Source organism: Podarcis pityusensis (assembly GCF_964106645.2).
Source record: "Podarcis pityusensis genome assembly, chromosome: 6".
Classification (NCBI taxonomy): Eukaryota; Metazoa; Chordata; class Lepidosauria; order Squamata; family Lacertidae; genus Podarcis; species Podarcis pityusensis.
This window is the reverse complement of record NC_138030.1, coordinates 75483874-75555962: the sequence shown is the minus strand read 5'-3', so window position 1 is coordinate 75555962 and position 72089 is coordinate 75483874. Positions and strand designations below refer to the sequence as shown.

Sequence of the window (72089 nt, the reverse complement as noted above, 5' to 3'; positions counted from 1 at the left end):
TGTTTGACTTTTATTTTTTAATTTGTATACCACTTACTGTATTACCACAGTACTAAGTGGTATATGATGGAAATCTATAAAGGATACAGCAAGGATACAAGCATAAAAAGAGTTAAATTTAACTATTAAAGAATAAAACTCACCTAAAGTGCCTGCTAAAATAATTAAAAGAGCAGTCTTCACCATACCAAGCACTGGAAGTTCAGCAGGAGGGTACCTGTCTTATCTTAGCCAGGAGGGGCTTCCACAGAATTGGACCCACAATGCTCACTGCACATCTCCCGGTGGATGCAAGTTGTGTGTCTAAGCCATGGTGGACCAAATGGCTCCCCCAAAATACCTCAGGCAGAAATAAAAGCTATCGGGTGGTCCTTACACGATTATAGACTTAAGAACCAGACCCATTAACCCATCAACCAGAACTTTGAACTTGAGCCAGTAACATACAGGCAGCCAGTGCAAACTTTTAAACACTGGAGTTGTGTGTTGGTGATCATCTGTCCCTGACCAACAGCTTAGGAATAGCGCAGTGGAAACATTCACATGTTTAGATCCCCATCAGCAGCCTGAAATGATACGGTCTGGCAACAAATATTATTTATTATTAAATTCTTAATAAATAACTATCAAGATGACATGATATGTTATGTAGAGGTGAGAGTTTAAATTATCATCCTCACCACTACCATAGAACTGCCAAACCCTCAATTCTGGTTCACTGCTAATAATATTAGTGACTGTATTACTAATTATTAACTGCTCGTGCTGATGGTGATGGTGTTGTGTGTTAGGGTGTGTGTGTGTGTGTGAGAGAGAGAGAGCTCATCAGCACCCTCTCCAATGTTGGTTATACTCATGTAAAATGTATGCAATGTTGGTATACACATTGAAAATGAGAAGGGTTATTGGTTTTGTTTTGTTTTTGTTTTACTATGTATTTTGTATTCTCATTCTGCATTTTTCCGTTGCGAACCACCCTGGATGAAAGACAGTATACAAATTTAAACAACTACCACAACAGGTAGATCACAACGGTGGGATTCAGTCTGGTGGACTGCAGTGCAATGAAATGTTCAAGAGCTGAGGCCTGGCTAACTTTGCCTCAAAGTGTAGACCATGCCTGCGAGATTTTTCCTGATTTGTGCATGGTGCACAGATTTGTGCCACAGCATCTTCTGCTCTGACAACTTACCCCGCTGTGCCACAGGTTCAGGACGGACAGCTTGATAAACGGAAGGAAATAACCACAAATCTAATTGACTGAATCTCCTTTGGCCTTCCCTCCTCTTGTTTCAGGCCCAGAAGGAGGAAGCCCTTAAAGCTGATGAGATAATAAATTCAATTATGCTGCAAACTGGCTTTGGCTGCCAGGGTTCTGTGCTGCCTTTACCTGCTTTTGCCATCCATTCTACTGGAATTGTTTAAATTTGCTCCTATGGTTGGTTTGCCTATTAGCGTTGCTAATGAATTTACTAGTGCAAAAGACCACTTGCAGGGCTGTTTGAAACACAATTAATGCAATTATTTAGCACCAAACCAGGGCACCGGCTGCTCCCCATTTGACAAGAATAATTCTTTATTCTCTCATTAGCCATGGGCCTTGGTCCCCGTAAACTAGTTATCGAACCACTTGTTTAAAGGAGCTTTGCTCTCAATGTACCTTCCCTTATTTAACTTGGACAAGTTTCTTTCATTTCTCTTCTCCGTGCAATGCTGCTAGCATGCAAAAAGTAACCATTGTTCATGTTGTTGTTGTTGTTGTTGCTGAGAAAGCGACAAGACGGGGAGCTGTCCTTAGTGAGACGCTTGGCTTCTTGACAAGCTCCTTTGCCTGTCCTGCTCATAATGGATACAAAACTGTATGGGGTTAGTAGACATCATATAAACACCATAGGAAATCAGAGCCAATGAATCATAGAGACAGACCCCTACTGAGTGGTGTATGTCTGAGCAGCCTGTAACTGCACAGAGAGGGAGGGAGCGAGGGAAAAACCCACTTAAGCAAGTCGCTTTCACATGACAAGATCGCGAAAATTTGAAATGAGTCCGTTTAGGTACAGCCACGACTGAAAATAACCAAGGACTCTTGGCCTGGGGGGGCATGACGATCACTGCAGCAATACTAAAGCTGTTAAGTACACTTACAATGCAATCCTATGCATGCCTGTAAGCCCCACTGAGTTCAATGCTCCCAGGTAAGGGTGTACATAGGATTGCAGCATCCATGTCTCAAGGTGCTTTGGGATGCAGGCTGAATATTGCAAATGAGTCGTTTAGATATTGCAAATGTAACTGGCAACAGGTTCTTTTTTTAAAAAAGAAACTCCTTGGATTTTCAAGAAAGGTTAAATCCATATTAAAGGGGAAAGGGAGGATATGCAGTGGCATTTTCAGGCCCACAGTGTCATGCCGACCCTGGAAAACTTGCATGCATGAGCAGGATCAGTCCCACAATAAACGCCCATCTGCAGCACCTTACAAAGCAGAGAGAGAGAGAGAGAGAGAGAGAGAGAGCGAGCGTACTGCAGGGGCGAGGAAGCTGCCCAGAGTGCTGGGGCAACCCAATAAGTGTGGGGTATAAATAGTAAATAGGAAGTGGGTGGCGCTGTGGGTTAAACCGCAGAGCCTAGGACTTGCTGATCAGAAGGTCGGCGGTTCGAATCCCCACGACGGGATGAGCTCCCGTTGCTCGGTTCCAGCTCCTGCCAACCTAGCAGTTCGAAAGCACATCAAAGTGCAAGTAGATAAAGAGGTACCACTCCGGTGGGAAGGTAAATGGCATTTCCGTGCGCTGCTCTGGTTCGCCAGAAGCGGCTTAGTCATGCTGGCCACATGACCCGGAAGCTGTACGCCGGCTCCCTCAGCCAATAAAGCGAGATGAGCACCGCAACCCCAGAGTCGGCCACGACTGGACCTACTGGTGAGGGGTCCCTTTACCTTTTTATAAATAGTAAAATTATCATTATGGAATGGGACATCCCTGTTTAAATCGGAGAAACGTTGGTGGGTATGTTGGAGTTCTTGAGCACATTCCAGCCAGGCCAAATGTCAAGGAGCTGTCAATAAGGCGGGTCAGCCACAGGGTCAGCACACACATGGGAGACATGGAATGCAATTAGCTTTTTATTAGCAGAAAAAACCAACAATAAAGCAATGTCCCTGGTTCGTTTTAACTCAACAAAGCTGTTGCTGCAACTAATCTCTAGGCATGCCCTTGCCCTCTAGCCTCTCGCTCTGGATCCCTCCCAAGCAAATGAAGGCTGCATTGAGGGGGGAGAGCGCCTCCTCTGAGCCCATCTGGCACCTTGCTCAGCAATGTACAGGACCTTCCTCAAGCAGGAAGTCAGAGCAGGAGGAGAGTCAGCAGAATTGGGACTGTCTGTGTGCACACTGTGACTCTCAGCTTCTAATCCTATCCTGGGACGACCTGTCTCCCAAGCCCTCTTGATTGCTCAAGCCTCCTGCTTCTATCAGCTCCCAGGTGGTTCCTTCTTCTGACTGCTCCTCAGTGTCCCACCACCAGGCTCCAGGTGTCCTCTCAGGGGCATAGTGGTGTCTTTTGTTTTGGTAAACCATTTTGCAGGTTTTTTAAAATAAATTTTATGAAATAAACAAACGATAAATATAAATAAAATAACACAAGCCAAAACACAATCCATCCTATAGATTTAAGTACAGCGGTGCCTCGCAAGACGAAAAGAATCCGTTCCGCGAGTCTCTTCGTCTTGCGGTTTTTTCGTCTTGCGAAGCAAGCCCATTAGAGGTTTAGCAGATTACCGCTATTAGCGGCTTAGCGGGCTTAGCGGATCAGCTGATAAGCGCCTTAGTGGCTTAACGGATCAGCTGTTAAGCGGCTTAGCGGATCAGCTGATAAGCGGCTTAGCGATCAGCTGTTAAGCGGCTTAGCGGCTTAGCGGATCAGCTGATAAGCGGCTTAGCGACTTGGGAAAAAGGGGGGGGGAGGAAAAAAACCCCGCAGGAACTCGCAAGACATTTTCGTCTTGCGAAGCAAGCCCATAGGAAATTCGTTTTGCGAAGCACCTCCAAAACGGAAAACCCTTTCGTCTAGCGGGTTTTCCGTCTTGCAAGGCATTCGTCTTGCGGGGCACCACTGTATCTGTCCATAGTTATCTACTTGTTATCAGAGGCCCAGAATCCACAGTCCTTTGTAAGAAAATATGAAATAACGTAAAACCATTTTTGCAGGCAAAAAATAAAATAAAATAAAATAAAAATCAATTGAGGGGGGTGACAAGAAATTTTCTGCACCGGGTACCACCTGACCTTCCTACGCTTCTGTGTCCTCTTCAGAGACCTCTCTGGGAAGGTCTTGAGAGGAAGGCTCCCATCAGTCTTTTTCATCCAGCCTATCCCTGACACCAAAACACTCAAGGCGGGTGTGAAGGAAGGCTGGTTGGATGTGTTACCTGGGGAGAGAATATGTGACTGGGGAATGGGTGTGGCTCCAGGCCTGATTTTCTGTGGCACATTGTGCAGGCATAGATTTGACTTCGCATGTACACTTTGAGACATAATGATGGATGTATCGCCTGTCAGAATGAGGGGAATGGACAATTGCCTAGGGTAATACAATGAATATAAAATAAGTATGGCGTTGTGCACCCAGACGTGGGAATAAAATTAAAAACCCTATTAATCTTTCTGCATTAGCCATATTATTGATATATTTCATTGCAGGAAGATACTTATTGCCTAGAGATGCCAAATTCTCATTTTCTCTCTCTCCATACTCTTCCATTTTAAAAATCAAAGCTTATTTCCATGATGTCAACATGTTCAAGCTTCTCAAAGGTAAATCCAGGAAATGAACGCCATATTTTAAAAAGGAACATTTGTTTGAGCAGATGGAACTGTAGTACAAAAAAACAAAACAAAACAAAAAACACCAAAAACACACACACAACCAACCCCACATCAGGGAAACCTTGTTAACATTTTTATTAGCTGTTCTCTTTTAAGGCATGAATAATGATGCTCTTATATATCATTATATAGCATGGCAAAAATCCCTGAGTCCTTATAAAAATAACCTGAGTGTCTTTCATGCAAAAGACAAATGCATGAAAGGAAAAGCAAGTTAGTTAACAGGTCTTGAAAGTACAGGTGGAGATGGGAAGTAGGCATGAAGAAGCTGCCCCTAACCTTTTCAAAATGAATATGAGATTCTTTCATGGTGTTTGTTTGAGTCTTACGCACTTGTGGATCAGGCTGCCCATTCAGACTATTCTCCTTCCATCTGGGGAAGGTAAACAGAGCAAAGTCAGCATGCGCGCACATGCGCGCGCGCACACACATACACACAATATCAATCACATGTTGGTTTGCACAATTCCCTGAATGCCTGAAGAGACTCTACTTGGCATAGTTCAATACATGTTTTTCCTTCAGATTGTTTTCCAGGAAACATTGGTGTTATCTGGAAACTTTTCTAGTATTTCTCAGTGGCTACGTGTAAATCTTTAATTTGCACTACGATTCTTATGGGCCCTAGCCAGTCAGGGGAAATACTGTGAAACATCTTTAGGCTACCAGATTGGGAAAGGCTACCCTAAACTTCGAGAGCAGGATAACTGAAGGACCGTCTTTTCTCAGATAAGCATGTTCCATGTCCCATTGCCTACTAAGGTGTGTTCGCTGGGATGTAGGGAATGTTCTGCATGGCAGCACTCAGATTCTGGAACTTGTCAGACTCCCTCTTTGATGGAGTTTAGATGGATTGTGGATTTTTTTGTTTGTTTGAATTTAATTTTACACCTGCTTTGGTTGATTTCTGATTGACTTTCACTCGCTTTGGGGTTTTTGTGTGTTTGTATTTATTAATTTATTATTATTTAAGGCATTTATCATATTTTTCCATGTATAAGATGCCCCCCCCCCGAGGGAGAATTACCCTAATCAAGTAGTTCACATCAATAGTACAATGTGCTACAAGTCAGAGAGGAAGAAATATCACAAGACTAAAATCCAGGATGCATGTCTGTCTGTCTGGGTTTGAAACCAGATCTCCCCTGTCTGAGCCTGATCCGCTATTCATTATGCCACAATGGCTTTCAGGAAGTACATACAGTAGTATCTCGGGTTACAGACGCTTCAGGTTACAGATATTTGAGGTTACAGACTCCACTAACCCAGAAATAGTACCTCAGGTTAAGAACTTTGCTTCAGGATGAGAACAGAAATCGTGCTCTGTGGTGTGGCAGCAGCAGGAGGCCCCCTTAGCTAAAGTGGTGCTTCAGGTTAAGAAGAGTTTCAGGTTAAGAACGGACCTCCGGAACGAATTAAGTTCTTAACCCGAGGTACCACTGTAGTTACTTTTTAGCTGCTAAGAAGGTCCTAAATATGTTTACAGTGTCAGAAAGAATTTGCTTTTGTGTGTTCTAAATCATTTGCTGTGGTCCCACTATTTTGTACTCCGTCGCAATCCTAGCAATGTTATCAACACAGGTCAGAAACAATCACCCATCTGGCAGGAATAGGGAAACTGCTCTTCTGAATGATGTTGTTCTCCAGCTCCCATCATCCCTAGCCAGCATGTTGAAAGTTCAGGAATAATGGGAGTAGTAGGCTAAGGAGGACAACAGGATACCCATCCAGGAGTCACAGCTCAGGGCCATGCAGCAAATTTGTGGGTGCCCATCCCCTTCATGGGGACTTTTGTGGGTGCTAGGGCACCCAGGGTCCCAGGGAGTTGGCACCTATGTACCCACCCCTGTTTTAAAATGAGAGGAATTGCATCTTCAGCATGCATATCGAGTAAATAGGCCTATTTAATTGTTCAGAATACAAATCGCTGAATAAAACCATAGGCAGAGTTGCTCCTGGAGAGTAATCACTGGTGATCTGAAATGAGCTTTGGATGCAGTCCCCAGATTATCCCGGCAACTCTGAAGTCCTAACCCCCTAATCATTGTTTTGAAATTTATGGTATTTAGGCTGCAAAATGAATAACATATTTCCAGCACTGCACCTACATATTTTTAGATCACATCATTGTGCTCTCAAAATACTAGCTAGCAACTTAATGAGAGATACAGCAGTAAAGAATGAGCAGAGGGGAAGACAACTGCGGTGCTTTAATTAATTTCCCACATTTTTCCTAGTTCTAGCAGTCATTGCATTTCTATGGGAAGTGATTTGGCACAGAAATATTATTGTAAGCTGCAAGATGATTTATTCATCTCATTGCCTGCCAAGTGTTCCTGTTACATAGTCAATAACCAAACCTTAAATCTTACTTGGGTTTTACATATTGGATTCAAATTAATCTTATGGAAAGCTAAGGTAATTTGGGATAAAAAATCCTGATAGTTCTTCTTTCCTCTGGCTAGAATCTTCCCTTGTGTTTGGCTTTAAAAAAAACGTGTTCAGCTAACTTTTGAGCAAGACATTACAAATAAGGTTTACTATGTTACTACAATGAAATGATCATTGGTCAATTATTTAGAACATATTTATGGTGCTATTACACATTCCACTGAGACCATTTATTTGGGAAGAATATAAAAAGCGGCATGTGATATATATGAAAATGGTGGCCTTACTGTACAGATGAGCGTGAGGCGGGTGAGCAGGGGAATCAGTGCATACATATGCATATATTATATACAATTGTTGGAATTAAAAAATGCCTATAACTTCCCCCCTTTTGGACAAAGTGGGTGAAATTTACAAGCATAGGCATCTTCCCAGGATGGATTAAGCCTGCCAAATTTCAGAAAACTAGGTCCAGGTCATATTGGGGGAGATGTAAATGGGATTCAGACATGGGTGTCTGATTTTTTGTTGCTGCTGCTGCTGCTGCTGTGGTGAGGGGTTTGTAGCTACAGGCTGTTGGCTTATTTTCAGTCTTTATATGACTGAACCCCACATACCATGAGAAGCAATGGGCTGTGCCTGTTGGTGGTTTACTGTATTGTATGGGATGATACATTTAAGAACTGACTTCTAAGAAACTGCTTTATTTGTTCATTAGCAGAGTAAGGCACTAGAAAGACATACAATTCCAATAACTGAAGAACAATACCATTGGACTCTAAACCAAATTCTAAAGGTCAATTTCACACCTTTTACACAGAATCTCCTTTGGCTGTGGTGACGCAAATTCTGAAACCAGTCAGGCTTTTTGTTGTTGTTAATGCTTGATATGTCCATAACATGAAGAAAATGTAATACAAAGTGGATAGTTCTTATAAAAGAAATTGGAGTGTTTGAAAGGTTTGGCCTGTGCTTTGCCTGTTTGGAATGTGTTCTTGAACCGTGATTCACCTGTATGTGCACCTGTATGTGTGTCTCTGTGTGTAGGAACCTTTGATTTAAACATGCCTATAATGTCACTGATGTGTACGTGGTTTTCTACGAGGTGAGACACAGTGATAATAGCACAAGACTTTGGACTCAGCTACATTAGTCAAGAAACAGTGTTTTGAATGCGTTATAAACATGCAACACCAGATGGCGCCAGAGAGCAAAAAATATATAAGCGATTTTCTATAGCGTTTTTTTCCCCTTTTGTAATGACGATTTAATTTCTGACTTATTTATAGTGTTTTTCCTCCCTGTGTGTAGATCCATCCTTTATTGAACAAACAGAACAGAACAACAGGAGCAAACCAACTGCTTACAGTGGTACATCAGGTTAAGTACTTAATTCGTTCTGGAGGTCCATTCTTAACCTGAAACTGTTCTTAACCTGAAGCACCACTTTAGCTAATGGGGCCTCCTGCTACCACCGCACCACCGGAGCCCGATTTCTGTTCTTATCCTGAAGCAAAGTTCTTAACCTGAAGCACTATTTCTGGGTTAGCGGAGTCTGTAAGCTGAAGTGTATGTAACCTGAAGCGTATGTAACCTGAGGTACCACTGTATATGTATTTCTGAAAGCCTGGGCCACTACCGCTCCCAACATGATTGGCTGTCTAAACCCCCAAGCTGTGAATCATAACTCAGAGCTTAAGAGCCAATGCCAATTGCCCAAACACTTATAATGCTACGTGATTGGATATCATGTATCGAATCAGAGCACAAGGGCTCAGAATCCTTAGTCCAGACTCAAGCTCGGACCACTGAATACATAATAGTAGCCTACTGTGTAAAGATAAGAGTTGCATGCATTACTCCACTTACTTTGGGCCCTGGGCCCCACTGAGCACTTGTATGCGGCCTCTGGAAAGTTGCCTGGAAACGTATATGGCCCTCGGGTTGGAACAGTTTCCCCACTTGGTGTAGAGCTTTGTAGATATGAGAGAGAGAGGTGGGGGAGAATAAATAACATGGTGCCAATATTATAGCAAACTCAAGAAAAAAGGAGGAAAGTTATAGGAATACATCTTGCGGGAGCGGGAAGCTGTCATCAGCAGTGGAGTGCCGCAGTCCGACGATGACAGGGACAACGGTAACATTGTAAAAGAATGTGATATACTTTGGTCCAATACACATCAAACAAGCCAAGAGGGATCTGTCTCAGCAGGCTGGGAGATGATCATTAATTTTTAATAGTGTTAATGTTTATTAGTGAAAGATGATTGACTTTAAGTGCCTGATGAATAATAAATAAATGATGTAGATTGCTGGCGTCTGAATGGCATTAATATGGAAGGCCGGCGGGAATATACCCTTTATTCTTTAAGAGGGGCACTGTAACGGTCCCCGGAGGTGTGCAGGGCTTGATTTAAGCTTTCCGATTCAGAACACGCCAAAAAACTTTGAATGGCTTCCTCCCACCCCAACCCTCCGTGTTTTTGGTTACTTTTCTTTTGGTCGTGAGGATTATTGCAAAGCCCCAGGACGACGCAGGCAAGTTCATCCCAGCTGTTGTCGCTAATCCGAGACTGCTGGAGAAGGTGTGTGATTCACTTGGAGGCCCTGTTGGGTTTTGTAACAAACACCTGTGTCCATCAAAGAGAACACACAGGATCTCTGCAAGAGCTCTCCTTGACTTTGTAATTTCATTGACTGACAGTTTAATATCTATTTATTTTCACATCTGACTCCAGTAGAGACAGGCTGGCATCCTAAATGTCAAGATATTATGCTGACAACTGTGTTTTTTTCATTATTTAAGAGGAGAAAAAGGTTCTTCGTAAGTCAAGTGTTATTTTCAAGCACAGCAGATACAATAAAGACCAAATTATAGTGCATATATAATTGCCAGTATAACCACTGGTAGGTTATCAGTACACATTTTATTATTATTATATAGGAATAGGTAGAGGTATGCGATTTGATTTCCTTGCAAGCTTACTCTCCCCCTCATATTCTGACTTTGAAATGTGAAAATTGCATAATTTCAATTGATGGAGCAGCTGTCATTTCTGGGGAGTTATGTGAGCCGTGTTCCCTTTGCTAAAATTAAATATTTTAATAGAGGGCCTTCTGTTTTGATCCAGTCTTGTTTCGTCTGTAAATGGAAACAAGGGGTTTTGCTCCATCTAAATTCTGTAACACTGAAATGGCTTAAGAAGAAGAGACGAAATGAGTAAAAACGTAAATATAAGCCTTAATCAAGACCACAGTGATTGTCAGGACGTCAAGAAAGAACATAACAACACCACACATGGGACATGGGACAAACAATGGCGATTGTGCAATAATGTTCTCCAGATGTTAGACTCTTAAACCAGGGCTAGATTGCATTGCATTTGCTAACTTAAAAGCCATTCACCACATTCCGTGTTGAAAAGAGAATTGCTACATTTAATCTCACTTTTTCAATGGCTTATGATTACTATTGTAATAGTCCCAATTCATCAGAACTTTTTAGCTCAGACTTTTGGGACAGCAGGGAGGGGAAGTGTGTCTCATTGTAAGAAAAAGTGATAATGGTTTACTCAGGCTGCATGCTGCATCTGGTACAGAACAGATCTGTAGCCTAAAATCACTGCATGGTAGAGGTCTGCTTCCTCCACCATTGTGTAGTTAAAGAAAATCACTTGGAATCAAGCGAGAAAATGGCTTTCTTAAGCCCACCACGATTTCATTTTGCTGCGAAGAAAATGTTCATTCTCACAAGGAATAATACTGCACTATGTTTAAGATTTCATATTAGTTGGTGTGTGTGTGTGTTTGCAGGAGTGAAGGAAGGCGTTGTGACACCCAGGGCGGGTGTCGCTATGTAGGGTGCATGTGCGGCGTTACTGCGTATGATGCATGCGCCATACGTAGCGACACCGCACATGCGCTGTATAGCGGTTTGCCTCCAGCGCCACTCCAGCACTGTACCGATGGTGCTGGGATCCTCTGCTCGTGGCTGCAGCTGCGAACGGAGGATCCTCTGCTGCTGTAGCGGCGACAGAGGGATCCCAACACTGTCCGTATGGTGCTGGACCAGCACTGGCGGCAAACCGTTATACAGTGTATGTGTGGCGTCACTACGTACAGTGCATGCGTGCGACGCCGCACATGCGCTGTACTTAGCGGTTTGCGGCCGGTGCCGGGATCCTCTGCTTGCGGCTGCGCCGCGAACGGAGGGTCCTCCACATGTGGCTGTGGCGGTGCGATGGCTGCTCGCACTGCCGTGAGCCCCCGCTGGGTGACTTCTTGTCACCTCCACAGACATGGAACCCGGGGCACACTACCCCCATGCCACAACACCACTGTGTATTTGTCTGCCTTCCACATCTGTGTGCCTTCTAGGTGATCTGTTTTGCAATTCACAATTGCCACCCTAAACATCTGGAGGGCACTGGGTTGGGATACATAGTTACACACCACCTTGGTTAAGCTCTCTTTCATTCCTGGGGTTTTTTGGCATTTTAGGGTACTTACATATGACATTTGGTCCATGCGTAGTACAAGGCATCATAAAAACGTAAAGGTAAAGGGACCCCTGACCATTAGGTCCAGTCGTGGCTGACTCTGGGGTTGCGGTGCTCATCTTGCTTTATTGGCCGAGGGAGCCGGCGTACAGCTTCCAGGTCATGTGGCCAGCATGACTAAGCCGCTTCTGGCGAACCAGAGCAGCACATTGAAATGCCGTTTACCTTCCCACCGGAGTGGTACCTATTTATCTACTTGCACTTTGACGTGCTTTCGAACTGCTAGGTTGGCAGGAGCAGGGAACGAACAATGGGAGCTCACCCGTTGCGGGGATTCGAACCGCCGACCTTCTGATTGGCAAGTCCTAGGCTCTGTGGTTTTACCCACAGCCCCACCCACGTCTCCCCACAAGGCATGATAATTATTAGAAAAATCAGGAGGGGAAAGAAAATATTTTCACACCTCCCCTTCAAAGTATATCCCAAAATGTTTTAAGTTTCTCAATTCTCTGGGACTCCCTGTCTGTTGATATTAGGGAGGGTTGCCATATTCCAAAGAGCAAAAAAGAGGGCAGGTGTGTGTGTGTGACGGGAGGGGGAAAAATAGCAGTGTGTACAGTAAAAGAGCAAAGGTGTATTGAAATATTTAATAATGGCAACTCACTGTCTTAAGTCCTAGAGCGGCCCTGGTAAAAATGATACCAAAGATTAAAATTAAAACCTGGACATTTTGCAAAATATTGAAAATCTGCCCGGATGTTGATTTTACCTTTGAAAAAGAGGACATGTCCAGAAAAATCCGGACATATGGCAACCCTACCTTCATTGTACTGATATTGATGTCTGAATGAATGAATGAATAATTGAATAAACAAATGTTGAGATCAGCCTACCAAGGCGTGTTATTTTATTATGGACATTTGTTTTCAAAATCTGTTGATTTTACCTGTATATTGATAATTTTATTATGTTTACTGTTTCAAAGCCAGTTTTTTATTGCTATTTTCTATAACACTAAGTGATAAATGGCAAGCTATTACACTGACATCTGTGGTTTTTTTCATTATTTAAGAGGAGAAAAGGTTCTTCGTAAGCAGATTTCTTTTTCTTTTGTTCCTGTGTGCTATTGAAGGGCATGTGCTTGCTTATACAAATAAAAAGATGTTAAAAAAATCAAAAATCAAAAGAAAGGATGCTTACAAAAGTCTCCACATCTAAATTTCTTCTCAGGTTTGGGGTTCTAATGCCTATTTTGGCATCAAAGTGCATCTAATTAATTACCGGTATCTCTTAATTTGTGGCATGGCACAATTATATTCAATATTCGTTTGCTGCCTAAATGTCCAAGAGGTCGCTGTATCAAGCATTATTTGTAGCCAGGATCAAGGCACACAAATGGTGGCCCAGATCAAATTTTAGTCATGTCCTTATTTAAATATATGCTACAATTGGGATGCAGGTGGCTCTGTGGTCTAAACCACTGAGCTGTCATGTGACAAAGGTATTTGAGAGCAGAAGCAGTAAAGCAAAGCAGGAAGGGAGTCTAGAAATGCTGTGAAATGCTGAAAAGCTGCACAATCACTCAGCATGCTGATTCACTGTGAGGCATCTTGAGGATGACTCATTCTCTGTATAAATGTATTGTATCTGCTTGCAGGCAGACTGTTATGTACTGAAGTTCTCACCCTGGGCCAGCAGGGGGATACTGTAGATAGTTCAGGTCCACATATGCAAATAAGGGATTGAAAGTGACGTTCAGTGATTGGATAGTTACAGAAAATGGTTACTGTTGCGTTCTAGTGGAGCTCTATATAAGCAGGCTGGCTGAACGCTTCAGTTCAGTTCTGTTCTGGCCTGTGAATAAACAAGAGCTGTTTGAAGAATCGCTGTGTCGTCTGATATGTTCACCCACAACTTAACACAGACAGTTTGGAGCCTGTGAGCTGTGGAGCCATGAGTTAGGGTGGAGTTAGTATGTGTTTGGAGCCTGACTCAGAAGTGAAGCCTGTAACTCTGTGTATGCTCTGAAGCTAGTTTAATCTTCTGTTCACTATGCTGTTTATTTGCAAACAAGTTTTAAGTCAGGAAAGCTTTTATTCTTTTACTGAAGAAGACTCTGCGATATTAATTTATCGCTGTGCTTCATGAGTCTCTTGGGCTTGCCAATCAGAAGGTTGGTGGTTCGAATCCGCGCAACGGGGTGAGCGCCTATTACTGTGTCTCAGCTCCTGCCAACCTAGCAATTCGAAAGCACACCAGTGCGAGTAGATAAATAGGTACCACTGTGGTGAGAAGGTAAACAGTGTTTCCGTGCACTCTGGTTTCCGTCACGGTGTCCCGTTGTGCCAGAAGCTGGCCACATGACCCAGAAAGCTGTCTGTGGACAAACGCCAGCTCCCTTGGCTTGAAAACGAGATGAGCGCCGCAACCCCATAGTCGCCTTCGACTGGACTTAACCATCCAGCGGTCCTTTACCTTTACCTTTTTACCTATATGCTAAAATAATATTCAGGTGACTCTCAGCAGCACTTAATGGTACTCAGCTTCAGGACTGTTGTTGTTGTTGTTCCACCCTTCATCTGTAGAAGAGAATGAGTTAATAAGAATTCTGAGGTGGTAGAACTTTAAGTTGTAGGTGTGGGATCCATCACTGAATGCTCCTCAAACTAGAAACAAAAAAAAGGGGGGAACACCCTATTGCAGGTTGTTGTTGTTTAAAAAAGAACCCTAAAATCCTCTAGCTAGGGATTGGGAGGGGGCAGTCAGTTTTGTTCACATTTTATGAAACAATATGTGTACCAAAACACAGCTGCTCTTCAAAATCAGTACTTAGCCATATTTCAAGATGTAGATTTTCAACCAAGCGTTGTTTGCAAAAACATATATATCAGGAAAAGTGTGTATACAGTGAATACATTGGTGAAAATAATGTACAAAAGGGCATTAACTTAGGGGAGATCGCTTTCAAATGTGCGTCCATTAGTCAAAACTGAGTACAAAACATAGGAGGAATTCATGCAAAAATGTTGATGAATTTTTGTGAGGATTTTTAATTTTTTTAATCTCAAATTGCTGCAGAAAGGCAGAGAGCTGAATTTAAGATATGGAAAAATGAGAAACGGAGGTAACTGAAACCGACAGGGTCTTCCACTCACGTGTAGCACAGGGTAGCCATTTTGGTGCCCCTCAGATGTGGTTGGACTGCAGCTCTCAAGTAATGACCATGCTGTCTTGGGATGACCACTGCATCCAGAGAGCACCCTGTTGACTACCCCTGCTTTAGCACATAAAGCACATAAGTTGTAGCCCCGCCCACCCCGCCGCTGTGCTAATTTCCTACTAGCAGAGAGTTTTCAGCAGAATATTCTAAAAAAATGTGATCTCCTGGTTGTCGTCTAAAGCGCTACAGTCCTTCATTCTACCACCTCAGGCCTCTGCCACCTCATTTGTGACATGAGTGCAGCTGGCCTGAAAGGGGGGGAAAAAGTGAATTGCCTCCACTGTGTTAGAGGTGAGGTGATAGGAGAGTTCTGTCTCTGGTGTTTGACTTGCGATGGCTCATTCCCTCAAGCAATTCACCAGCCTGCACTGCCATCTCCATTCCTGTCCTCTTGCTGTGCTCCTTCACCCTGCTGACAATTCAGCCTATCAGACCGTCAACATGGAGCTGACATCTCTGATCATTAGAGCGGTAGACTGTGTTTTGGGGTGGTTGTGTTTTTTTACGGAAAGAAGGTATTCAACGACTGACTTACAAATGAACTGAATAGCCCATATGTATTTATTCTGCTGGAAGAACCCTTGTTTTAATTATTCCCTCTTGCCCAGCTGTGAAATTCTCTATAAACATTAGCTGACAGTTGATCCACACATGGACACATAGCAATATATTAATATGCATGCATTTACCACAGATCTTCCGTCACCATCATATACTTTGGAGTATTTTTGGTGCTGCTCCCCCCCTCTTTTTTTTGTTATTTCAAAGATTAGAAATACAGAACGGCAAGCAGTTTCTCTTCTCTTATAGGAAGCTAGCTTGGAATGTAAAATGTCAGGCTGAATGCCCCTTTGCTCACACACTGCAGGTTTAAATTGTGAACAAGACAGATAGTTCAAACTCACCCTGAGCACAGTGAGAAAGTAATTACTCAGTCATTGAAAAAGGTCCTATTATCATTACCAGATAACCTGAATGTCCACCGAATATCTGGCTATTATTTTAAATGGTTTCCCAAAAGCATTTCCAGAATCTCAAATTTAAATCACATGGAAATAGTTCAATTTATCATTCCCCCCATTTTATTTTATTTTATTTTTTGAAAAAAGGGGAGTTCTGTGATTATTCTAAATGTCAATTTAGCATATATTTTAGCCTACCGGATATGGAAAAGTATTGAATGGAACCTTCCTTTCATGGAATAAATGCCTTTTTTTTTGTAAACTAAAAGGGACAGTGATATGTAAAGGTCAGTTAACATGGTGAGTTGAGTTTTGTTATTAATATATCCAAGTATATTACCTTTACACAACATTACCCTACCAATTCCCATTAAAAAATTTGCAACAGCAAAACGCATCTCTGCCTGCTGCCGCCACCATCCTGCTTTCCCACCTTCTCCTTAATTCTACAGTTTTTCATTCTTCTGTTACTTTTTTCTGCATGTAACAATTTCCCCGGCAAATAACGCTAGATGATCTTCACTCTGCTTCTGCCACAGTGCATTCAAAAGAGTCATACATTACGGTTGCTGTCAGTGCTGTGAACTAGAAAGCCCCTCTCATTTCTACATTACATTCTGCCTCCACAAAGCCGTGGCACACAAACCGCCTCGCAAGCAATTGTTTAACCGCTTTCGCTCGCTGGGAAATGACAATTGATTTCATTCTAAGGTTGGGGGGAAATAACAGTGATAACAATAGCGACCATAATAACAACCCCCTGCAAAGTGGAAAGTGCCTTGTAGAATGTTAACACTTGATTGAAAGACAATATGGCATTTGGCCATCTGTTCATCCATGATCTACTGCAAGCTATATTCTGCACGATGGAATTATTTCAGTTGGGTTAGGTGGAGACCGGCAGCAGAAGCTATGGGTTAGAGGGCAGTCCTATGGCCAGGTCCACCAGGGCAGCAGCTGAGGATGTCGTGAAACATCAGTTGGCTCATTCCTGGCTCAGCCACACTCAGACCCTGACCCCAGCACAGCCGAAGATACACAGACATAGCTTCTCATTGTGACTGAGCCAAGGATAGCGTTGTCAGGAGTTCAGCCTACACTCGAGTAGGACCCTGGCAGAGACACATGCCCGACTGGCATGTACACTCCCTCCTTGTCTTTCGTTCGGGAGCTTCAAAAGCTTTCTTCACCCCGAACATCACAGCGACTGATGCCAACCGACACCGGCACACTTAGGGATACGCAGAATTTGCGCACCTTGCGTGACAGAACCTCAGCAACTCAGCATTTTGGCTAATCTACTTTATGTACATATAAACACACACGGAGCATTGCAACATGGCTCCCTCTCTCTCTCTAGCATCAGATAGCAAAGAGGGGGAAAAAAGGACAATAATCCCACTTCACGGAACACAGTAACACAAACATCCTGTCTTCATCACTTCCCACTCTGGAGTCAAAACATATCACGTCATGTGAAAGACAGCAATCCTATGACTGCAATCATAGATCAGGAATTCTAACAGGCGTAAGTCTGCCCACCAGTGGTGTTCCAGGCATGGGGGGTGGGCAGGACCAAAGAAGGGGAATTAGGCTGGATCCCAACCTTTTTCAGCTTGGTCATGTGACCAGGCAACCCAGCGTAGAATAGTATTTTGAAGGCTTGCTTCCCCTCTGCCAGTGCAACTTTACGCTGGCTTCATTTATACTGGCTTGCTTTACACCAGCTTCTTGTGTCCAGGATCACTCCCTTAGCTGGGGTGCCAACTTGAATAAAATATGGGGGAGGGGGGCAGTCGTGCCTCACATAATTGATCACAGGACATGGTACACAGGCACCATTTGAATGGGAATGTCCATTAACTGGGGGGGCTTGGGCCCCTCAAATATTTTATTGGGGGTTAAAAAATATTTTATTTGGGGGCAAAGACCCCTTGGCCCCCAGGAGTTGGCACCTATGTCCCTTAGTCATGAAAGACCTATTTAAATTGACTTTTTCTTTTTTTGAGGGGGGTTCCTAGATTCCTAAGAGTTACTGAGGAGCTAATTTATGTATGAAGGGCTCAGGTACTTAAGTAAAGAAAGAGCGATTTGAATGTGGTATAAACATGCAACACCAGATGGTGCCAGAGAGCAGGAAATTTTAAAACACAGTTTTCCATAGAAATTTCTTTCTTTTGTTATAACAATCTAATTTCTTACATATTTATACCATTCCTCCCCATGTCTAGATCCACCCAAAGTGTATACAATGCATTTTATCTACAGGGCCATTTATTTCAGGATGCGATTGCATATCAAAACAGCTGTTCTTTTGGCCACATGAACCATTGAACCAACAAAAGCTGAGAGCTGAGCAGAAAATTTCTCTTTTTAAATCATTTGTTGGGTTAATGGAGGTGAAATGACCCCCTTAAAAAAAAAAAATCTTTGGAGTCTGGGTGGGGAAGGAAATTTATTCAATTTTTTTCAGATTGAGTTGCCTCTTAACCTTACAACATAGCCTTTGAGTTTTGCCTTTTTCCATGCTTTTTCCTGCATTTCAGGAAGTCTGGCTGTTCAGAAGAAGTACAAGGCTTCCTACATTTTCTGACAAAACCCAGTACAGTTAAGCAAAAGCCACCTTTCAGAGAAATCCTCCCAGCCTCCCCTCAAAAGCAGCAGGAAATATGTCCCTGTTTTTCACAGGGTGATACTATTTTCAGGGAAGTTAGCTCCCCCTTTTAGGAGGGGCTGCTTTGTGGGTGGGAATCCGGGTCCTCGCAGAGACCCTGGAGTGGGCAGAGGAACGCTGTCCATGTCATCAGGAACCCTGTCCGTGTCACTCTCCCAGCCAGCCAATCGGGTTTGCTTGGGGGCGGGGCTATGCCTGTTTAAATAGTGGCACAGACAGGGAAGCAGCCTCCTTGTTTGCCTCCCAGCTCACCTACCCTCTTTTCTCGCGTGGATTGACTATGGCCTTGCTATGACTTATGTCGGTCGCCTGGTTGTCGGAGTTGGGTAGGAATTTTTCCACTTGGCAAAATTGGCACTAGCCATTGGGTTTTCACCTACCTAGTAGCAATCGTCACAACTTTGTAAGGTTAGGCACTGGGTAAGCCTTATTATGGAAGGGGAGGTTGTTCCTCTGCCTGCCCCTCCACGTTAAGGGTATCCCGTTAAAGCAGCCTTTCTCAACCTCTGGGTCCCCAGATGTTGTTGAACTACAACTCCCATCACCCCTAGCTAGCAAGGCCAGAGCTCAGGGATGATGGGAGTTGTAGTCCAACAACATCTGGGGACCAACAGGTTGAGAACCACTGCATTAAAGGGATCTGGGGTGTGGTTCCTGTCCGAAGCCTGGGCCTGGGCTAGGGCCATACCACAACCTCAATGGTGACCCTGGGAGAGCTCTTAATTGATGTATATCATAGGGCTCCCCCTTCCGATGGTTAACCCTTAAGGGACTTCCTGCAGTCGGGCAGGAGTCAGGATATAATCTTGCTTCACCCAATCGCCTAAGCCAAACCGCTCACATCTGTAACCAATAAAGTTGTGGCCTTATTTATCCCATTAACCCAATATATTTGTGTTGGTGTATTTATTTCGGGGGGAGCTAAGGGGTCCGGGTCCTTGCCATGCAAATGGCCCAACATTACTTCAGTAATTCAGGCTTTTCAGAGTTGTTTTGTTTTACAACACAGGGAAGCGAGATCCCTTGCTTTTTGACCTGGAAGAGGATTCCACCTTCACTACAGAACAATCTGTCAAGCAATCCAATATTTGAGCTTTGCATTCCACCTGGTTACATCAAGGCTCTAAACAAGCGAACCACCTACTTGCATATGCTAACAAATGTTTGACTGGGGAAGAATGGCAAACTAAAAGCAGCTATTAAGGATTTATTTAGAAAGCTTGCCTGAAACTTCTAAAGGCAAGACAAGGTGTAATTCAGAAGATTTGTTTCTTTTGTTAGTGCTTTTCTTTTGAACATTTTTAATCCGCAGTGCTGGCAGAGCCTGGTGAATAAATGCTCCCTCTCCCTTTATAACCTAGTTTCGAGCCAAACTTTACTGTCAGTAAAACTAATCAAACACTATAAACTTTATGAAATACTTGTTTGCACAGGTCCTATGGTTCAATTTTGCAGGTTTCTTTCATTTCCCCGTACTTTTTTACATGAATATTTTTTACACACATGGCAACCTCCGTTGGAGGGCTGGGAACATAAAAGCTCCCTTGCTTTTCATTAACACTGCAGGGTGAACCAGGAAAAAAGAAGCATCATATGGTATGAGTAGGAGAAGGATCCTGGTAACGTGCCAAGGTGACCATCTGTGCATGCCCAACAGAAATTTTACAGATGCTTTGATATGATGCGATGCAGGATACTGGTCAAGCCACCAAGAGCGCTTCCTTCTGGACTTCGCAGATGTTTGTAAATCCTACAGCTGCTACAGACGTACTACATGGGATGTTTGAAATCTTGCCTCATCGGAAGCTCGAGTAACATGCTCCCAAAAGCAAATACAGAGTTCCAGATAATGTGTGTGCATTAGACGCAATTAATAATATCCCTATACTGAATAGCACAGACGTTTCCTGTTCTGCAGCACAGATCTCTATCTAAGTACATACAGCAATGTAAGCTGGAATGGCTGTTGTTAAATTAATGTAGGTATGCACCATTCTTCACTACCTGTGTTTAGCTATAGGCACATGCGTATTTGATCATAATAACCTCAACCCCACTTTGTTGTGGTTACCTCTACCTCTTGCCTGCCTCTAAATATCAGTTGCTTATTAGTTTCTCGGAAACATCATACTGTTTACTGTTAAGACGCCATATGTTGGACTGAATGGACTCTTTTTTGATATTATTACTATATTGAAAAACCTTCAAATAAGAAAACAAAAAAGGAAAAAGAAACAAAAATACATAGAGAAAAAAAGTGAATAAATATGAAAAATATCCTAATCCAATGCTTTTTTTCCTGGGGGTATGTGTGGGGATACGCACCCCCCTAAACATTTTGTGAATCTAAGTTTGGCCTCATTGAGGTGCAGTATTCACAATATGAGTAGGAAAATGAGAGTACCCCTAAACATTTTTTTTAGAAAAAAGCACTGCCCTAATCCATACATTCTTTTCTAAGTTTGATATTATTATCCTAATACATATGTAAATGTTAATAGCCTACCACATTTTGTATAAACTCATTCCAAATATTTTGTATAAACTCATTCTAAATATTGTCATATTATCCAAACAAGATCTACTGAATGGACTCTTGGACTGATCCACAGGCTTTTTTACATTCTTATGCTAAGGTTTATATTCATCCTAGGAAGTTTCCCAACAACCCTTCTCTCTTCAAAGCTCTCGGCTACATTGGGAGCAAATGAGAGTGAAAAGGAACCTGCCTATATTTTTCATGGAGTGAGGATGAAAGGACAGGTGATGTTCTGAGGTTTTGTCTAAATTCAGCCCCAAAGCAGTTAATAACTGTGGTTGTGTTGTGCAATGTGCATTCTCTCCAACCTGCCAGATTCCTGTGTGTGTACTAAACATTACAGCAGTAAATCCTGCTGGCCGGAACATCTGCTTCTGGTACCCTCAGCAGTACTAATAACAGATTCTCTGACAGCAGCTGACAGGTGGATGCTGTAGGTAGAGCTGAGAGGTGTGGAGGAGAAGCTTTTGTTGTTAAGAAGATGCTGCCCAAGTTTGGTGGTTTTTTTAATAATAATAGTAATAACAACAATAACAACAACAATAATAATAATAATGCAGAGATGCAGTGTCCAGGATTAATACTGACAAGCCACAGATGAAACCTGCCTGTTCACCGAAAGCAAATACTATACAGTGGGGGTGGGGGAAACAATTTGCCTTTCTCCTAAACTATGTGGGGTTTTTTTCATCGCCATTTCTGGTATACGGCTATAATCATATAGCCACACTCTGAAATTTCTCTCTGGGTTCTGTTTTGTGCGAATGATTTTCTAAAGAAAAGAAAGCTGAGGACATCTTACATCAAAACAAATAATGACAGAAGAAATACTTGGAGGAACGGAATGTAAATGACTTTCCAAACATTTTACCACATGGCAGATTTGATCACATGGGCCCTGAAATCCTGTGGCCCCTGTAAGGGCACCCTAGAGACTACAGGATGTCTTTGCAGGGTCTACTGCTTATTGGAACCTTCAAACAAAGGAGTTCCATGTCAGTTGGGATAACTCATTGGGTAGAGCATGAGACTCTTAATTTTGAGGGTCATGGGTTCGAGCCCCATGTTGGGCAACCGTTTCCTACATTGCAGGGGGCTAGACGACATGACCCTCGTGGTCCCTTCCAACTCTACAATGCTATGATTCTATGTCATTTTTTAGCACTTGGCAACTGAAAATGTCAACACAAGGAGGGAAAACTAAAAGGTAACTGAGGTATAATGAAAAATTACAAGAAACAGGTAACTGTGCGGTATAGTGTATATAACAGATAAAGTACAATGAGAATACTTGGAAGTCTTTTTAAATGTTTGCAGCACTTTTTACTTCTAATTGTGTGAATAATCATTGCATTAACAAAATACTAAATGTTGAGGAATTCCATAATTACGTATGTTTTTTCGCTCTCCCCCCCCCCCGATTTTTATACACTTGTCCTTATCTTGCATTTTTCTTATCTTTCTTTCTTAAGTTGTAAGCTTGTAATGGCAAATACTGTGTGGATGTATTCATTTTAACTCAATAAAGACTGACTAAACACACACACACACAAAAGGAGAGAAAACTGATTCTCTGAAATCATCTGGGAAGTCGGGCTGGATGTCTGTATGCACTTCAGAAGCTTCACAGAGGCTTGCACCTCTGTACAAATTCTCTGCAGTATATTCAGTATGCTACAACCACCACCAATGGTTTTTCAGGCGGGCTCCATTTTACCCAAAATGAACAGCTGAAAAAGCAACTTTTGACATGTTCAGCATAACTGTAGCTGAATCAGAAACCAGGAGTTGTGAACCAATGGCAGGTGAGCATCCTTTCTGCTGTGTTCCTTCCACTTTCTGAGTTTAGAAAATGGTCATAAAAAATCTGGCTGTAGGCCTCCCCAGGGGTGCCAATTATAAGTGGCTCTGGGCGCCTGAGTACCCACAAAAAATTGTTGTGGGTGCTCAGCACCCATACCGCAGGGCCCCCAACACAACTTCCGAGGCCTTGCGAGGTCTCAAAACCTGACCTGGTACTGTCATGATGTCATGTCACATGTGACATCATGACATCACGTGCACTGGGTACCCATAACCTGGGACCCAAGTTGACTCCCCTGGGCCTCACCTGTTCCTCTAGTTCATCTACCTGCTTGCCTGACTGCCCACCACTTTCGCCCTGGGATCAGGCCTGTGTTTCATCCTGGCCAGTCTCTGTTGCATATTTTTCTCATTTTCTGTTCTCTGTGTTTCAAGGGACCACATCTCTCCAGAACTTCTGGCGGAGACCTGCATGTTGTATTGCTCATTTTATTCACTGATTTCTGGCACTTCTACGTTCCCTTTCTATATAGTAGTATAACTAAATCTACTTAGAAATAATAATACGGCAATCAGCAACAATAAGTAACAGCTTACAACAAAGTTAAAAGCAAAAGCACAATCTTTTCAGAAAATCAGTAATATGGAAAGGGCTGCTTAAACCATTTTTCATTGCTCATCTAAAAATACAGTGTCTTTGGAGGCGTTTGGAGATTATGCATGCCCCAACCAAAAGGTCTTGCTTTTGTTGCCCATCTGGAGATCAAAAAACTGGTGACATGGGTGCATAGCAAGATCTCAGGAGAAGTGAGGCAAAGCACTCAGGCAGGCTCATCATACCATCCAACATTTATCCAATGGAAATAGGGATGTCCTATTCAATCATCAGCATCAGTGCTATTTTTCTGGAAAAAGAGGTGCCAGAACCTACAATGAATGCCTCCTGTGTTCTCTTATATTGGCAATGGCGCCCACCTGAGAGGGGCCAGAACTTAGTTACGGTGAGTTCCAGCTGAAAAAAAGCCCTGATACTAATTTTATTATTTATACCCCAGCCACTCTGGGCAATTTCCAAAATACAAAAAAACGTAATAAAGCATTAAACGTTAAACAAATCTTCCCGAAACAGGGCTGCCTTCAGATGTCTTCTAAAGGCTGCATAGGTACTTATCTCCTTGCCTTGAGGGTTGCATAACTCCATACCCTCCAACATTTCTCTGATGGAAATAGAGATGTCCTATGGAAAGGGACACAGGTGGCGCTGTGGGTTAAACCACAGAGCCTAGGACTTGCCAATTGAAAGGTTGGCGGTTCGAATCCCCGCGACGGGGTGAGCTCCCGTTGCTCGGTCCCTGCTCCTGCCAACCTAGCAGTTTGAAAGCATGTCAAAGTGCAAGTTGATAAATAGGTACCGCTCCTAGGTAAACGGCATTTCTGTGCACTGCTCTGGTTCGCCAGAAGAGGCTTAGTCATGCTGGCCACATGACCTGGAAACTGTACGCCGGCTCCCTTGGCCAATAAAAGGAGATGAGCGCCGCAACCCCAGAGTCGGCCACGACTGGACCTAATGGTCAGGGGTCCCTTTACCCTTTATCTTTAAGGAAAAGTGAGACATTACAGGATCAAATCAGAAACTTGGATGGCTTCTGTAAATTACGGTTGCCATATTTTGAAGAGCAAAAAAGAGGACACATTTGCCGACTTCTCCTTTTAACTATGGAACGCTATGATGAGTCTACCCATGAAAAAGAGGATGTGTCCTGGAAAAAGAGGACATATGGCAATCCTACGATAAATATGGGACTGTCTTCAGAAAATATGGACACTTGAAGAGTCTGTCATATGGTGGAAAGCAGTCCTTGTGATACTAGAACAACCATCTTGAATTAAACACCAGGAATCAATGAAGTTGATAAAGGATCAGGGTAATATACCAGTTCCAGGCAAGAGCCTGGCATCTTCATTCTGAAGCAACTGAAATTTGCAGGTTGCCTATATGGTTATAGGGAGTGATGAAGCTAAAAACATTTATTTGTTGGGTTTTTCTTTCAGCCCATGTTAAGAAAATGTCAAGCAGGAGTTGTCCAATGGCCATGAATTAAGTCTGATATCTCTGATCAAAAAAGCATGCATCCACTCAAAATCCGCAGCAGGAAAGATTGCTAAGTAACCCGCATACATTTAACAACCGTGCACTAGGTCTTCAAAAGCATATATTCATTTAAAGATGGTATTCAGTATAGGACTGTTGCTGGTTTATTTCCTGATACATCTTGCCACTGTCTGTGGCAATGCTCCACTGACTACTGAAATATAATAGCTGCCTTTTCTTCACCGTACACAATTTGACAGCATTTATTCTTTCCTTCAGTGAACATAATTACTTCACATATGGAACCTGTGATAGCCTACAGGCGTCTGAGGGAAACCAGAATCATACAATCTGTCCCCTTTGTGAGCTTAATTTACATTCACAAGTGTCATTTTAATAGTGCCGGCAACATGTAGGATAAAAATTACAGGTCAGCGGCAGCATGTCACAAGGAACTGTGCTTAAGTCAATAACATGGGTATTATTACATTCCGGATAATTTTACAAGGTGGATTGCCTGGGAAGAACTTGACCCCTATTTCTGATTGTCTTTTTAAAAGTTCTCATAGGTATTCGTTTTAGAAACAAATGCCACAGATCTACAAATATGTTTATTATAATTAAATAGGTTCTTCTGTGGCCAATAGTTGCACCGTGTGTAGTTGTGTCCTCCGATGTGACATCATTGCCTTTTTCAGAGCCAGATGGATGTGAGTGTGTTTTAAAGTTTTCATTGTTCACTCATCAGTTGCTCTGATTCATGTGGTCTCCACACTGACTACAAGGACAGCCTTCTGCACTGTGAGTAACAGAGCGGTGCTGCCAATTGACCCAGGAAAACCTGGCACAGCCATTTTTTTTTTTTTTTTGTTAAACTGTGGCCTGCTGTGTGTATAAAGGCCAGGCATTTGGGCTGATGGATTTCTTTTATAAAGCAAAAGTCAGCCGCAGTATTTTCACTTTCGCACATGCCTGAGCTATGTGGCCCGTGCAACTAAGAACGAAAACAGATGTGGTATTTAAAGCCAAATCACACCTGCAGTGAGAGCCTGGTGTTCTCCTGACCTCACAATCTGCATCACAGACAAGCATCCTAGGAAATCAAACCAAAGGCTAAACGTCTGTCTTTGCACTCCCCAGACTTTGAGCAAGCTGTTTCCCTTTTTAAAAAAAAAAAGGGGGGGGGGAGAGACACGGATAAGTTCATCTATTATCATTTTTTAAATGAGCACTTTAAAAAAAAAATACTAACCCCATGGAATTTGGGATGGCAATGTCTTGTTCACATCATAGGCAGTAGCAAATCGCCACCATCCGTATATTACTTTTGCTGCAAACTTGCCAAACTATGTTTCCATCTTGGAGAGGAGACCAGCTGCAATGCTCTACAAATGTTACCCACTCTGTTTGGTTAAGAAAATGACTAAAAGGCAGAATATCTGGTTCATAACTCAAGGAAAGAACAGTCACAAAAAGGAGAGGAAGGTATAGAGTGGAGGAGACAGAGATGAAGAGCTGGCTGTGGTTGGAGCAATCTTTTCTAGGAGAAATCCCATCCCCTTAGGGATGCCATATGCCCAGGATTACAAAGGCAGAAGTGACCTTATTTTTGCTCAGCTTTTGTGGTGTCCTGGTTTGCTTTTGTTTTCTAAAGGGAGAGCTTCCCCAGTGTGGTGTAGTGGTTAAGAGCGGTGGACTCGTAATCTGGTGAACTGGGTTCGATTCCCCGCTCCTCTACATGCAGCTGCTGGGTGACCTTGGGCCAGTCACACTTCTTTGAAGTCTCTCAGCCCCACTCACCTCACAGAGTGTTTGTTGTGGGGGAGGAAGGGAAAGGAGAATGTTAGCTGCTTTGAGACTCCTTCAAGTAGTGATAAAGCGGGTTTTCAAATCCAAACTCTTCTTCAAACTCTTCTAATAATAATAAACACGGCAACCTTAAGTTTTCAGCCACAGAGCATGTAAGAAGTGGGCTGACCCTGTGCCTCCCAGACATTGGTGTAGTATGAAAAAGGCTGAAGATAGCTCAGTCAGTAGAGCGTGAGACTCTTCATCTCAGGGTCATTGATTTGAGTCCTACATTGGGCAAAAAGATTCCTGCATTGCAGGGGGTTGAACTAGTTGACCCTCGAGGTCCCTTCCAATCCTACAGTGCTATGATTCTATGAATTAGAAGAGTGTAATTGTAGGGATAGGGGGACACGGGTTGCGCTGTGGGTTAAACCACAGAGCCTAGGACTTGCCGATCAGAAGGTTGGCGGTTCGAATCCCCGCGACGGGGTGAGCTCCCACTGCTCGGTCCCTGCTCCTGCCAACCTAGCAGTTCGAAAGCATGTCAAAGTGCAAGTAGATCAATAGGTACCGCTCTGGTGGGAAGGTAAACAGTGTTTACGTGCACTGCTCTGGTTCGCCAGAAGCGTCTTAGTCATGCTGGCCACATGACCTGAAAGCTGTACCAATAAAGCGAGATGAGCACCGCAACCCCGGAGTCAGCCATGACTGGACCTAATGGTCAGGGGTCCCTTTACCTTTACCTTTAATTGTAGGGATATAAGGAAGCAGTGACTACCTTCACATCCTGGGTTCATCCCAACCAGTACTGCTTCTGTTCTGCTGCAGTCCAGCTTCTGCTAAACCCCTTCATTACCCGTCTAGTTATCTGCTGTGGACGAAGCTTATGTAATTAATCACACAATTAATTTCAGTGGAGTAAATAAGGCAGTAAATAATGTCATTATTTATGTAACATTTGCAACTGAAGAACTATTTAAAAAAAAGATCACTGTGTGATTTTTGTTCTGGACCTCCAATAGACAAGCAAATTGTGTGGATTTCCACCCACATTTCTAATCCAACATCCCTTCCTATGGTAGGTGTGGGCAAAAAAGAGACAGAGTAAGTTATCTGCAAATAATGAGAGCAACTCCTATTAGAGAGGATAGTTCATGTACACCAAATTTCCTTCCTCATTGACACTGGCTCAATCCCTTGCCTGCAGGCTGCAGAGTAAAGCTTTAGGACTCAAGGGGTTAAGGATGACAGCAAGGCAGAGCGCCTCAGTAACAGTATCATTGATGAACAGGTATATCACATTTAGAACAGCACAATTCATTGTAGCAGCTTTGTTTTTTTAAAAAAAGCACTCAAAATTTAATGGATCTAGATAAGTATGTGCTTATCAAATTTTTAGCTAGGAATTTTCTTTCTGCACTTTCTGTAATTGTGAGAAGTATAAACTCGACTGTTCTATTGTGTTCATTTGTATTTTACTTCTTTCTGTAACTTTGTGTCTTGTAGGGTGCATGATCTTATTCTCTGGATTATTACTCCGTATGCAACTAAGTGGTCAGAGGGCATTTAAAATATATTTAAAAAATGAAACATAGCCCCCTGAACTTGTACGATGGTTGGTTTGCTAAAAATACAATGAAGTCTATTAGCACTACTACCTGTGAGGTGGGTGGCAGGATCAGCTTTGTGATGTTCCTCCACATTAACACACACACACACACACACACACACACACACGACAAGTATAAAAGCAGCAAGTCACAGACTCTAACTAGCTTAGAACCTTTCTCCATGGTTAGCTAGTTTTCCAGCTTCTCACAGGTCTTAGCTAGATTTCCACATGTCAGCTGAGGGCTTCTCAGGATCAGCCCATATGTGGAGGAGGAAACCTGTTTTGCACACTTGGTGCTGGTATTTCACCATATTGGTGAAGGTATTTCACCATCTTTCTGTTCGCCATTCTCCCATCCAAAATCTACCCTGCCCAAGTTGTTGTAGGCTATGGAGGTAAAATACAGGCACTTTGTTAGATACTGCTGCACACGGACTACTGCCAAAACAAATTGGCATTTCCCCAGAACTAAATCTGGAAAGGAAGGAAGGAAAGAAAGAAAGAAAGAAAGAAAGAAAGAGAAAAGCTAATAATGGATTTCTCATGTCAGGTATGGTTTGATCTGGGTAGAATGTGGTCTTTCCACTGAAGTGCTTTGGTTGAGGTGCTTGACCAAGAGACAAGCTCAGTGTATGGGTCTGAGCAGTTTTGCATTTGCGCTGCCATTTTCCATCAGAAAACATACTCTTTAGTGCTGAATCGGAACAAATGGCAGTCAATGCTAAACCTCAGGTATCCCTGTGGGAAAGCAGTGTGGAGGGCCCCTTTGAGGGGTTAAAGTGAGGTGAAGGGAGATGATTTCAGTGAGACAAACTGGAAGCAAGAATGGCAGGGCAGAGGACCAGGGAGCAAACCGGGAACAAAAAGAGAAGCAGAGTTTTTGATGCTTTGACAGGGGGTTTATGGACAGCAGGAATGGACAGTGGCAAGGGGTGGTTGTGGAGCAAGGCACTAGGAAAGCTATGGGTTTCTGGAGTCCTACAGCTTCCTTCGCAGCAATGACTCAAGGAACAGGAGCTCCAGGAATGCCTGCAGCTGATTTTCCAACAGTCCCACACTTAAAAAAGAAAAAGAGTATTTAAAAAACAAAGTCTAAAGCATATTGCTCAAGATAAGAAATGTCTACCTTTCCGTGTGATATTTAACAAGCTGGATCTCTTCCATCTATCAAAGATCAGCTTAAGATTTTGCTTGAAAATCTTTTAAGTATGTCTGTGAGCAAACTGGAGGATAACAACTATAGGGGAAAGATAACTTGATCGTAAAATGGGAGATTGGAATGCTGGCAAAGGAAAGGATGGGAGAGAAAACAGATTATTTGAGCTAAGTGAAAGGAACGAGAGAAGGGAGATTGATTGCTTGATGAAATTCTCAGGTAACAAATATGTTATTTAAGATACATAAAACAAGATATACCTGGGAAAGAAGAGGAGATGCAAGAAAGCAGCAAATGGATTAAATAATAATCAGTTTAAGAATCCAGTAAGATCATGCAGGAGGAGCCAGTACAGACAGCAACTATAGTTTCATCATGATGAAATGTGGACCAAACTAAATGTGGTTCCATTATTTGATGTCCTATTACTACTCTTGAGAGTCCCATGGACTGCAAGAAGATCAAACGTATCCATTCTTAAGGAAATCAGCCCTGAGTGCTCACTGGAAGGACAGATTGTGAAGCTGAGGCTCCAATACTTTGGCCACCTCATGAGAAGAGAAGACTCCCTGGAAAAGACCCTGATGTTGGGAAAGATGGAGGGCACAAGGAGAAGGGGACGACAGAGGACGAGATGGTTGGACAGTGTTCTCGAAGCTACAAACATGAGTCTGACCAAACTGCGGGAGGCAGTGGAAGACAGGAATGCCTGGCGTGCTCTGGTCCATGGGGTCCCGAAGAGTCGGACACGACTAAACGACTAAACAACAACAAATTACTACTACAAAGTTGCTACAGATAACAACTATAGCAGGACTGGGGAAGCAGTGGCCCTCCAGATGTTGTCCAGTTCCAACCCCTATCAGCTCCAGATATCATGGCCAAAAGTAGGTAAAGATAAAGGACCCCTGGACAGTTAAGTCCAGTCAAAGGTGACTACGGGCTGTGGCGCTCATCTTGCTTTCAGGCTGATGGAGGCGGCATTTGTCTACAGACTGCATTCTGGGTCATGTGGCCAGCATGACTAAACCGCTACTGGCACAGGGAGAGCTGTGAGAAGTACCAGAGACATGGAAACACTGTTTACCTTCCCACCACAGTGGTACCTATTTCTCTACTTGCACAGAAATGCTTTTGAACTGCTAGGTTGGCAGAAGCTGGGAATAGAGCAACAGGAGCTCACTCCATTGTGTGGATTTGAACCGCCGACCTTATGATCAGCAAGCCCAAGAGGCTCAGTGGTTTAGACCACAGGGCTACCCTCATCCCTTTTTGGCCAATAGTAGCTGAACAACAGTGTAAGGCAAAATTCAGTGTCATCTAAAGTACCTAGGCAAACAGAAGCTAGCACCCAACATATTGTAATGTTAAGATAAGATGTGACTCTTTGGAAGGTCAGGGCTCCACTGAAGAAACCTTTACTAAAGAGGGTACTTGAAAAAAGAGCTTCTACAGAAGATCTTAAGACACAAGCAGGCTGGTATGGGGAATGTGGCCCCTATATTGGCACTTCTTACTGGAACCAACAGGCATAGCTGCTAGAATTTTGAGGTGGAATAGGAGGAGACACCCCCTCATTCCTAGACTGGCAAGAAAGGGACTCAAAAATGCACGGCAAGGAAAAACAACAACAGCAAACATGAAAACAAAACACTTGGCCACCCAAAGGCAGACCCAAAAGGAGATACCGTGATAGCAAAGACCCCTAGGAGACTTTGAGACTTTAACTACAACTTCCCACATGTGAGACAGTGGAAGAAACGGTAGCTGGGACATGACTAATGCTACACTACAAATCCACAAACGTGGGCAGGTAGCAATGTCCTCTAGGATCCCTAGTGAACAGAAATTCACAAGGTAATAAACTTCTGCTGTGGATCCCAGAGGGCATTGCTGACAAATGGGATGTAAGAAAGCAGTAGCAAGAGAAGGCGGATGAGCCCAAGAACTTCTGCAGAACTTTGTGGCTGAAAGCAGCATCTGAAGAGGTGGTGGAATTGATCGTGCAGTGTTTAGCAAACGTATTTGCAGAAGATATTGTTGTCGTGGGCATCCATCTGTTTTGAGACACAATGGAATGCACTTTCAGGGGTGAAGCCAATCCACCATGTTAGCAGCACCGAAGTAGCTTCCCTGGGGCACAAACCTGGACAGTGCTTATGGAGGTCCTGGGCTGCCCAGATGACAAGACCTCGCTCAGCCCCACTGAAGTGGTCCAAGGGAAAGCAGAACAATATGATGGGCACCAGTTTGACTGCAGGAGTTGCCCAACTGTCTTAGGGACTCCACTCTGGATTTGTATAGTGTTTTCTCCATAGCCTTTTCTTCTCCTGAAGATATCCTGCAAGGCAGTGAAGGTTTAGGATGAGAGTTTTCCTTCTCCTAGATGGTCTACCTTCCAAGGTTGACAAACCCCATCTGCCCCTGCAAAGGATGTGGCCAATAGGTATTTAAATATGTTTTGTGGATAGTATATTAGTATTCAGATGCCAAAGGAAATCTGCAGAACATATTCAACAAAATGAATTTGGTTTTTCCAGGGCACTGAGCAGACACTAGAAAATCTAGAGGGGGTGTTTGTGTGGACAGAATAGTGTGGCTTCACAAGATTTCAAATGCCTGGTGAAATGTACATTTTATAAAAAGAAACATTTACTGGCAGGGGAAATAGGTTTACAAGTGAAAAAGAAATTTATCTTTAAAAACAAACCTAAGAGGTATCGCTCTTTAAGAATATGAAGTATGGGTGACAGGGAGGAAAAGGAATAAAGGAAACCAAAGGTGTGTGAAATGGGGAGTTGGAAAATAATTTATAAACGGAGTTGGATATGAATAAACGCTGGGCAGAACTGTTGATACGAAGTGATGCAAAGTGTGAGGAAGATGAAATCAGTTGTGATGGAACACATTCCTGAAATGAAGGGCTACTTCAAGAAATGATTGAAGAGAAGTTAGAAGCGGGAGGAGGGAAGCAAGAGGAAGGTCTGGCTATGACTGCATACAGCAGATTTAAGAAAAATGGGTGGGGGGGGTATGTTGACCTAAAAGGATTAGCATAATAATAGAGGGGGTGGGAAATGGACTGAAGCACACAAAGAGGTGCAGAAACCGAGGCTTCTAATCTGCCATATGAATCAGACCTTGATTACAAGTGTATTTGCAAGTCTTTAGACCTAAGGAGGCCGATGACAGTTAAGGCCAACACTTGTCAGGTAAATCTGAAAGCCAACAGAAAATAAACCAAAATTCATTCCGCCTCTTCATGGGAAATACAATTTAACATGGGGAGATTATAAATGTAAAATACTTGTGATACAAGCATTTTTGTCCTGACATTTTGTTGCAAATTTCAAAGCCAACCAAATGTCTACATAATGAACAAATATGCCATTGTACCTGGCCTAATTTTAGCTGTAGGCATGGTCTGATTGGTGTGTGAGAGAGTGAGAATGAGATTGATTTGATTTATTTATATTTCTGTGCTGCTTTTCTTACACACACACACACACACACACACACACACACACACACACGTCAAGAGCCAGTAGAGAAGAAGAAAACAGAGTACATGAAACACAGTGTAATGCATTAAGTACAGTATTAAATGTTGAATTAAAAACAATCCCAGAGCAGCTTACCAACAATAAAAAATAATAAAATGAAGGGACATAATAGAGGTAAAAGGAAAGGTAAAGGACCCCTGGACTCCAGTCAAAGGAGACTCTGGGGTTGCGGCACTCATCTCACTTTCAGGCCGAGGGAGCCAACGTTTGTCCACAGACAGTTTTGTGGGTCATGTGGCCAGCATGACTAAACCGCTACTGGCACACGGAGGCATTGACGAGTCGAGTGCCAGAGCCTACGGAAATGCCGTTTACCTTCCCGCCGGAGTGGTACCTATTTATCTACTTGCACTGGCATGCTTTCAAGCTGCTAGGTTGGCAGGAGTTGGGACAGAGCAATGGGAGCTCACCCCGTCACAGGGATTCGAACCGCCGACCTTCTGATCAGCAAGCCCAAGAGGCTCAGTGGTTTAGACCACAGCGCCACCCGCGTCCCTACATAATAGAACATCACAAGTACAGCATAACTCGCATAGAATAATTAACAAATCATCAGTGAAACAATTACAATCTGTGAAACACAATTGAAGCCAAAGTAATATTAAATGATTAACAAATCAATACAGCCAGTGTTATTTTTCTAGAAAAAGAGGTGCCGGAATTCACCATGAAACCTCCCTTTTTCTCTTATAATGACAGTGGCACCCATCTGAGAGGTGCCGGAAATGAGTTCCAGCGAGTTCTGGCTGAATAAAAGCCCAAAATACAGCCTTAACAACATATAATACAATAATAACAGCATTCACAAAAGAGAAACCAAAAAGTAAACTAAGCACCATTAAGTTCAAACACACACACACACACACACACACACACACTTCACACTTCCATGACTCATAATCTTTGTTCATTTCATTAAAATAAACATGCACATAATGGCTGTGCCAGCAACTTCTTTTTGAAGGTTCCTTGGGCTGGGTACGTTGGGCTGATATCAACCACCCAGTGATGAAAAAAGAGTGAGAGTGAGAGAGGTATTCCATCACTGGCCTTCCCTTGTTAGAGAGCCAGTGTGATGTAGTGGTTAAGAGCGGTAGACTCGTAATCTGGGGAACCGGTTTGCGTCTCTGCTCCTCCACATGCAGCTGCTGGGTGACCTTGGGCTAGTCACACTTCTCTGTAGTCTCTCAGCCTCACTCACCTCACAGACTGTTTGTTGTGGGGGAGGAAGGGAAAGGAGATTGTTAGTTGCTTTGAGACTCCTTCGGGTAGTGATAAAGTGGGATATCAAATCCAAGCTCTTCTTCCTCTTCTTATACTGGTTCCTTCTAAAAAATAAAAATAATTATGATAGACCATCAATAGACAGGTTGAATCTCTTGACAGTTTGTAGGCTGTCCAGCTGTTTGGAACCTTCTGAGTTTTTCTACTAAGGGCTGATCTCTCTCTCTCTCTCTCTCTCTCTCTCTCTCTCTCTCTCTCACACACACACACACACACACACACAAATGCAGGAGAGAAATTTTGGATTTACTTTCTCAAATAATATCCCAGGTTCAATCCCCAGCTTCTCCAAATAGGGCCAGAAAAGATCGCTGCCTTAAATCCTGGACAACAGCTTTTTCTGTTCCTAATGACCAGGGGGTGGGGAGTAGGTTGTTTTGCAGGGGTAATTTTGAGGAACTGGAGGATTATAGCATACATAAAAATTGAGGGATAAAATCGCCACCGGCTTATAGGAACAGCTGTGCAATTTTGTAAAGGCTACAGTCTTTTGGGGTTGTAACACCCGCACGACCCTTACATCAGCCATTGTGCTAGAATGAGCTGCCTCTGAAAGATATTCCAACAAGATATTGTGAAGTTTGGCAGGGATAGGTGGTTTGTTGAATGGACCCGCAGGAAGATCTCCATAAACTCTGAAGGGGCCTACGGACTCCCACTTTGAAAACCGCTGTTAAGCAAAAATCAGAGTCCTACCAGCGTTCAGCATTTCATATACTTCCATCGTAGCAGGGAGATCCTGTTTTGTTCCTCCCCTTGTAAATTATTACATGCTCCAGAGACTTCAGTGTCAGGAAGCAAGAGATAAGTGGTACGCTGTGATTATGTGTGTTTTTCCCATCTGCAATAATACGATTCAGTGCCTGGTTTTACTGGAAATGATTGCCAGTGGGGAAGACAGGATGGTGCATATTACAATTATAAGCCAAAGCTGCTAAAAACAAAAATAAAAATGCATGGCAAAAATACATGCATTCTCATGTGCAGATCTAAATATGCTCCGAGTCACACATGGCTACCCAGGAAATTTCCCCATCCCATTTATTTAGATTGGGACAGGCCAATCTGCACACGAGGGTTTCTGTTCTGCTTTGAAACTGATAATGTGTTAGGGGAGCTGCACGTGTGGATGCAGGTTCCCTGGATAAGAACGGTTGGAGAGAGAACAAAAGAATCATAGAGTTGGAATGGACCTCGAGGGTCATCTAGTCCAACCCCCTGCAACGCAGGAATCTCAACTAAAGCATCCATAGCAGATGGCCACCCAACCTCTGCATCAAAAAAAGACACTTTGCAGTTTGAGGCCCATTGACAGGCACCAATGGTTGCCCAGTCAGGCACTGGCCAGGAATCAGAATTCAAGAGAGTCCTTTCAGTTTTTTTAAAAAAAATAAGTTTTTTTTTTTTTTAAGATGTTACCAGCCACTGCTGCAAACCACAGTGGTTGCACAAATATTTTCCTGGTCACCTCACCCAGAATGCTCAGCTCTGAAGAAAGAAGCCCATTTTGTCTATTTCTCAGCTAGCTCCTAGAGGGCTCCCTCAATAAAATATTTGATGAGGCCAACCCCCCCCCCCCCAGTTCACAGGCATTGCCATTCAAAGTGCGTGTGTGTACTGCATCATGTGGGGACGCGGGTGGCACTTTGGTGTAAACCACTGAGCCTCGGGCTTGCCGATCGGAAGGTTGGCAGTTCAAATCCCCGCGACGGGGTGAGCTCCCGTTGCTCGGTCCCTGCTCCTGCCAACCTAGCAGTTTGAAAGCACATCAAAGTGCAAGTAGATAAATAGGTACCACTCCAGCTGGAATGTAGACAGCGTTTCTGTGTGTTGTCCTGGTTTGGCCAGGAGCGGCTTAGTTGTGCTGGCCATATGACCCGGAAAAACTGTCTGCAGACAAACGCCGGCTTCCTTGGCCAGTAAAGTGAGATGAGCGCCGCAACACCAGAGTCATTCATGACTGGACTTAACTTTCACGAGTCCCTTTACCTTTTTTACTGTGTCATGTGATTGTTTATGCAAGGTGAGGCTCACCTCTCTCCCCCCAAATTTTTTATTCAAATTGGCACCCCTGTTCTCAGATCTCAGAGGTGGCAGAGAAGCTGCTCCAAATTGCTTGGAGGAACTGCACACTGTTGGGATGAGGCCCAAGAGGCAGCTCCACAGTCCCTTTCTCCCTGCTTTGCCCCTTCAGCTTGGGACAGTCAGTCCCTTTGCCTGACTATCGTCAGAAGGTGGCTCTAGGGAGGTTTGTTAATCGTTTTGTGGGGAGCATGTGCTCTAGGTAAATATATCTGAGTTCCCTGTGCAGAGGCATTAGCAGTTCATAAACTGTGGCTGAAATGAGAGCATTGGAGGGCAGGAGAATCTGTGCATGTTTTGTAATTAGCTATCACTACCACAGTACAAAATAATAAGAAGCCATCCATTGTCTCTGATGTTCTAAAGTGGTTTTTCTTCTTCTCCTCAGCTGATTAGTTTTCAGTGAGATTTGAGGCTACTCAGTACCTCGGTGCATCCCATTCATAATTCTTTGGAAATGCTTTTTTAATCTTTTAAAAGAAAACATTGACTAACTAGAGGGAAAATGTGCTATTAAGAAGAGAGAGGAGGCTGCGTTTTTCTTCAGTTGGTTGAAAATCCATATTCCTTATAACACTGAGGGGAAACTGGAAAAAAGAAAAGAAAAGAAAGAAGTAGTTGCTTGTGTTAGGGCCATATGGGAGTCATTTAGGGGATTGTGTCCATTTACTGTTCAATAAAACATGAACGCTTACCATAGCAACCGCAGTGGCATGTGGTATAATGCTGCCTCTGAGATGCAGGATGCCGCATTTAATAGAAGAAAAATGCTCAGTTTTGAGAGCGTAACGAACCCAAGAATACTTTTCGTGATAATTTTCTTTTTTAACACCAGAAAACAATTTTGTTCAACAAAGCACTTCCTCCTACCAAGTAAATACAAAAAAAAGAGCATAGATAATAATTAATTCTCTGTGTTACTTTCCATTTTGGGAGGTCTTGTTTAGTGGTGTTAAAAGAGGTGGTCTGTTCAGTGGAATCAGCACAACCACACAGTTTTGTTGCAGCCATAGTGACAGATTGTGATTTTATCATCCTTCTGTTGGTGCTGTAGAACCATAGGGAGAGGCAGATTTGGGCCCAAGAAGGTGAAATGCTTCATTTTTTAATTTTTTGCATCCATTTCTGTGCTGCCTACCCCATGCAGAACCCTTTTCTGTGACTATCTACCTCAGAGTCAGAAACAGAATCTATTTTTCTGGGTACCTTTACCTCAGTTAGCATCCATTTCTGTGTTGTCTACCTCAGACAGAACCCCTTCCTGCTTTGCTTCCTTGTATACTCCAGAGCTTAGGGTGAGGAAACAAACTGGGTGATGGGTTGAAGACAAGTGGAGGAAAACAGCAGTTGCATACCCTCCAACATTTCTCTGATGAAAATAGGGATGTCCCATTCTGTTCTACTATTTATACCCCGCACATCATACTAGGTTGCCCCAGCCTCTCTGGGCAACTTTCCACATATATAAAAACATAATAAAACATTAAACATTAAAAAAACCTTCCCTATAAAGGCTTGCCTTCAGATGTCTTGGGGGTCAGATAACTCCATACCCTCCAGTGAAAATAGGGACATCCTACCATACCCTCCAACATTTCTCGAATGAAAATAGGGATGCCCTACCAAAAAGTGGGACATTCTGGGATCATATCAGAAACTGGGATGGCTTCTCTAAATCAGGGACATCCCTGGGGAAAAATGGGACACTTGGAGGGCCTGCAGTTGAATGCAACCCAACTCTGGTGAGGGTTCATCATCGAGCCTACCTTTGTACCCATTGTATCCTCATTGTGCCAGCAGAGTTTACTTCCTGTGATATTTCAAGAAGTCACTACTTAGGATTTAGAGTGCTTCTAACATTCCCTTTCATCAAACTCGTCTGGGCTGTGTTCAACTTCAGTTTCAATCTTTATTGTGAATGTATCAGATTAATCATGCGTATTAATTACAAACTGTGCGTTATTATTTATCCATGATAAAAGTGTGTTCTTTGTGCAAAGATTCATAGCAAAATAACATTTCTCACCAGCAGAAGTAAATTAAATTGAAGTAAGACCCCTAATACCACCATCTGTACAAGTAAATTACTTTCCGAGTAATTAAATATGCATATCTGAGCTGCACACTGTACAGATGAACCAGGTTTTATTGAAGCAATATGCTTATAAATCCCTTAGGTATTAAAGATGAAGTATCATTGGCATTTTGTATTCATGCAGCTATGAATAAGGAGTACATGTGAGTGAGTGAGTGTGTGTGTCTGTCTGTCTGTCTGTCTGTCTGTGGGCTGAATGGGTGTCATATTATGGCTGTCACATATTTTTTTAGGGATGTGTTTGATTAACTTTTCATGATTAATTATTATTTGCCAGCAAATAACCAACATGATCAGTCTATTTATATTGGTGACATTTCACAGAGATGTAAGGCTCCATAAGCTATATTAATATTGCATGTGTTTGAATTTACAATAGCAGGACACTCGCTTGCCTTCTCCGGGTTCTGTGAAAGCGGAGCAATGCTGTGAAACTACTTTTCATTATATCGAGGGGATTCATTACAGCTGCATTCGTCCCTCCATGAAATACCAGTAGGCGACCAGTTGGAATTCATGGTCATAGCTCTTTATTAGATCATCAGAGTTTGTAGCCCATAACAAATACAAGTACAGAAAGGAACAATATCATTAAGAAATGACTCACCTACTACCCAACCGGCCATGGGTCTTGCAGAATAGCAACTCGCTGGCTAGAAATGTCTGACCTTGGCCCTGCGGCTATCAACACCCTGTTTTCACAAAAGAGAACAAATGAGCAGCATGTTCAAGTTATAAAGTTATATGGAAGGATTCACAGGGCTATGTTTTTCACACAGTGACTGAAATGATCTCAAGGTAATATGTACACCTGAAGCTTTCAGCACTCTTTTTTTTTTTTAATATGATGGTTTAGTATATGTGGGTATTAGATGTCAATGGGGGATAATTTGCCCATGATGAGCTGGTAAACAACTGAATGAGACTTTGGTGTGTTCTCTGAATTCACTCTTAGTGATCTGAAAATAGAAACTTCTTTAGTAGAGGGAGTAAAGGGGGGGAAAGGACCCAGGAGCAATATCCTGAGCCTCAAAAAAGGAGCTTTGTGGCCGCAGAAATTGCAAGATAGAGAGGAAAGTTACTATAACTGCATGCCATGGGAACCGTGACAAAATAACAACAGACTTTAAAAAAAGTTCATCATTGTCTCCTTAGATTTTCTTCCACATTTAAATATGGATATGACCAGTGCTTCTTCTTTTTTAGGGGAAAAAAAGTGCCAGTACTCACCATGAAGTTGTTGCAATTGGTGCCACTGGAGAGAATCACTACATGATCTGCAAGCGGTCAAAACCTCTCAATTCTCTCCTTTGTTCCCCCTTCTAAAAACAGTGCATTTTAGAGCCAGTTACCTGTTGAATCTCCTGCCAGCCTCACTTAGATCCACTTTTACTGACCTGTGTTTCCAAGCTATGCCCTCTGCCGTCCTGGATGGATGATATAACAGAGTGCCGTACGAAGACAGACTCTGTATATGTGGGCAACCTCAAGTGGAAGACATCTTGCACTATTTACTACATTGTCCACTATACATTGGACCCAGGAGGTGATTTCTCACCTTTCCGTCCAAACAAGAAAGATTTCTCTCCCCAGCAGAGAAGGTCCTATGGCTTCTTAGTAATGTAAATGCTTCAATGACTCATAAAGTCACCCTTTTTCCTTTGGCGGCCAAAAGATCAGAAAGAAGACCCAGGATAATATAGCAGTGAACTGTAAGGGAGACGTGGAGATCTAAATAGATACCATTATTTGTGGCATGACATCCCTTTTGCTTGTATTTATTTTTGGATTCAGATTTGTCATGTTCAATGGCTAGTACAATAAAGTTATTCGGATTGGATTGGCATTGTTACAGTAAGTGCCACAGTTTTAACATGTGGAGGGAAAGGTGCTGGTACTGTCTACCCTTGAGTACCCCCAGAAAACAAATAACTAGATGTGACTGCAGATAGTCTAAAACCAGAAATAACTTAGTCATGATATTACTTTAATGTTGTTGTGAGTAGTGCTTGTAGTCTGAATGAGTCAAATGAATGAGCCTTCTTTTGTTATGACACCCTGCAGTGCAGATGTGCTTGCAGATCAGTCAACAGACTATATCAAATGCCCTATGTCTAAGTTTCCATTGTCACCCAGTAGCCATATTGGTACATTTGCTTGCAGAATAATTGAGACTTCATTCTTTTTTCTTCTCTTTTTGTAAGAGGTAGCTGCTTGCAGCCTCGGTTGCAGACACACTGCACATTTAAAGCACATTGCTTCCGACAAAGATATAGTTTACCTTTCATAGAGTCACAATTCCCAGAATGTTTAGCAAGCTACAGTTTCCATGTTTCTTTGGGGGAAGTCATGTGCTTTAAATCTGATTTTAATGTTCTATAAATATGGGGTGTGCACTTCTTAACCAAGACTTTGGCTGATTGGCATCCAGTGCCCTTTTTAAATGTGTTGGGGAGGGGGTGCATTATTGGGTTGTTCCTGTTTTTGTTTTTATTATGTATTTTGTGTTTTTATATTGTAACTGCCCTGAGACCTGCAGGTATAGGGCGGTATTGTTGTTGTTGTTGTTGTTTAGTCGTTTAGTCGTGTCCGACTCTTGATTCCCTACTTTAGCATTCCAATTGCCTATAATGAGAAGAACATCCTTCTTTGGTGTCATTTCTATAAGGTGTTGTAAGTCTTCATAGAATTGGTCAATTTCAGTTTCTTCAGCACCAGTAGTTGGTGCATAAACTTGGATTACTGTGATGTTAAAAGGTCTGTCTTGGATTCGTATCAAGATCATTCTATCATTTTTGAGATTGCATCCCAGTACAGCTTTCACCACTCTTTTGTTGACTATGAGGGCCACTCCATTTCTTTTATGGGATTCTTGCCCACAGTAGTAGATATGATGGTCATCCGAACTGAATTGGCCCTTCCCGTCCATTTTAGTTCACTGATGCCCAGGATGTCAATATTTATTCTTGCCATCTCATTTTTGACCACATCCAACTTACCCAGGTTCGTGGTTCTTACATTCCCGGTTCCTATGCAATATTTTTCTTTACAGCATTGGACTTTCCTTTCGCTTCCAGGCATATCTGCAACTGAGCGACCTTTCAGCTTTGGCCCAGCCGCTTCATCAGCTCTGAATCTACTTGTACTTGTCCTCCGCTCTTCCTCAGTAGCATGTTGGACACCTTCCAACCTTAGAGGCTCATCTTCCAGCGTCATAACTTTTATATGCCTGTTGTCTTTGTCCATGGAGTTTTCTTGGCAGGCATAGTGGAGTGGCTTGCCGGTTCCTGCTCCAGATAGGGCGGTATACAAATTAAATAAATAAAAATAAAAATACCAAGCCATGACTCTTTTTTTAAAGGTGAGTCTGACATTATGGGGAACTGCTGAGTATGATTTTGCTATGATTGACAATATACTGCTGCAATCCGGAGTACTCTTAGTAGGGATTACATCTAACTAAAAACAGTGGAGCTTACTTAAAAGGAAACATGCTTAGGATAATTAATGCAGGACATTTCTTTGGAGAGCTACAAAACTGGTGCTATAAACCCCATGCCTTGAAAATTATTATATGTGGCTATATGAAACAACAACAAAAAACCCCAATGTATTGTGCAAGAGCAGGAGGGAGAGATAAATAAAAATTTTCTGCCTTCGGTTTTGCTATCTAACAGTAACATGCCTCAAAATTGTATTGAGAGATGGATATTAAGTCTCCACTTGCCATTTCTAACCATTAAGGCATCATTTTGTTCAGGGACCGTTGAGCCTTTTGCAAGCTAGGAGTAGCATATCCCATCAGGATTTCCTCCTCCTCTGTCTAGCTTTCATCTACTTAGACAAAATTGAGTTAAGAAAGAAACCTTCACCTGAAAAGCTTTTTGCTGGTTGCTGTATCTTTAAAGCTTTAAAAGCCTTTTCCCCCTTTGCATTGCTCTTTCCTCTTTTTTTACAGAAAAGGTCCCTATTTTCCTTATATTTTCCCCTAGAGAAACAGCATCATTTGAACATATATTTTTTTTGGGGGGGGGGGGTTGGTTAGCTGCATTTCATTGTGAAAGAATAAGTCAGGGCAGATCAATCATAACGGACATTTTTATGGAGTGCAGGGGAGGAGGGGAGCAAGCCCCCCAAATAAAAATCTACATTTCCCTGTCCAAAGTACAGATATTTTTACAACCAGCCCTGCCCTCAACAGCCCTCACATCTCCATTTGCCAACAGCATGCTAATGTTCCAGAGAGATATGTGTTAATGCTTCCTTCTCCCTCATTAATGGGAATGCTACTTTGTGGAGGAGTATCACACCTAATGTGCAAATCTTAGTCATTTTTAACAAATAATAAAACCTTTTTATCCTCTGCTGGTGTTTACTTTTCAGCACCTGCAAGTTTTTTGTATCTGGGAAATAGCCTTGGCCAATTTTGTATCGATGTGGTAAGATGAGAAACAAGCAGATATCAAATGAAAATGAAGTATCTTAATAGATATGGGCCGGAGGCACTGCAAAACACTATCATGCATTTCCATTTTCTCTGATCCTCCTAAACACTTCAGATTTCACCTTTTCACCTTTGAACAAGATGGCACTAACTTTGATCTTTTCAATTTTGTTCAACTCCAAGCGAGGGCAAACTACTTGAAGACTGTTATCATTTAGATCTTTGAGTCCATCTCACCTCCCTGCTGCCGCCCTGTTTTTTGTTTAAAATAAAAATAAAATAAGCTTGAAAAATACTTTGTTCAATTTATATTAGCATTTAAAGTCAATACGTCATTTTGCCATAAAACCAAATATGTACATAAAAATAAAATCTACAGTTGCAAGATTGAAATAACAGCCAGTTGATTTCATTTAAAGGATCCAAGTACTGCTTTGTATAATGCTTTTTTAATTGAAAAAGAAATTATAGGAATCCTGGTCACTGAAAATGCAATGCAACTGAGCTGTGGTGATACATCAGATTATGCTCACAGTTCAACAGCATAGTCAGAGATAAACAAACTTTCAAGTATCCATCACAGATTTACATGTTCACAGACACACAGATTTGTAAGATGAGCTTGTCAACCATTTTGCAGCTTCCTGTACACAAATGCTTGCCAAAAGTTTTCAGTTATTTTGAGTTTGCCTCATGTATTCATTTAATTGCTAAAAAGAAAAAAAGGTTAGCCGTGTTGTTCTATAAGAAAACTCATATTGGGGCAATATGGCTGGGACCATTTAAGGTGTGGCGCGAGCTGGAGGGCTTCCTCTTGGCTCGCTTTTTCTATCTCCCTCCCTCCCCCATTTTTATTATACGAAACAAAATACCACAAAATAGTGTGCAGGCTTTCAACTTTTTCAGAACTCTTCATCAAACTAGCTAGCAAACAGATAAATGGTTGTGGTGGTTATTTCTTTTTTTGGGGGGGTGGATATTGAAACCATAGAGTGTACACGCGCTCACAGTCTGAAAAATGGAATGGGGAAGAGGCAGGAAAAATTCAAATGAGGTTCTTTTTAGTACTATGCAGGTATCAAAATAAGAAGTATAATTTGGCTGATTCCTCATCTCTGGCAACATAAGAACAGGCTGTTGCTCAGGCCTCTACCCATCCTTAAGCAAAGCATGTAGATTTCTTGACAGGTGGAAGATAGGAATTGACAGGAACTAGGAAGTATTTATGTTAGCAAAGGTGAGATGGTGTGCTAGGCAAAAAGCTAAATAGGGCAGCATTATCTAGCAGTTTGGAGATACAGGCTCTGTGGATTCGACAATGGCCAACCCTGCCCCACATTACTACCTAGCCTAGGGTTTCCCAAACTTGGGTCTCCAGTTGTTTTTGTACTACAGTTCCCATCATCCCTGACCACTGGCCCTGCTAACAAAGGATGATGGGAGTTGTAGTCCAAAAAACAACTGGAGACCCAAGTTTGGGGACTGCTGATCTAGCCTGATGAAGAGCACCGGAGAACTCAAATGCTTGCACACAATTTTGTGATATTTTGATTGACAGCAAAGAGGAACAAATCAAGAACTTCAGGGTGGGTTAACAACAACAACGACAGATTTATATACCACCCTTTATCAAAAGATCTCACGATGGTTCACAACTAAAAAATACAAGGTGAAAGCACAAATAAATAGTTAAAACAAAATAATACCCTGCTCCCACAAAAACATTTAAGAGAGTATCGGATTTCAATCAGCCCAAGGCCTGGTTGAAGAGGAGCATTTTTGCCTGGCACCTAAAGGTGTATAATGAAGTTGCCATATGAACCTCCCTGGGGAGATCTTTCCACAAACGGGGAGCCACTGAGAAGAGGCTTGTTCTTTGTTGCCACCCTCTGGTCCTCATGTGGAGGATGATGATCACAGAGTCTGGGTGGGCTTAGGTATTTTAAAAAAACTGCCCTCCCATCTTATGGAGCAAATTCCCAAACTACAAAGAATCTCAAAACAGTTTCAGATGTTTCATTTGCCTTAGTCCGCTCCACTTCACCTTGGGGAGGAGTTGCGGTGGACCCACACTCCTCCGAGGGCAGGGGATGACGTCCCGCGTTGCCCGGGGAATCCCGACCACGTCAGCAATCAGCCAGCCAATCTGCTGGCTGGTGGGGGTGTGGCTGGGACCATTTAGGCTGTGGCGCGAGCTGGAGGGCTTCCTCTTGGCTCGCTGCTTCTATCTCCCTCCCTCCCTATTTTGCAGGTTTTTATTCTTTGGCCTTGCTATGGACCTCGGTTGGTCGCCGTTGAGGGGCCTGGTAGGAATTTTTCCACTTGGCAAATTGGCTTGGGCCATTTGGTTTTCGCCTACCTCGTAGCAATCATCACAACTTTGTAAGGTTTGGTGGTTAGGCATTGTTTGACCTTGTGATGGGGGAGAAGAGGTGTGGCCATCACCTGCCCCTCCAAGCTTAAGGGTATTCTGTTAAAGGAATCTGGGGGTGTGGATCTTGTCCGAAGCCTGGGGTAGGGCTAGGGCCCTGCCACGACCCTGGCGGGAACACCTGGGGGAGCTGGAGTTGGTATGCATCGATGGGGCTCCCCCTTCTGGTGGTTTACCCTTACCAGACTCACTGCGCAACAGGCAGGAGTCAGATATAGTCAGGTCCATTCAATGCCTAAGCCAATACCGCTCACATTCTGTAATCAATAAAGTTGTGACCAAAATTTGCCCAAGAACGTTAATCTAATATTTTGTGTCCTGGTGTGTTTTATTCTTCAATGAGGGGGTGGTTGCGGGGTCTTGACATGCAAATGCAAGTGTGTCCCATTTCCTGTATGTGCATTTCATTGCTCTGAAGCGTCTCCAGGTCTCCTTAACTAGTAAAGAGCTGTATCTCTCTTTACAACCTTCACGTGCCATTTTAAACCATGGTAGAAATTGTTAATTTTTATTTATGATTCTATTCTCCTTTTCTTTCTTTGCACTTATCTTACATCTGAAAATCAACTATCTCCCCAATGCCTTCCCATTCAGGTTGCTGTTTCATTTCCCCTAAAATAACCTATTTCAATGGCTGATCTTGCAGAGAAATATCGAGTGCAAACGGTTCAATTAAAACAGAAATCGCTTTAGGGAAATGTCTACCCATCATACTACACGTGAACCTCTGGGAGGCAGCATTCATGTTTTCTTCATTTTGGGGAAAAATATTTCCCACAGTGCCAACTTGTCCTCTACTCTGGCTATATTTTTGGTTTGTCTTTGACCCTTTCAACAGAGCAATATGTCAGAGACCAAATTATTTCATATGTCAACTGTCTCCTGCCTTCCTTCACCCATGTTACCCCTAAATAATTCAGTTTATATATTTCAGGTTGCTCCAACTAGCTTCTAGTCCAGAAATATTTGCCTAGACATGTTATCCTTGGGAAACAAAGGCCAGTGTTACCCATTATGTCAGTCATGTGGAGGCTGGTTGATAACATTTCCATGTAGCAGCTTCCGTTACACTGCATATCTATTGCCTGAATCCTTATACCCCACCTTGATCACTGAGATCATTGGCAGGAGCATCGTTGGTCCTTCCCCAAGTTGGTTAGGCTCATTTGACAATAACAAGAAACTGAGCCTTCAGTGCCATCAGCCCAGTCCTGTGGAATACTTTGCCAATAGAGATCAGCAGGTGCCTTCTGCGCCAACTTTTAAATACCTGCTGAAAACTATGGTCTTCTGCCAAGCCTATACCATCAATTAAGAATACATCCTTCCACAATGGTTAATTGATTTCTTCTTTATGGTTTTTATTGTACGGTTTTATCCTTGTTTGGGGTTTTTCTTTTGTTGTAAACAGCACACACACACACACACACAACACAGTGGTATACAAATATTCAATAAAACATGCATACATATATCATGTAAGGTTAAAGGTAAAGGACCCCTGGATGGTTAAGTCCAGTCAAAGGTGACTATGGGGTTACTGTGCTCATCTCTCTTTTCAGGCTGAGGGAACCGGCATTTGTCCGCAGACAGCTTTTCCAGGTCATGTGGCCAGCATGACTAAACCGCTTCTGGTGCAACAGGACACTGTGACAAGTGCCACAGTGCATGGAAACACCGTTTACCTTCCCACCACAGTGGTACCTATTTATCTACTTGAACTTTCAAACTGCTAGGCTGACAGAACCTTGGACAGAGCAATGGGAGCTCACCCCATCACATGGACTCCAGCGTTCTGATCGGCAAGTCCAAGAGGCTCAGTGGTTTAGACCACAGTGCCACCCGCGTCCATTAAATATCATGTAGAACAGGTGTGGGCAACCTTTAATGCTCCATATGTTGTTGAACTACAATTCCCATCAACCCTAGCCATTGGCCACCCTGACTGGGGCTGATGGGAGTTGCAGCTGTAGCAACATCTGAAAGGTCAAAGGTTCCCCAAACCCAATGCAGACTCACCACATAGATCACACAGGTTCATGACCTAAGGGACAACTAGGCCTGACATAACACAGACATTTTGGGATTTCATTTCCAAGCAGGCATCTTCAACTCTGACTGAGGACCCTCTGTGCTTTGCTCTAGTCTGAGATTAATAGCATTTCAGGCCAATATTCATGGGGAAAGGTGACGGCTGTAGGGAGCTCAACCACTAATGCGACAAGCTTAATGCAGTTTTCTTGCAACTTAATTCTGCAGCAAATGAAATAGGAATGATTCATAAATTAATGTGGTTTGGCCACAGAACTTGACAAATTACTGTGAAAGAATGGCTTTCTCTCTCTGCACATACCTGGTTGGGGATTGTGGGAGATTTAAAAAATGTGGGAGACTTGGTAGGGAAACCCTAACTGCCTATTAAAAGAACTCTAAAGGACGAAAAAGGTGTAAAAATGCATGTTTACTCAGAAGTAAATTCCACTTTGTCCAGTGGCACTTCAATGTTTCAATGTGTTTAGGACCTGAAGCCCCCATTTCAAGTTTTCATTACTTTAAAAAATATATGAATTCAGTACCAAAAATAAAAATCAGGCTTGGCATTTTAATAATTGTTTTCATTTCATTTGTTTTCCTAGAGGGATTTAAATCACTATTCCTAGATGCATCATAAGCAAAAACATCCATTAGAACCCATTCTTTAAGACTAATCAGTAGATTTAAACCTCATTTCCCCAGCTTGTAAATTCTGAGCTGTCCACTTCGTGTGAGTTCTGTTTGTAAGACCTTAGAGCTGAGCTACTCAGCTCGTCTGCTATAGCAAGTGACTCTTGATTATTTTAAGTCATCTTGCAATGAGATCTACTTTGATCTGGCAGCTGACAGTCAAAGCGTGTATCATGATGTAAGAGCTGAGCTTTATCTGTGCAAAATGTGTTGCTTTAGCTGTTCAAGTGGTTACATGTCGTGAAGCCCTAATTAAGTTGCAAAAGTCCTGGGAGGGACACGAAAGTGCTGTGTTTTAATCTACCAAACTTGGTCTTAATTATGCATCGTGAAAGTTAACTGGGCCAGATTAAAGGGGAAATGGGGAGAGCAGAGTGCCAAACTAGACAAAGTGAGAAAAACTCTGAAAACTGACTGTCGCCAACTCCAACATGGGGAAGTGACAGGACTGTAGTTGCAATGTAGTTCCAAGTCAGTTCAGTTTTCAACAGGCAGCTGGATATTATCCAATATATTGCGGAATCTTAACAGCACACCGTTCCAATTTCCACTGCCTGTGGGCCCATCCAGCCTGAAGGCAAGCACCTGTTTAAATTCCCCATCACTGTCATGTGAGCTTCTGTGACAAACTGTTTCCATGGAAACCAAATTATCTTGACAAATGTTCAACAGACTGCTGCCTAATCCATCTACACAGCGTTGTAAATTAGTCATCTGTCTACTCTAGATCTCCTGTTCCTGATTACAACAGGCCTCCAGCTGGCCGGTAGCAGAAGTCAATGTATCGGATTGCTTTCCAAGCTGAGGCATTGGCCATAAAGGACCTCGGGCAGATGCAGTTAGAGGAAGTTAGAGGAAGTGTGGCAGAATTGTGAAAATAATAATTGCGAATCAGACTATGCAAATCAGTCCACTTCTTGTTTTTGTAGGGATCTTGAACCAGGCTGAAAATGTCAGTCCTCTCAAAAGAATCCCCCCTCCCCCAAATACTGAGGGATAAACCAGAATGTCAGTTCCATTTCAAGGATTATGATGTTTTCTTGGCTAAGGAGACATGCTAACAGAAAAAGAGAAGACTACATGGCTGAAGATGAGTCACTGGATGAACAGATGTTATATGGGTTGACAAGGGGTGATTTAGGAGGAGCAGCCATAGTTTAATGTGAAGCTCACCATTTTATAAGGTCCCATGTATAATCCCTACCATCTCAATTTACAGATCTCAAGTAGCAGGCCTTGGAAAGGCTATTGCCTACGACCTTGGAGAGTCTTTGTCAGTCAGAGTGGACAGTCCTAAGCTTGATAGGCCATTGGTTTGATTCAATATAAGGCATCGGTCTCCCCTTTTTGTTTTTTTTTGGCATGGTTTTACAGGCTGCAGAACAGATGAGGAACAATCAGTGGATGACAGGACCAACCAACACTGCAATGAAATGCTGCAAGTTCAAGTTCCTTTTTTTAAAAAAAATATTATTTGTATCCCATATTTAAACTTAACCAAAAATTCAAAGGGCAGCTTCCACAAAGCATCACATAACCCTTGTCCTTCACAACTGATGAGTAACTGAGGTTCCAAAAATAACTTGCTGAAGTCTCCAGGAGAGCACATCACAGAAATCAAGCCTGGATGTGTCTAGACACAGGGGTTGCTGTGGCCAAATCAGAGCTCTCTCAGTAGGACCACAGTTGGCACGCCAGCCAAAGCTGATGAAATGCGTTCCTCAGCTAGGAGTTCAGCAAAGAGTCTTTTGCCAGTCACGCCAGGTGTGGTCCTCCAATTTCCCCTTTGGATGCACATGGCAATACCCTGTAACATGTATGGTAATCCCAGAGTTTGGGCTATGCCAAACCCTGTTAAGGTAGCCTATCTTTCCCACCTGGAAGTGAGTGTTAAGAAAGTTGCCGTCTGTTCTTTTAGCCAACACTGTTGCCAAGGTTGCTTTCTCTCGCCGTTATCTATGATGGAGGCTCATAATGGTGTAAAATATTTCCTCAGAATTGCTGTTATCCATAATTCTTACGAGCGTCTGATAGTTAAAAGCCACCCTTACGGTTACATTAAGGAAGTGAAACCCACACTTATTAGTCTCTCATTTCATCCTGTTTCACGTCGCCTCACCTTTTTGGCCTCTGCAGCTCTTTTGCCCATAATGAACTCCATTTAGCTTCCCTGCAGTAGGACCTTGTCTTTGTTAATCACTGACCTGGCAGCATGAAACTGCATTGAAGAGCAGGCTAGGATTTCTTTTGTTGCTTTTCTGGATTCTCCACTTCCTCCAGCAGTCGTAGGTTCCAAGGAAAGGGAGAAAAATAGCCTGAAGAATAAAAGATAACTAAAATAAAATACTTTAAAGTTGCACAAGTTAGAGTCCTTGATTTCCCCTTCGTCTGCCCACAATAGTCAGATATGTGGGAATTTTAAGGGGAGGAGACAAAATGTTCAGGCAGTCTAGCAGTGGGGAATCTCTGACCAACAGACCAAATTAGGTCTGGCATTGGTCCCAATTTGACTCCAGTCGTGCAAACCAGTATCATACTTGACGCTGCAGGTGATGTCAGGTGTGAGGAAGGTGGAGGCACAGCCACTGAGGAACAATTGCGAAGGCCCGTTGCCAGCACTGATTGGTTGTGATAGCAACCCTGCCAGTATTGGCTGTGCTTTGGAGTTCCCTGTCAGGAACTTTGAACCACAGCCAATGCCTGCCTCAAGCAAACTTGCTGGAAGCACAACTAACCCTGTACATCATTGGCTTGAATTGAAGACAGCAGAATACAGGAATTTCTTCTACAGGTGCATCCTTGCTGCCACCTGCTTGCTCGCCCACCTCTTCCTCTGTCCCACAGAGAGCAAGCAACTTAGAGAGGGAACGCAGCATAATGGAGAAGGCAGGGAGAGATGAAGATAGTCACTCAATGAGGATACCATGGTTAATGTTATCAAATTAAGATGTTCAGGAGAACTAACAACAATACCAGGGTGACCAAGGCTGTTTCTGGTCCACAACGTGGCTTAAAGCTGGATTGGAATACAGTGGTACCTTGGTTTGCAACCGTTTTGGATTACAACCATGTCAGACCCGGAAGTGCGTGTCCTTTTTTTGGATTACAACCCTCCCCCTTTTTTATTACAACCCATTTATTTTTTTTTTGGAGGCCCCATTGGTGAAAGCGTGCCTTGGGTTACAACCAGTTTGGGTTTACAACTGGACCTCCGGAACGGATTATGGTTGTAAACCAAGGTGCCACTGTAGATCCAAACTGAGGCACCAGTCAGTAGATCCACTGAGGAAACATCCAGATTATCATCACAAGAGTGCATACCAGGAATCCATCCTGAGAACCTATTGAGAACCAGTGGATAAATTCCTTAAAGAGAGCAACATGTTTAGCCACAGCTCTCAGATCCTGGAGAATGAACATGAACATAGAGGAATGGTTGGCCACAAATTCTCAGCTCATGAGTAGATAACAGAATGCATAGTTGTGAAATTGGCATGCACGAAAATCTATATGCTGGGGAGCACACTATTTCCTTTATTTAGAGAAGGGATTTTCATTCAAGTGTTCTGTCATACTTACGCAGCTGCCAGAGCTGCTCCCCCGCCCATCTCTTGACCTTTGGATTCTGTGCTGTTGCAAAAATGGCAGGATGTCAATGCCCCCCAAATTGAACCTGTGATGTGTTTTTCTTTGATTTATGGGTTTGTAGTCAAACTTTATAAATAAAGTATCAAGCTGAGCAATCAATCAAAAGATAAGCAGATTCCTATCTTTTAGAAGGATTCTGGCCCAGTAAGTGAGGTCTCATCCATCTTTTGCGAGCTTCACTTTAGCTTTTGACCAAGAGGGAACTCCTCCCGGTTGTGGGTTTCTTGGCATTAATACTACTCCAAGTACAAGCTCTTAAAATGTATCTTTCACTTGTTGCTTTTGCTGTTCCAATCCAATTTCAAGAACACTTACATTTTCTCTTTACACTTTATTATCCAAACCTTCCTTCAATGCTGTAAATTCCAAGGAAACGGTGCCATTTTAAATCCTCCTAGGTATTAGTGTAAATCTGTTTTGCTATTCCAAACAAACACACACACACACACACAATCGAGTACACTCAAACTGAATCCCCATTTGTTCTATTAGCATCCTCTGAATTTTTCTTCCAAACAAGACCAATATTATCATGTAATGTTTTGCTTTTCTTTAGCACAGATGGTATGAATATGCAGATTGGTGATTTTCTAATCAATACTGTTGCACTTGGGAGTATATGTAAGTATTGTAATAATGCATTAGTCAGGAGTGATGTTGTAACACACTGAGATCACACACATAAATCTAAGACACCACGTCTAGACACTCCAGGGAAGACAGCAAGCCAGGGTTAGAGCAGGCTTTAAGGGAGTGAAGACTTTCAAATATGATGGGGAAATAATGCAATTTGCAGACTTTAATAAAACCATTGGGGAATTAATTTCAGCAGGGCAATATTCTTTCTCAAGGCATCCATGATCTTATGTTAGCTTTGCAGCTAATCAGAACAAGAGGCATTTTACCTGTTATCTCTGGCATAAGCACAGTGTGGTATCTGTGAATTGCACTAGATCTTTAATGTGCTGAATATGAAAATAATCCCTTTATAGATAGCGGTTTAGCACTATAAAACTGCATTATGCAAACAGCACACAGGCAGCATAAACCTTGGAGATTCAGAATCTGAAGAGCTTACAAATTAATCTCATAAATGCCGGCTGGAGCATGCTCTAGCAGAAGGCATCCAGCCATGAAACTTGACCAACTGAACCTGCAAAGTTTTAATTAGTAGCATTTTTATGATACGGTATAAAAGGACAATGCATTATTTGTGCCTGTTTTTATTTTTGCACACACATGTGTGCGATACACATTCCGCACACTTGAGTTCCTCCGCGAAGGTCTAGTTTTAATTCCCTCTCCTTCCTCTCTTTGTGACTTGAGTTGCCTTTGGCAATTTTGCTGTTGGTACAGCTTTTGGCATCTGATTTTTAATCAGGCAACCTCTGTTTAAATTACTGCCAACCGATCATGAGACACAAGCAAGTAATCTGCTGCACCATGCCAGCAGTCGTGTGATAAAAATGTCAATTTAAACTTGGCTAAGGATGACAAGGCACAATATTTTCCCGAGCACAGAATGAACTGAATGCATAACAGGATCCTGTCTATTAGGTTTACCAGAGCTATATAAGCAGTCAAGCCCACCCTCTAGATCTGTACTGAAGAACACTTGAAGACGCTAATCAGAGGAGACAGGTGCAACTTTCTGGAGTTACTTGTCACTCAGTGATGGCATTCAAAAGCCAGCCTGGGATGCTTCAGAAAGGTGGTGTGTAGATACACCCATTATATAGATTAGTCACTAGGTGGCACGGGATTTAGTTGTAGCCGAGGGAAACCAGGAGTTTGTTGTATCTGTTCTGCTCTCTGTTTAAGAGAATCAATGAAGTTCTTTGCCTGCTTCCCAACTAGTCTGTCTTCTAAACCTTCCATAACAGGTGGCACTCTAAGGAAAGATATGAGAACCTCTTCACACAGTACATAATCAAACTATGGAACCTTACAATGCAACTGAATATCAGAAAGTTCAAAATATTACTTAACTGTGTGCAGGGGGAGTCAAGCCACATCCACTTAACCTATATCTCATCACCTGTGAAACACTGAAATTCTTTCCTTCTTTCTTTCTTTCTTTCTTTCTTTCTTTCTTTCTTTCTTTCTTTTTGTTTTGCCATTCTTATCTTTATTTTACCCCAAACCACGAGGCGGTGCATTTGCCAGAACTTCCCTCTTCCCTCTGTTTTAAGACACGGAAAACTGTCACCTCGGGTGCATATGGTTATCAATTCAAGTCTCTGTTTTTCGAGAGTTGACATGACATACCTGCCAACTCTACCCTTTTCAATTAACTCATAGACCTGATCTATGGAGAGTGAAGATACTGGCTGGCTCATCTGCACTCCAGAGGGTGGAGTGAGGTCAGAAACATTTCAAAACAATCAACACCTGTATTGTTGTGGATAATAATAATAATAATAATAATAATAATAATTTATTAGTACCCCACCCATCTGACTGTGTTACAATATATGGAATATGTGACTATGTGGCATCAGTTTGGGTAACATGTTTTATATATTGTTATAATCTTTGGGGGTCATTTCTGACCCCAAAGGTGCAGGGATGTTAAATTCTGATAGGGCTGGGGTTTTCCACTTGTCAGATCGAGAAGTAACATTTTAAAATTTGGCAAGAGGCCACTAAGAAGCCTTTATATTAATTCTCCAGAATTTTGTTCTTGTGTGTTGCTTGTAAATGTCTCCACCATTTGGCAGGTGAATAACATGTCGATCAGAAATGTTTTACTTAGGCAAGGATATTTAATCACTGAAGAGGGTGAGCTTGTGAGTTCTTAATGAAACCTTTTTTAAAAAACAAGAGGTTGTGAAATTCACAGAGTCAGAAGTCTGGCCCCCACTTGCTGTGTATGTGAAAGAAACATAACTCTTATTTTGTACAGAAGCGGATGGGGAAGGTGAGAGTGAAAGCACTCGTAAGAATTTGTGGCAGGTGTCTAAACACAGAGGTAAGTAATAAGCAGATATTGGCTCCTGTTGGGATCAATATGGAGGTTTGGTGACCCGAAGAGGTTAAAATTGACTCAAAAGTAGAGCAGTAAATCTTGCTATTGATCCAAAAAGCAGAAATCAATATATATATTATTATAAACATTTTTCTTTTTGTTGGAGATGATAAAGGTAGGGTGGGTTTTAAGACTTTATGCTGACATGGCTTGGACAGCTGAGTTGTTTATGCCATTTAACTAAGGAAGGAAGACAGGATTTTTCTGGACTTCCTTCCCTAGCCGCTTCTACCGATGAAGTTGTTCTGAACAGATTTCAAATTCTATGCCCTTGTTTCCATTGCTATACAGTTTGGCTGTGGAAACATGCTTAGGCTAGGCAACTGGAGCCGTATCTAGGGTCCCTTGCACCCTTGGCAAAGAGCTGTACAGTGGTACCTCGGGTTAAGTACTTAATTCGTTCTGGAGGTCCGTACTTCACCTGAAACTGTTCTTAACCTGAAGCACCACTTTAGCTAATGGGGCCTCCTGCTGCCGCTGCACCGCCAGAGCACGATTTCTGTTCTCATCCTGAAGCAAAGTTCTTAACCTGAAGCACTATTTCTGGGTTAGCAGAGTCTGGAACCTGAAGTGTATGTAACCTGAAGCATATGTAACCCGAGGTACCACTGTACTTGAAATGTCCGGAGTGATGGCAAGGCAAAGAGGAAAGGTGAAAAGAAATTGCCTGCCTTTGTGCCATGGTGCGAGAAGGACGGGAAGCTTCTCCTGTGTTTGATCTTGCTGTGATAGCATCGTTGCATCAGTACTTTTTGCTCTGAGCATTGAATCAATGCCTGGATGCGCTATTGGTAACCAAAACAAGGAGATGTGACCTGAACTGCAACTTCTGTCTTCACATTTAATGTACACCTCTTCCTCAACGAGAGCTGGGCTCCCAGATTAGGCCGGATTGGGGAAGAACAAAACATCCCCAAAGGCAGGGTTGTTCTATCTCCTGTCACAACTGCAGAGGAAGCAATTCTTTCTATAATGGCAGAATTTTCTGACGAAGCATAATAGAAAAGCCAAATTAGGGCCAGCTTGTCCCTCATGCTTTAAATGGGCAGCGAAAGAGAGAGAGATGTTCACAGTACATAATATACTCCATAGTTTCTCCTGGGTATAGTCGGCCAAATGGTGTTAAAAAAGGATAGAACTTTCTTTATGTACGCAACAACAGCAGCAAGAATACTCATCGCAAAGTATTGGAAGACACAAGAACTTCCCACGCTGGAGGAATAGCAGATGAAACTTATGGACTATATGGAACTGGCTGAAATGACTGGTAGAATCCGTGACCAGGGAGAAGAGTCGATGGAGGAAGACTGGAAGAAATTCAAAGACTATCTTCAGAAACACTGCAAAATTAAGGAATGTTAGAGTGATGTTGGACTGAAAACAAGTGGTTTCCAGCTGCACAGGTTAAAGTTATGGAAATTTGATATTAAAAGGGAAAACTTTAAAGTTATATGATATTAAGATCAAGGACTAGGTTAAAAAAAATTGAAGTTATATATTTTAGCATTTTATTAAATTAAAGATTGGGAGTAAAAAAAAAGTGGAAAAGAAATTGCTGAACAAACAATGTGGACTGGAATACAAAGGAGGGAGGTTTGAGGAAGTCTAGAAAATAAGTCACGTAAAATTGGAAATGGAAAAGAGAGTTCGTCTTTAATTGTTGTGTTTTGTGTTTTTATTGTTAAGTTTTGTATTATTTTTATGTGAGTTTTTCTGTTCTTTTTTTGTGTTATGTTGTTTTAAACTTTAATAAAAATTATTAAAAATAATAATAATAATAATATACTCCATAGTTTCCAGACTTCTGAGCCACGTAGAGCTCCCCACCCCTTCCATACCCTCCAACAAACCACTGATCAAAAACTTGTTTTTGAGTCCCGGACTCTTGCAGGAGCCGGGTGATTTGCACAAGAGCATGAGACCAAGAAACAAGCATCTTTTGGTCTGGCACAAACCAGCTGGCTCACACCAGAACAAGGCATTCTGTGTTTTTTTTTTATAAGATATTTATTGCAATTTTTTAAAAAAACACCAAACATATAAGTTACCATCACCATATAACATACAAGAATATAAAATAAAGTTAGAGTAAAGAAAAGATAGAAAAGAAAAAAAGATACAGATTAAAGTAAATGTTGTTCACAAGTCATAGTTTCATAATCTTCAGACTTCCTCACATCTCCCTTCCCTGCGTTCTCAATCTTATCGTTACATGCAGCAATTTATTACCTTACTTCCATTCTTGTTATATAAATCTCCAATAGTGTTACTTCAAATTACGTCCTTTTCACTTATTTTCATATGTCTTACAATAAGATTACTGCTGCTATGTTTCTTTCAATCGTGCATTCTCCTAGCATTCATACACCTTATAATGTTTTTGTAGATAGTCCTTAAATTTTTTCCAGTCCTCTTCCACCATCTCTTCTCCCAGGTCTCGAATACTGCCGGTCATTTCAGCCAGCTCCATGTATTCTATCAGTTGCATCTGCCATTCTTCCAGTGTGGGTAAATCTTGGGTCTTCCAATACTTTGCGATGAGTATTCTTGCTGCTGTTGTTGCATACATAAAAAAAGTTGTATCTTTCTTTAACACCCCTTGGCCTACAATGCCCAGAAGGAAGGCCTCTGGTTTCTTAAGGAAGGTGTACTTAAATACCTTTTTAAACTCATTGTAAATCATTTCCCAGAAGGCCTTGATCCTTGGGCACGTCCACCAGAGGTGAAAGAATGTTCCTTCAGTTTCCTTACATTTCCAACATTTATTGTCAGGCAAATGATATATTTTTGCCAGCTTGACTGGGGTCATGTACCACCTGTATATCATTTTCATAATATTTTCTTTCAAGGCATTACATGCCGTGAACCTCACACCGGTGGTCCATAACTTTTCCCAGTCAGCAAACATAATGTTATACCCAATATCCTGTGCCCATTTTATCATAGCTGATTTGACAGTTTCATCCTGCGTATTCCATTTCAACAGCAAGTTATACATTTTTGAGAGTACCTTAGTTTTTGGTTCTAACAGTTCAGTTTCTAATTTCGATTTTTCCACCTGGAAACCTATTTTCTTGTCTAACTTAAAGACCTCTCTAATCTGAGCGTAGTGTAACCAATTTTGCACTTTCTCCTTTAATTTCTCAAAACTCTGCAATCTCCAAGTGACTCCTTCCTTCTCTAGTATTTCCCAATATTTCGGCCAATTGGCCTCCATGTTGAGTCCTTTCGGGGCCTCAGAACAAGGCATTCTGGGATCTAATCAGAAGCCAGGATATCATGCTGAAATCAGGACAGTTGAGGGGTCTGCCCTTTCCTATAGAGGGTGCCCAGAGGTGGGAGGCCAGTGTGGTGTGTGATCTAGAAAGGAAGTCCTACAAGAGCTGGGAATTTTTAGCCTGGAGAATAAAAGATTAAGGGAAAGCGTGCCAGCTGTTTTCAAACATCTGAAGGGCTACTATGCAGAAGACAAAGCAGACTTGTTCTCTTTTGTTCCAGGGAGAGGGATTACAGCTGATGGGAAGATACTAGAGATGGGGTGGAAGAAGATCTTGGAGAAAAATCAGGAGAAACTACCTAATACTAAGAATGTGCGACAGGGGCATTGACTGCTTTGGAGCCACAGCCACATCATACATTAAAGCACATTTTTTTAAACTTTAACAGTCATGGCTGCCCCGCAAAGAATCTTGGGAACAGTAGTTTATCCCTCACAAAGCTATGATTCCCAGCACCTTGTTCTAAGGATTCTTGTGGGGGGGGGGATTTAAATGTGCTTTAAATGTATGGGTGTATGTGGTTGTGACTGAGATGGTGGCATCTCCTTCACTGGAGGTGTTTTAGCAGAGACTAGACAACCGTAGGTCACAGATGCTGAAGTTCCAACATCCCACATGCAGTTGGGCTAGACACTCTCCAAACCACCTCCCCAGCTAATTCTAAATTCTTTGGTATACTTCCTTACTCTCCTTGTTTTGCCACTCTCCAAATGGCATGCTGCATATCGATTTCCTAGCTGTCTTATGGTCTACTTATACAGCAAATGCAGAATATTTTCTTTTCTTTTTTCTTTTTAAAGCACGCACACAGGCAAATGGTACTTCAACCTTCTCCAAAAAATATATTTTTTAATTAAGAGACTATCATCATGACATTTTAGAACCGTAAAAGCTGCATTTAGGGGGCAACATGAGGTTTGCCTTTAGATATGTATCTCTACAGGAAATCTTCTTAACTCATTTTCTCCTTCACCCTCCATGTGTTTCTCTACTGGAGTTAAAAACACACTGTACAACCCATTTCCTCTGTAACTGCGTTTTCCTTTGCTTCTGTGGTTTTAGTTCTTGGCTAGTGAATTGACAAGATGTTCACTCAGTTTTCATATACGTGCACTTCATTACAACTTTAAACTTCTAGAGAACAAAGTACCTAGGAATGCTGTCCTCCCTCCCTCATTCTTAGAAACTTCCACTTTGTATATATCCAATATAACCAAAGTGATATCGTCCAGCATATGTTTAAATGAGCAGAACCTACCATCTAAACATTTTGAGATGACGCCTTGACCCTGTATACCTGAAGAAGCGCCTCAACCTCTGATGTCAAAGCCAGCTCTGAGGTCCAGCTCCGAGGGCCTTCTGGTCATTTCCTCACTATGAGATGTGAAGCTACAGGGAACCAGGCAGAGGGCCTTTTCAGTAGTGGTGCCTGCCCTGTGGAATGCCTTCCCATCAGATGTCAATGAGATGAATAACACTATAACCTTTAGAAGACATCTGAAGATAGCCCTTTAATGTTTGAATATTTTATTATGTTTTTAGATGTGTTGGAAGCTGCCCAGAGTGGCTGCAGCAACCCTGTCAGGTGGGCAGCATATAAATAATTAAATTATTATTATTATTATTATTATTATTATTATTATTCATAGAAAACACTGGAAATAACTAATAACTTCATGGTCTTCCTGTACAGTGAACTGCACTGCTGTACTGTATAGACATTTGCTTCTTCCTTTTTCACTGCAGTTATGTGGCATAGCATTTTTTTTTTTAATTCCCTCATACCAAACCCCTGGCTTAGAAACAGCCCACCCATTGGCTAACTGAGCCATTTGTCCTGTATGTTAATCAACTATAACAAAAGTATCAATATGTTACTGTAAGTATTTGGGCAGAGGCATTCCAAGTAGAAATTACCAACCTATATATTATTTGTCTGTTTCAGGGATGGGGAATCTGTGGCGCTCTGGAAATTGTCAGACTCCAGTCCCCATGACAGATGGTCAGGGACAATGGGACTGGTACTGCAACAACCTCTGAAGGCCATAGGTTCTCCATCCTAGGTCTAGCAAATGAAACTATGTTGAATAGCCAGTATTGGGTCTGAAAAGCCAGTAATTTCAAGCTTCTGCCATTAATGTTTAAATAATACATTGACAAGCCTATTTATCCAAAAGTCTTCCATTCTGAGAGTGACCTAAAAATAAATGTGACAAGTCTAGTGTGCAGCCCTACTTAGACAGATGCTGAAGTGACTGACATGTCCGTGAGTTATTTATTTAAAACCCACAAAACTACATGGCCTCCCATTTTTATCTAACTTCTGCTCGTCAGCATTGGTTTTTCCCCTCCTTTGATGGCACAATTCCTTAGCAACAGTCTGAAATATGGATAGCTAATGAGAGAATTGTTTCCTTGCTGAGCTCCATTCATGTATTCCCCTCACATCTAAGTCTCTCTTTTCTCAAACCTAGTTTGAACACTCTGATGAGAAGCAGAGGAGGCAGGAAAGGAAGGCAGAGCTCCCCAAATTTCTAAACCTGAACTTAGCACTGCATAAACGTGAGGTACCTGACGTGCTGCCCTCCAGACATGGTTGAAATACAACTCCCATCAGTCCTAGCTAGCATGGCCAAAGGCCAGGGATGATGGGAACTGAAGTCCAACAATATCTGTAGGACATCGTACTAGCTATCCCTGTCATAAATTCTGGGCCATCTTGTCTCCAGCTGTACCTGAATAGTGTAGCTCAATTTGCAAATGTTTGGAATAATTCTTTTTGTGTAACTGACAGAGAATCAAAATCCCATCTTCTCTTCTCTTCCTCCTTCTTTCCTCCTTTGTCTTTTGCTCTCCCTTCTTTTTCTTGTTGTATTAAAAAACAACACTTTAATAAAGATAAGTATGCAAAAAATAAAAGAAATGTAGCTCAGTTTAACAAAACAACAACCCAAAACCCTTACACATTAATACAGTGGTGGGAGACATCTTACAGTCCGCAGATGGGATTCTGGGTTGCCCTATCCCCTGGTGGGCCATTCTGATAGGTGGGCAAGGCTGCCCAACCTGATGTCAGCATGATGTCAGGTGACCCACTCTTTCCTCTGAATTCAAACCACACTGCAAAGGGCAATCCAAGTGGATTGGTGCTGACCTCAAGTCCTGCTTTCAGCTGAGGAAGCTGTGTGATAGAGTTCTCCACTGGGATCAGCCTATCAGGTGGCTGGTGCTGACTTCAAGCCCTGATTTTCAGAGTTCAGCCACACTGCAGAGTTCCCAATAGCACAGTTGATTCCAGTGGGATCCCAGTAATTTAACAGCTGTAATTTCCTGGCATTTTGGAGCTCAAGTAAACATGGAAAGCCCTTAATGTGATGTGTTAAACCAGAAGGTTGTTTGTTAATTGTATCTGATTACTTTTGGAGAAGCCTGCAACCCTCTCATCAGGCAGACTTGAGAATGAAAGTTACAAAGGGAGAAATAGCTCATCAATAAGAAATCACACACCATTTAGAAGAGGAAGAAGTCACATCCCGCTAATCCTATATCTATTGAGTGCATAGCTGTCAACCATCCCTTATTTGGTGGGAAATTGCATTATCCCAGCGCCGTTTCCCGCTGCTGTCCCGGATTGATGATGTCCCTTAAATTTCCTGGGTTTCAAAGGAAGCAGCTCCTCTCCCTCCCTCCCTGCCAGCTAGGGAGGAGGGAGGCTCCAACTGTGTTGCTTGGCTGTGTTGCTCACCCAATAAGGAGTCTAAAAACGACTGGGGGGTGGAGCTTGCATGCCTTGTGTCAATCAAATCGGCCGCGTTGCCTGGGGACTCGCCTTTGCTCAGTGCTTCCCAGCGGAGAGGTGACGGTGGTTTTCCTTGCTGTATCCCCTTTGCTGGGTTGCTGCGCTGCGGGAACCACCACTTAAGGCTTCGTTTGGCTGCTGGTTGACTAAAATCCCTTATTTTGGCTGCTGATCCCTTATTTTCGAGGCTGCTGGTCCCTTATTTTCAAATCTGTAAGTTGACAGCTATGACTGAGTGTCAAATTTCTTGGGTGAAGTAAGTTTAGAAACAAGGGTTGCCAACTATTTTCCTAACTAGACTGCTGTGTTCACTGGGTGGTATTAGCAGGGGGTCATGCTGGTTGCCATGTCCTACAAACACCCTGGATAATTTCTGTACATTATGCAGTTGTTAAAGGCTCAGGAACAGGCCCTCCTTGGGGTTTTCAGGTCAATTGGCAAGTCTAGTATTTAAAGGCTTCAACAGGAAATTCATCATTCTCCCTTTCCCCCCTAAAGGCTCTCCTATGCCTTCAGAAACTTACCATCAGAAATCAAGCCACTGTGTGCCTCAGAGACATTTTCCACTTCCCTCTATGCCTCTCAAATCATTTCTACTCATCTCCTGTGATTTCTTCTCCTTGCCACCTTTCACACCTAACGTCTGATCTCTTGACTTAACTGAACTGTACAAGGTTGACACCAAGTCTCCAAGCATCTTGCCCAGCAATAACAAACTTTTGCCTAGCAACAGCAAAATAAACCAATGTTAGTCAATGGACTTGCTTATTCTGCTGTGGCTAGGCAATGGTTTCTGCCCAATCTTTTCATAAAAACGACAAATATGTCATATAATTCGTGGGTAAAGAGCATACGCTAGACTTTCCCCATAATCTAAAACAACCTGTTTCCCAAAACACGTAACACACACAAAAAAATATTTCTTGAAAAACTACTCCAGCATCCATAGAAGAAAAACATACAATGTCAACATGCCATCAAACATTTACCTCATTCAAAACAAGCCATTTCTTTTTCTTTCTACCCCAAATTAAGCAAATCTTACTGCCATTCTCAATCTGTAAGTCCTAGAAGATATTACCCCCTGGTTTCTCATCATAATGGCAGAATGTGATTTTAAAATGGCTGTGGTGTGTGTGTGTGTGTGTGTGTGTGTGTGTGTGTGTGTGTGTCTATCATCTATCTATATGATACACACTCCACTTCTCCCCCATTCCTTTTAAGTCCCCCATACCAGCTCAGGGTTGGCACCTAAGTGCCTGGTTTAAAGCCATTTCAGTTGAGTCTTTGAGAGATGTACGATTCCTCTGTCCAGACATTTGCAATTAAGGCAAAGTTGCCGCTGCAAACTGTTGACTCATTATATGATGAACCTGGGCAAATAAGAAAGGTGTAGAGGGTGCATACATTTAATAATCAGGAGATATTGACTTTTGCTGAAGGTCAGGATCACAATTTATTAACCCAATAGGTAAATATTGACTGAAACTTTAGACAGCTCTTGCCCACCCCGCTTATCCCCCCCCCCTTTTTTTAGCCTAGAGGACTCAGGACTTGCTAAATAATTCTGTCTGCTACTTAGTAAGTTGTAGGATTCATTGTTTTACTTGCAGAGAGTTCGTATTGCTCTCTTGGGGAGTGGAGAAATTTGCAATGTATTTTAAGAGGATACTTAAAATCATGCTAATTATTTTCGATCAGTTCTGCTCTTCTCAAGCAAATTCCTTTTGCTGAACTGGGTTTTCATATATGCTTTTCTCGTGACCATTGTCCACGTTTCTTTCTAATTTTCCCTGTTCTCCTTTGGATGTTTGGTGGATCCCATTCATTTCTACCCCCTTTGGAAGGATTTACTCTGATGTCCATAGAGAGAGGTTGTTTACGCTTTTAAAATACTTGGTTAGTTCCCCCATCTCTTTTACAATCAAATTCTTTGCAAATCTCATTCCTTGTACATAGTTTACAAATAAAAGTTACAGCACATTTCCACAGCAGTGCTAAATCACTCCTCCTGACCTGATAAAAAATACAACTTTTCACCCAGTAGACCTGACATGGCCTGTAAGTGTGCAATATGACAAAACACTAAATAATATGCAACTAGTGTAGATTGTGAGAATTGCAGAGTTTTGTTTTGTTCTATTGTTTTATTTACAGCTGTAAGGCTGTGTTTCTCTGTCTGCAGGCTGGGCACCAGAAGTGGGCCTCAGCATCTCCCAAGCATAAATTCTTGGACCAATAACAGTTCCTTACATATGTCGTACATGTATGGAGGTGGAATCTGGTTAAGAAGTGAATCCGTCACTCCTTAAAATCCATCACAGTTGAAAGGGAGGAAAGGAAAGGAGAGGGAGTCAGACAGAATGACCATCAGAGTCTGAGGGAAAGAAGAGAAAGAACTGAAAGGAAGGAGGCGAAAGGAATGGATGGACTGAGGTGAAGGAAAAGCCTATGTCCAGCTTCTCTTTGAAGACTTCCATCAAGACGGAGCCCACCATCTTTCCTCTTGGTAATTGGGCTCTCTTGTTCAACTGCTCTTACTGCCAAGAAGTCTATGTACACACTATGCCTTTAATGCATATTCAAAGCACATTTTGCCCCTCAAAGAATTCTGGGCACTGTAGTATGTTAACGCTTGTTCAAAATTGTAACTGTGAGGAGTGAATTTCAGGGGGCCATAATTCTTTGAGGGAAAGAATGCACTTTGAATGGATGTAGCAGCATTGATCATGTCTTTACCACCTGCTGTGTGACAGACCTTCGGATATTGGAAAAGTGTGACCATGCTCCTCCTCAGATGTCTCTTCTCCAGGCTAGGTATGCCAAGTTCCTTCAACTGTTCCTCAAAGAATATTGCTTTTTTTTACATACCCCTGACCATTTTCATTGCTCTCCTCTGAACACATTCCAATTTTTCTATAACCTTCTCAATGTGTGGTACCTGGAACTGGAAACACTTGAGATGAGGTCTGACTAGTCTTCAGTCAGTGGCCCTGCAATAGACTTGGAAACTAAGGTTCTATTAAGGCATCAAATTAACATTAGCCTTTTTTTGCAGCCATATCACACTATTGCCCAGGGGTGCCAACTTGACTAAAATATTGTGGAGGCCAAAGCCCCCACGGCCTCAAGGAGTTAGTTCCTGCAGTTTATGACTGGCTGCAATCCTGAGATGGTTTTTCCGTGATATACTACTGCCATACCAGGTATCTGTCCACCTCCCCCATTTTATACATGTACATTGGGATTTCCCCCGTAATGCCAGTCCTCTTTCTATGATTTTGTGGGGCCCAAGAAGGATTTGGTGGGCTGAAAGAGAGATGATAATCTCATGCTTGTATATTTTCTACAAGTAAATAGGTGTGCATTAACAAATGGCTGTCCCCAACCCCAACAAGGAATCCCTATTTGCTTCCAAACAAATACCCACCCAATTCTACAGGTCTGGGATGATCACGGGGGAAGTACAATCCTAATGCTCACCTGCATTTGCATTGGTGATGTGGTGGCGTCAGGGCTGAGCTATCTGAGGTGAGCTAGGAACTGGGAAGCAGGAGTAAACCAAAAACAAAGGATAGACCAGGAGAAAGGCCCAAGTTGGGACTGACAAATATCCAAGGATGCAGCACTCAGGAAGACCTTGAGCAAGGCTCAACTGGAAAAAGAATCCCTTTTGTACTCCTTCCCACCAAGAAGGAGCCAATGCAGGGGCGGAGGAAGGGGTGTGTGGTGGGGGCTGACCGCCTCAGGTGTCTTTGCTGAGGGGGGTGACATCTGGCAGTCGCAGGCGGGCGGTGTGCCAAATGTTCGCCATTGGTGGCTCGCTCTGCCCCCGTGGGCAGCTCGCTCCACCCCTGGCTGCAGGGCTGCACACCATTCCGTGCGCCCAAGCGGCTATCCCACACCTGGGAGGGCACCCTCCACACTCCACACCCCTTGGGAGCGTGCCCACCCTGGGAGCACGGGCATATGCTCCGCCGCTGAGCCAGTGGTCAGCCCGGGTGGACAGAATCAGTCAGGAGAAGCTGCCAGCTGCAGTTCAGTCGTTCATCATGAATGGCAGCTGCAAACAGATCTAGCAGCGGAAAGCTGCTTATATGCATTGGTTTCTCTTCCTGGCTCACACAGCAACCCTCACATCTATTTCACATTCTTGTAGGACATTTCCTAATGGTTTTTTAAATTAATGGGGCAAATATATTCCCCAAATGCTTTCTTGGGGTGTTGCATTATATCTCTTGAGCTCTCACACACAAACATTCACACACACGTACAAACTGCAGGCAATATCATTTAATTTGAATTTAGATTCTGCCCTAAACAAAGAGTTATGTGGCCTGCATTTTTTTACTTTTTTTTACTGCCATATCATGATTTACTAACTCCATTTTGGGGGTTAAAGGGAGCATGACCTTGCTCCGTATTAATATTTAAAGATTACCTTGTGCATGAAATCAGATGCTGACACAAGTCTCACAGGACTGGTGAGCTTTCTAATCTTTTGAAAGAAGCGCTGCCACATTGCAAATATGTCTTGCAAAATATTCAAGCTACAGGATATAACAAAATGTTAAGCCAGCAGGAAGCATGTCGTGAAAATTTCAATCTGTACAAGCAGTTTGGCAATAATCTATTTTTAAGTGAATTGCAATACCATGAAGGACATTGCTTAACATCGTAGCAAAGGCCAACAGCTTAATCTGAGAGACTGCAGCAAGGAGAATAATTCTCCTAGTCAGTCATAAATGCATTTAGTGCCCTTTTCAAGGTAATAAACAGAATCGACTCTTTTGAAAAGGGGAAAGGGGGGCAGGGTGGAAATCATCCCAAATTTTACATATAGTTTGTGCAACAATTTTGCACTTTGGGGCTGGGGGGAATCAACCTTGAAATGTTTTGAAATTACAGCTGGTCACCCTGAAGCAATAACTGGTGACAATGTTTATATAGATTACAAACACACACATATACTGTACCCACATACAATTTGTGTGTGTGTGTTTGTGTAATTATAAGAACTAGCGAGAATAAGGAAGGGAAATCTCCATCTCCTTTCAACTTTTCTCAGTAGTCAAAATGTCAGTAGTCAATATGTCCTTTGTCATCTCGAGGAACTATTGTAAAATCAAGGGATAGGCAACCTGTGGTTTTTTTTCAGATCTTGTTGGAATCCAACTCACCTTAGCACCTGCCAATATGACCAATGACCAGGGCTGATGGTCATTGTTATTGGTGTCTGTCTTGGGATACAATGGAGTGCGCCTCTGGGGATGAAGTCAAATCACTGCACCAGCAGCACCAAAGTGACCTCTATGGGGCACAAGCCTGGGCAATGTGTATGGACATCCTGGGCTGTCCAGACAATGACCTTCTCCCCTCTCAGCCTCACTGATGTGGTCCAAAGGAAAGCAGAACAATATGTTTGGCACCAACTTGGCTGCAGGAGTTGATGGAAGGAGGCATGCAAGATGCCATCCAACCATTTTAGGGACGTCAGGTTTGTGTAGGGTTTACTCCTTAGCCTTTTCTTCTCCCAAAGATATCCCACAAGACAGCAGGAGTTTAGGATCCAAGTTTTCCTACCTTCCCAGGTTGACAAGCCCCATTTGCGCCTCACTTCCCTCTACGGCATGTGCAGAAGCTGAGTGCAGAGTGAGGATTAAAGGTGGACAAACTACCTCAGAAGGAGCATGACTTGTCCCTCACCAGAGTTACCACTGCTCCCCTAATAACCCACACTTCCCAATGGTCGTTGTAGTCCTATAACATTTGGAGGGTCACAGGATGCCCTCCTTGACAGGGTGTGCAATGAGATATGACCAGAGAGCAAATGTTAGCATCCTGAAAAAGAATCAGCTGTAACCAATGAAAGCAACAAAACTGATGGTGGTGAAGACGATGACGATGATGATATATGTGTGTGTGTGTGTGCGAAAGAAGGAGAGAAGTGGGTGTGGAGGCTCTTGACACTTTTTCATAAATTCTAGGCCAGAAGTCAGCAAACTTTTTCAGCAGGGGGCTGGTCCACTGTCCCTCAGACCTTGTGGGGGGCGGCGGACTATATTATGAAAAAAATAAGTGAACAAATTCCTATGCCCCACAAATAACCCAGAGATGCATTTTAAATAAAAGCACACATTCTACTCATGTAAAAACACGCTGATTCCTGGACAGTCTGCGGGCTGGATTTAGAAGGCGATTGGGCCGGATCTAGCCCCCGGGCCTTAGTTTGCCTACCCATGTTCTAGGCCTTTTTGTAGCGTAGACCAAACCTTGGATGCTCAGATGTTATTGGACTACAACCCCCATCATCCCTAGCTAGCAGGACCAGTGGTCAGGGATGATGGAAGTTGCAGTCCAATAATACCTGGGGACCCGAGGCTGAGAAAGTACTGGTGTAGACCAACAAATATTCTTTCCACGTTAATCAAAATATGTCAGTGCATTTCTACAGTTTTTCTCAAAAGCATATGTTGGTTTGCTGAGAACTCTCAAGGTCAATTTGATCCCTTTTAATCTCATACTAGCATCAACCCCCTCAAACAATTAGTGACTGCATAAGAGAGCAAGGTCATGCTTATCTTCCAAGACAACATCCTTGAAGATGGTCCGGAAAAACCAGCTGATACAGAATATCGCTGGTGCCCAACTATTGATGGGCACCATGATTTTATTTTACTTCATTTATTTGACAACATATATATACAACTTGATTGTGAGAAAACCTCCCAGCGGTTCACAAAAATATAAAATAAAACATTGAAATTCTCAATTAGCAGCAGGTGTTTAAAAACATTCACAGATTAAAATCAACAATAAGCTAAATACAGAAAATCACACACACGCACACACACCATGCAGCTTCTGTGTGTCTGGAAACTAAACAAACAAAACAAAAATGTATTGTAACAGGCACTAAAAAGAACACAGTGAAGATAGGTGATTGGTTTCAATAGGAAGGGATTATATTACAGTGGTACCTCGGGTTACATATGCTTCAGGTTACATACGCTTCAGGTTACAGACTCCGCTAACTCAGAAATAGTACCTCGGGTTAAGAACTTTGCTTCAGGATGAGAACAGAAATCGTGCTCCGGCGATGCGGCAGCAGCAGGAGGCCCCATTAGCTAAAGTGGTGCTTCAGGTTAAGAACAGTTTCAGGTTAAGAACGGACCTCCGGAACGAATTAAGTACTTAACACGAGGTACCACTGTATACCAATTTTTAAACAACTGTATTTGGTTACCTGTTTGTTTCTGTCCTCAGTTCAAGGGGTTATCCTAAATGATGTTTGGCATTATCCTAAATGGCTCTTAATTATCTCAAGGAGTACCTTCTCTCACATTCCCCGCCTTGCTTTGCCCACTAAAAACTGCCAAAGAAGTCGCTCCTATTTTTTATGCCAATTGTTTGTTTTAATTTTAAAAGTGGCTAGCGAAACAGATTAAAGAACTGTTCAAATATCTTTAAAAGGCCAATGCTCCAGATACTTTGGAGTGCATCTCCCGTCACCCTTGCCCATTGGCTGTGCTAGCTAGGGCTGATGAGAGCTGTCATTCAAAACAACTAGTTGTGGAAGGCTGGAGTAGATGATGCTGAGCCAGGGGTCTGACCTGGTATAAGGAAGCACACCCTATGCTCCTAACCACACAGCTGCAAACTGCATAGGAACCTAGAAAGAACCCTTATAGCAGATCACAGTATGCATCCATCTAGGCCAGAAATGCAACAGCCCTCCACCATCTCAGTCAGAGGTTTTTTTTCTATGACTGCTATCAAATACTTTTAAGTGGAGATGTCAGAATAGAAGTTGGAACCTTCTGCATTCAATGCATGGGCAGTGCACTCTGGGACTTCCCTGCCTCTTGGTCCAGCGGTTCTTGCAACCAATCCTGCATGTATTTTATACCACATTGGCTTTTAGGATGAGGTCGCCAGTGCAGCATGACTCTCAGATAACACGGAGCTATTTAGTGAAAGGAACTCACGTAGCCGAAACATTTTGCAATATCATACAATATTCATATTTGGGAGAGTTCTGATAATATAAATGGAATTGAACTACGTGATAAGGTTTCTGGTCTGCTGGATTCACTTCCTGATGTCTTTTCTCCTATTCATATTTCTAAACTTTTTTTGGGGGGGGGGAGAAATCCCATCAAATTCTCTTTAAATACCCTTATTGCTGGTTTGATGCTCGCAACCAAGAGTGATCACAATTTGTTAAGATAAATATATACTAGATCATGAATGTTTCATGAATCAGGCTTGGAAAATAAAGGATAACATCTTTTTATATATATGAAAGGAAAGTGAGCCTCTTTTCCATAGTGAAATTATTTTGCTGGGGAGAAGAATGAATGCTATTTCGGATGCTTAGGACACCTGATGTACCATTCTAGATGAATTCAGATCATTTAGGAAAATGCTACAAGGTACTTTAGCTTATGACTCTCATCTGTTAACGCACGGCTGTTTAAAGTAATAAAAAGCTAATTACAGAGTGGAAGGATTTTGGTAACTAAATTAACGTAGATTTATCCCTCTAAACAAAAGCCCTTGCTTGAATATTACTATTGCATTGTGTTTCCTTGCTGATGTAAATGTGTATGGGTGACACCACCAGATGGCAGCCTTGGGTACAATCTTCCAACTAGTGACACCCCCCCCCAACTTAGTCTGTAGCAAATGCTCATATTTTGCAAATATAAGTTTATTTTGGGCATGCTTGTTTCTGAATAAATATTGGGGACCATGTGTACTGTCAGCTCTGCATTTTTAGCTTTACTTGGGGATAATTTTTTTCTTCTGACAGTGCTTTTCATGAAAACAAATTGGGAAACAGATATGGAGCTAGACTGAAATTCCCTTCAAGTTGTGTGGGCCATTCTGTTATTTGATTATGATAGAGGTGAGAAAATATACTTTTGAAATCCTCCAAGGCAACTCACTAAATATATGATAGGAATCAGCAACTGGTAGCCTCAGGGTCAAAACTGTACATCTGCAGACACACATCTTCCCTCATTCATTCATTTATAAAAATGTTTCTATACTGCCATCTCATGTAAAATATCAAGGCCTCTCATGTAAAATATACAATAAAAAGCAGCTCAAAATATTATTTAAAATGACTGGCTAGTCAAGAACATTTTAACAGCTGCACAGTCTTGCTGCATAAAAAAAGTTTTCAGGACACACCTGGAAGTCAATAGTGAGGACCGTCTCTCTGCGGGAAGTGGATTCCACAACATGGGAATGGTGACATTGTATATATCAGGGATGAGGGAATAAATCTGATTGAGGTCATATTGATTAGTGAACCTAAACTAATTTGCACTTTCTGAAATGATGTGAGAGCTGAATCAACAGGCTTCCTTCAAAATTCACACTTCTCTGAATTTTTCAGTGTGGTTCTCCTGCAAAGAAATGTAGACAAAATTGCATATAACGAGATGAGGTAGCCAAATAAATAAGTAAAGGCATGTATTGGTAGAAATAACACACAAAAATTGCTTTGCAAAAATGTGTGTGTTGGGCAAAAATATAGATAAACGTGCCTTTTAAAAAGAAAATCTCATTAAAATGCTTATGAATTTTTTTGAGGACGTTTTAAAAAATCAAAATCAAAATTGCAAACTGGTTGGCTTGGGTCTCGCCCTCCGGAGCAGGAGAAAACAAGCTTGCTTCATCTTCCATGTGGCTGCCCTTTAGATATTTGAAAATGGCGACTTCCGGGGTGGCGCCATCGGCAATGGCGGACTCCCTCTGATCTGGAGGGACTAGCTCCACGCGAAACGGGTCTTTTCCGCTACGGCGAAGCGGGGACCCTTTCAAAAATCACAGGCGGATGAAGCCTGTGACCATGGGACTCGGCGGGCACCTTTAGCGCCCCCCCAACCCGCAAAAGAACCCACTAACGGGCTCCGGAGCGAAGAGGGGGAAGTGGCGCGGTGCTGAGAGTCAACTGCTTCTTCCGTGGAGTGAAGCCACACAGCCGTTGCCGGAGAGCGCTGCCTTTTTCCTGGGACAATTTGGCTTCTAAAATAATCACCCGTGAGTACTTAAATTTCGGACAATTGGACTTTAA

At 42.5% G+C, this 72089-nt stretch overlaps 1 long non-coding RNA gene across 2 annotated transcripts; it reads right to left on the bottom strand.

Moving 5' to 3' along the window:
- Nucleotides 1-37059: 37059 nt before the first annotated feature.
- Nucleotides 37060-63360, bottom strand: LOC308479192. Of its 2 annotated transcripts, none has more exons than XR_013987543.1 (4): nt 63234-63360; nt 50451-50561; nt 39255-39339; nt 37060-37139 (listed from the first exon to the last, which is right to left on the bottom strand). It is a non-coding gene; the product is annotated as an uncharacterized lncRNA (long non-coding RNA). The 2 variants fall into 2 exon arrangements; XR_013987544.1 differs by lacking the exon at nt 37060-37139 and adding an exon at nt 37254-37418 and having other exon boundaries at nt 50366-50561.
- Nucleotides 63361-72089: the final 8729 nt, after the last annotated feature.